Source organism: Lepidochelys kempii, chromosome 10 (genome assembly GCF_965140265.1).
Source record: "Lepidochelys kempii isolate rLepKem1 chromosome 10, rLepKem1.hap2, whole genome shotgun sequence".
NCBI lineage: Eukaryota > Metazoa > Chordata > Testudines > Cheloniidae > Lepidochelys > Lepidochelys kempii.
In genome coordinates this window covers 67,046,423-67,107,370 of record NC_133265.1, presented here as the reverse complement: position 1 = coordinate 67,107,370, position 60,948 = coordinate 67,046,423, and the positions used below count along the sequence as shown (strand labels likewise).

Genomic DNA, 60,948 nt, shown 5'->3' with positions numbered 1-60,948 from the left:
CCCTTTCTTACCATCAGCCTCTCCAACATTAGGAGAGGTGTGTGTCAAATATTTCACTGAATCAAGTTTCTTTCAGCACCTCAGTGCACCGTTTCAGATAGAGAAGGGCAGCCTCATCTGGGCTTTACACTACACTGTGCCTTTCACACACAGCTGTAAAGAGGGAATGCTGACATCGGGGCTTAAATTCTTATAGAGTATTTCCCAGAGCGCCCCCGCCCCCAGCATACTACCAAAAAAACAAACAAACAAACAAAAAAACCCTCCAGGAAGGTTGAAAATATTCCCCAAAGCTCCGCTCGGAACAGCTCTGACTGCATTTAAGCCCTGGCTGGGATGCACCATGCAGTGAGTAACGCAGCCCCTCGGCCACCTGCGCCGTATCCTGGCCACCACTGCCCAGCGCTCACCCCATACACAGTAACTTTTACACACTGTGCCCTTCTCTCTCCTGGGGTCTCTCGCCTCTGCCACCCCCTGGCAGCCCTCTCCCCCTGCTCAACACCCTCCTGCACCCTGTCCCTGACGTGGCCTGTCTGCCCCCTCCTTTCCCTCCAGCCACCTCTATTGCCCCTTCAGCCCCTGCACCCATGCTGCTCCCTCGCAGCTCCCACAGCAGCTCGTGAAGGCCAGGAAGGGCAGCGTCAGGGCAAGGCCTTCAGCCGATCGCACCGGGCACGCGCAGATCGCTGGCGCGGCATGCGCAGTAGCGCCCGCTGCGCGGACGGGAGGCCGTTTGTGACACTGACGAGTGTTGGAGGCCCCGGCGGCGGGGATGTGCGTGCCTCGGGCGGAGTGAGCGGCGCGCGGGGCGGCGGCGGCGATGGCGGCGGCGGCGGGGGGGTCGGGCGGGCCCCCGGAGGCGGCCCCCGCGGCGCTGCAGCGGGAGCCCGTGTATAACTGGCAGGCCACCAAGGGCTCGCTGCAGGAGCGCTTCGCCTTCCTCTTCACCAACGAGCTGCTCAGCGACGTGCGCTTCGTGGTGGGCAAGGGCGGCCCGCGGCAGCCCGGCGGCGGGGGGCCCCCCGGGCCCGGCCAGCAGCGCATCCCCGCCCACCGCTTCTTGCTGGCCGCCGGCAGCGCCGTCTTCGACGCCATGTTCAACGGTGGCATGGCCACCACCTCGGCCGAGATCGAGCTGCCCGACGTAGAGCCCGCCGCCTTCCTGGCGCTGCTCAGGTCAGGCCGGGGCTGGGTGGGGGAGACCCGGCGGCAGGTCAGGGCGCCCCTACTAGCCGGCGGGGGTGGGGCCGGGGGCTGAGGAGAAAGGCGGGGTCCGCCCTAGCGCCGGGTTGGAGGGGGTTATCCGCTGGCGTTGGGCTGCCCTGAGCGCAGACAGCAGCTGGCGGGTTGGTCAGCCTGTGTCCTTGCACTTACCCCCGCCCCTTTCTGATCGCTGTGTGGGGCTGAGGAGTGAGTGTCACTGCTTGTAAACCAGCCGGCTGCAGAAGCCCTAATTATATCCCCTCATGGCTGCTGCTGGTGCCTGGCCCTCTCCATCCTGCACCTATGCCTGCTTGCTTCTGCATTGTCCTCCCCTCCCCGTTCTCTTGTCACTGATTCAGCATGCTTCATGTATTCGTGACCTGTTTGTACCTAGCACAAAACAGATAGAAACCAGGCGCAGCCATCATGTGGTCTGGCAAACAAGGTCAAACTGCCAGTTCCCTGCACAAGAATTCTTGTGATTTTGGACTCTTCTTTAGTTTTGGACCCTCCTTAGGCTTTATTTGGAGTTGCCCGTTGTGCAAATTATTCTTATACCTTCCTGGAGAAGAAAATGCTTACTTTAGGAGAATTAAGTGTCCTTGCAAAGGGATTGCCTTTGAAGCCAGACAGTGGGAGATGTAGTTTAATAATAGATCTCTTCTGTGTGTGTTGCAATTACTTTTTTCCAACTAATGCATAAAGGAAGAATTGGGTCTGCTGTACTGTGTTGTGGTTTTTTGATCTGTTTCATGGATTTTATTATTCTTGGGTCAAGTAAAAAAATGCTCCTTGGTGTCAGATCATCGTTTTTGTTGTTGCTATTCTTGTTTATTAAGTTATTATTGACCCACATGTTGTCTATGCTATCTGGCAATTGCAGAGATTACAGGGTGGGAAGGAATGATCATCTAACCTATTTCAAACCTACACAAAACTAGCCAATTTGAGGCCTAGGTGGCAATTGTCAATGGCAGTTTATATGAGGAAAAAGGTTACATTGTACATCAGGGTTATTACTGAGAATTGGTAATTTGAATAAATTGCAGATAACGCTTAAAATTCTGTTCAAACTCTTCAATTAGGCTAAACTTTTTATAAAATATAAAAACTGATTAAAATCCCGAATTCCATAGAAATGTAGGGCTGGAAGATAATTTCTTGAGGTTCCAAGTCCAGACCCCTACACTGTGGCAGGACCTAGTACAACTAGACCATCTATGACAGGTGTTTGTCCAACCTGTTTTTAAAAAACCTCCAATGATGGGAGTTTCACTCCCTTGGAAGCCTATTCCAGAGTTTAACAATCCTTCATGTTGGAAAGCTTTTTTCCTCTGATCTAACCTAAGTCTCCCTTGCTGCAGATTAATTCCATTACTTCTTGTCCTTCAGCGGATGTGGAGAAATCAATTACTGTTGCTTTGTAACAGCCCTTAAGATATTTGGAGACTGTTTGCAGGTCCTCCCCCAATCTATTTGTAATGGAATACAGTGGAGCTGGTGTAGGTCCTTCTTCATAGTCAAGGTTTTGGAGAGAAAGTTACTGATTTAGGACCCTCCAAAGATTTCTCCAGTGGAGTAGTACAAGACTTCTAGAGTAGAGTGGGGACATCCTGCCTTTTACACTAGGAACCAACAGAGAGAAGCAATGAAGAGTGAAGAGAATGGGGCACCTGCCCATACTCTTAGCCAGGAGCATCCTTTTGCCAGATGTGGACTTTTAAAAGCCCCATCTCCTGGGAGGAAAAGCAGAGTGGAACAACAGCTGACCTTTGCTCTCCTCATTGGCTTGAGGATATTAGTAGAACATCCCCTTCCTGCTCCACAAGTGACCTGGACTTACAGCTCCAAAGTTCAGTCATGAGTAAGGCTACGATTTTATCATGGAGGTTGCAGAAGTCACGGAATCTGTGACTTCCAAAGACTGCCATGACTTCAGCCTGAAGGCGGCGAGGAGCTGCAGGATACCACTGCCACCCAAGGTAGCAGGGCCCCTGAGCTCAAAGGTGACGGGAGTACCCGCTAGCTCCTGGCACTGCGGGCAGCAGGACTGGCTCCTGCAGCTCCTGGGCTCTGGGGGACTCTTAAGTGGCCGTGGGGGGACCCTGAAGCTCCTGGCTGGGCCCCCAGCCTCTGGCGGCAGAGGACCCCACAGCTCAGGGCTGCGGGGTAGGGGGACCATGGAGCTCTGAGCCCCAGTTTGTGGTTGGGGCCCCTGGAGCTCCCAGCCAGGCCCTGCAGCCTAGTGGTTCCCCATTTTGTGATGGATATTTTTAGTAAAAGTCAGGGACAGGTCATGGGTTTCTGTGAAGTTTCCTTTTTTGCCCGTGACTTGTCTGTGACTTTTACTAAAAATATCTGACAAGATCTTAGCCTTAGTCATGAGGGAATGGCAAAACTGGGTAGGCACTGGTGTACAGGGAATAGGTAAAGGTGTATGTTGCAGATAAAATGTTATTTCTCATGTTAAGAATGAAAAACGATGTATATGCAAGGTTTTTTTTAAAAGAGCAACAGCCATAGTTAGAGGTCAAATTTAAGTAGAAAAAGTTTAGGATTAAAGACTTAAGTTTCAATTCTTAAGTATATTTCTTAACTTTAAAAATTTGAGAATGTGTTAAAGAGGCTACAGTTTGAACATTATGAAAATGGATGAAGAATAGGGGCCTTAGAATGCGACAGGAGCCACCGTGTATTTGTAGAGCTACTAGCACAGTGGGCTGATTGGGGTCCTGCAGTACTATAGTAAGAAAAACTATATAATGATCCAAGGCCTTATTATATTCAGCTCTCTCTCTCTCTATTTTTATAAGCACTGGCAGACTAAGGGGTTGGTGATATTTTAAAGGTTACCATATCTTGGAAGCCATTTGGTCTGGAAATATACACTTACGCCATTAGAATGTGTCTGAATTCTAGATATGCCAACATAAGCACAAAATAAAAATTCAGTATGTTTTTAAAAAAAAAAACACCGTCCACTGAAAACTTTAATACAAACAAATGCTTGACATTTCTTTCTTCCTACTGTACGCTTTTTGAAAATTGACTTCAGTATTATAACTGAGAATACAAAAGTTAAAATGAGCCCATTTCCTAATGCATACTGGAAGAGAATGCAAGGATTATATGTAATTACTAAAATTAGTGTTCTTTTACAAGCCTGTATTGTAATAAATATCCAAGAGGACAAAAATGAGGCTGGAGTGGCAGGGGATGATGCAGGTAGTGATCTCCTGCCTATGTAAAGCAAATGAGTTGCCAGGTGAAGAAGAGGTTGTTGTTGAGTCCCTAAGTGAGAATTTCCTAGCTATTTGATGTTGGGCACCTACCTACACTTCTGTGTCTCGGAAAGTCTCCCTGGTAAGCTATGCCAGTAGAGCTATACTGGAAAACCTTAATGTAGATGCAGTTATACCAGCAAAAAAGGCCTTTTGCTGGAACAGTTTATACCAGATCCCCAAGTGAAATAAGCTATTACCAGCAAAAGGATTTTTTTTGATGGTATAACTGCATCTGCATTGAAGTTTTGCTACCATAGCTATGTTGACCAAAAAAACCCCCCCCAACCAACCAAACCATCTCTAACTGACATACGCTATGCCAGCAAAATTTTCCAAGTATATACCAAACCTTTAGAAAATTCTCACGTCAAGTCCCCAAATCAATCTGAACTCTGCTTCTTCCCCCTACCACTGTAAGGTTAAAGTTAGTTAGTTTTTTGTTGGGGAAATGTACAGGACTTAAATTACAAGTAATATTTCAAACAAAGAACTTGGAAATTAATTCCCTCTTATCTACCTACAGAGACAGGAGTTTGTCTGTGTTTTGTAAGGCACTCTTCTTTACTGCTTTAGTTTGTGAAGGCTATCAATTTCTGCAGAAGTACAGATTACTGAACTCTGAAATCAGATTAAAAACAAGAAGTCAGTTCTCCCTTTTCCTAAAATGCTATTTGTTGTAGGTCTACATGTGCAACTGGAATCTACATCAGAATTTAAGAAAGTCTGCCTCTATCTTCTCTGCTTGCTTTTAATACGGGGGAGGGGGGAAGGGAGTTATTAAAATACAAAACTTAAACATATTTGCATATAACAAATTTAAGCAGAGGAAATAATAAGCATGAAGTTTAGTCCATTCCATTTGAAACAGTCTATTTTTAGCTCTGTTTTCTGGGGAAAGTGTAGAGATTACTAAGAACAATGCCCATCAGTAAGGCTAAAATTTTGTCATGGATATTTTTAGTTAGTCACGGCCAGGTCACGGCTTCTGTGACTTTTTCTTTTTTGCCTGTGAGCTGTCCGTGACTTTTACTAAAAATATTCCTGACAAAATGGGGATCTGTGGGTCCCCACACCACCTGAAGTGGGGCAGCAGAACAGGGGCTAGGAGCTGCCTGCAGCAGCGGGGGGCTGCAGCGTGTGGGCTGGGAGCTGCGGGGTACCCTCGCAGCTCCGCGGGGCCTGCAGCCACCCAGAGCTTGGGGGTTCTCCCACCACTGCCCATGGCCGCTGGGAGCTCCAGGGGTTCCCTCGCTGCTGGGAGCTCTGGGACCCCCACCTCCCCATGGTGGCCGGGAACTCGCAGTTTGAAGTTGTGGGGTACCCCACTGCCTGCGGTGGCTTGGAGCTCAGGAGGCTGCCAGAGGCGGCAGAGGTACCCTGCAGCTCCCCGCCCCTGCAGGCAGCCAGGGACCCTGTCGCTCCCGACCACAGCAGGCTGAAGTCACTGAGGTTGCTGGAAGTCATGGATTCCGTGACTTCCACGACCTCTGTGACTAAATCGTAGCCTTACCCATAAGTAATCGAACAGCATAAACAATTGCTCATTAGTTCTTTTATGCAGTAATTAAGTATTTTTTCTGTGCCTTTGTGAACATTTATTTTTGGCTAAAGGAAAACTGCTTATTTTGGTTATTAGAGTTGTCGGTCTCTGATAGATGGTTCAAAAAGCCAAACCCTAAAAGTATTAAGGTATTTAGAAAATGACTTAGAGATGTTGGAAGGAGGGTATTGACATTCAAGCTTAAATTTAAAGTATTTATATAATTTAAAGTAATAGAATTATTCCTTCAGTAATAACTTTTTTTAAAATATGATTTTATTGTGGGTTTACTTTTTGCAATCAAGATTATAACTAAACAGATAAAGGAGGAGACTGAGGACTTATCTCTGGGGAAAAACCATTCTGGAAAAAAACGAACCTATTATTGGTTGAGGTCAAAGGTTTAAGAAATAAAAAGACTGTGTTTTTGGGCTGGCCTACACTACTGCTTAAGTCAGTGTAAGTTACATCGCTCAGGGGTGTGAAAAAGTTACAGCAACCTGAGCACTGTCCACACCAATGCTGTGTCGGCTGGAGATGCTCTCCTGCCAACATAGCTTCCACCTCTCGCAGAGGTGGAGTACTTATGCCGAAGGGGAGAGCGACGGTGCAGCTGCGCCAATGTAGCACTGTAGTGTAGACTTGCCCTTTGTTTGTTGACTTACCATCCAATATTCCTCTTGCCTGTAGGGTTTTTTAAACAAAGGCCAAAAGAGTTCTGGCAAAGCAACTGCAGTGGTTGTGGGACCATTGGGATGATTTTGTGTGCATCCTGGTGAGTTTAGGTAGGGTTCTCTGCTTTTTTTTCTTGTGTTCTAAGAAGATAAAATTCACCAGTGTCCACAGAACTGATTGCTGGGGGCCTAATAAACATCCTTGAAAAATTTTCTGGGGGAGGTTCTCCTTAAGGAAGTGGTCTGGTCTGGTATGGGGGACTTAGTGAACTTAATTGCTTCTTTTATAAAAGAATTGCCTCTGAACATTTTCTCACATTCTTACCGATACACTGAGGGAGAGAAAATTGATACTGAAGCCTTACAGGAAGAGACAATGAGGTATAAACCTGGAAAGAGGGAATATGAGAATGCAGGACCTGGGGAAGAGAGGGAGAATGGGGAGAGAACTTTGCAAGAGAGAGGCTGAAAATTGGAGGCAGAGAAAAGTAGAGGTGTTGAGGAAATATAATTTTCTCTGAAAATTTTGTGTACTTAGAAAATGGATAGAAAAAGAAAGATTGTGTAGACAGGTGAGATGCAGAAAAGGATATGCAGAGGGCAAGTTCAGACCTGTAACAAACAGAAGGCTGCAACACACAAAGTTTCAGAACTACTGACTCTCTCTCACACTCACTCTCTTCAGAAGCAAGCCACTCAGACAGAGTTCCCCATTCTGGAAAAGGAGGGGTACTGTGGAAATGCTCCAGGATCATTGACCCAGATCTTCAAGTCAGATGTTGACCATCCCCTAGCAGTTTGGAGAACACTCATTGTTTTGCAATTTTTTAATAGTTCTTGTGCCTGTCTCTCTATTTTCTAACTCAGCATTTTTAAACATAAAGCATTTTGAATAAATTCTTAATTGCTTGTCTCAGGAAAATCCCACAAAAGGCATTGTGATGGAAAAAAGAGACTGTCTTGGTATAAAGGACTATGTGCACACTAGAAACATTCAGATAAGAAATTATGCACCCAACTTTTCCTAATATAGACGAGACAAAGAAGCATAAATCATATATTGGTATGTTGACATTTCTGTCCTAGTGTGGATTAAATTTCCTCACTCTAAAAGTATTTGGTTATATCGGATGCTTCATTGCTACAAGTTGCTGCATTCTTTTTTGGCCTCTGGTGGCTGATTCTTAGGAGTATATTCTCAGAGCATCCCAAGCCTACCAAGCTGATATGCAACTCTCACTCTTTTTTTAAAAAAAAGAAAAGGAGTACTTGTGGCACCTTAGAAACTAACCAATTTATTTGAGCATAAGCTTTCGTGAGCTACAGCTCACTTCATCGGATGAAGTGAGCTGTAGCTCACGAAAGCTTATGATCAAATAAATTGGTTAGTCTCTAAGGTGCCACAAGTACTCCTTTTCTTTTTGCGAATACAGACTAACACAGCTGTTACTCTGAACTCTTTTTTTAAAAAAAACAAAAACAAATGAATACTTGTGGCACCTTAGAGACTAACAAATTTATTTGGGCATAAGCTTTCATGAGCTAAAACCCACTTTATCGGATGCATGCAGTGGAAAATACAGTTGGAAGATATATATAGACAGAAAACATGAAAAAATGGGTGTTGCCATACCAACTGTTGTGGATAAAGCTCTAAGCAATAAAGTTAAAAAAATATACCCAAGCCAGCCATGACTTAATGAATGTGCTTATAGAAGCTGTACTAAATGAGTGAACCAAAATGTTTTTTCTGTTACAGTAATGCTCACTAACGCCACTATATTTAAATCTGCTAAAGTTTAAAAACTCTTTTGTAAGCTTGATATTCCAGTCATTTAAAAAAATCCACACCCTATGAGAGAGAGTTTTCAAAATGAGCTATTTTATTTTTAAATTGAAAAATCAGCTGCTTAATTTGTAGTTTAAAATACTCTATCACTTTCCATTGTCTGCTGTTTCAATCCAGACAGTTCCTGCTCCAGCCTGTTACTTGTTACTCTCTTGCTCACTGTCACACCCCAGCGTCTGCAGTGCCACTATCTGAGCACAGAGGGTGTCTGACTCAGCCTTCAGGCTGGATGTCTTTGTTTTTCTCAGTTTTATCTTTCTTTAACTCCTCTATTTCTGCCTTTTAACTGATCTTTCTCGTTATCTACCATCTCCTTACAAAGCTGCAGGAATGCTCCAGGACCAGTAAAGCTCTCAGGCTTCCAGAGACCATTATCATGCTCCTGTACAAAATCAAACTGTTTCCCAAAATCATTTTCAACTGTTCTTTGTTTCCAACTATTTCCCTTTCCTTCTGACATAAGCCCTCAACAAGGGTACCAGCCGAGGGCCCTGAGTCACAGTAACAAAATATATCCATGACACGGGGAAATTCCAGGTTTCTACCTTGCCCCTGCTGTCTTCCCCTTTTGCACAGCAAACCATTTGTTCTAATCGTCCCCTTCCTCTCCACCATTCCTGACAACTAGCTCGCTAAATCTTTATCATATATACAAAAGTATCTATCTACAGTGCTTGTGAAATAACTCCGAAGTTTTATTACACAGCCTATGTTACAGACTAATTCAAATCATGCTTTTGTTAGTACCTATTAAAAGCATATAAGCTGACATGAAAGGACCAGCTGTGATGCGTGCTGTCCATTTTTTCATTAACTCTGTGGCTATAATATGGGACCATCAATTCTGCAGTCTTTTTTTAAGTTTATTAGTCAAATGATATTACTAGATAGCTGCCTACTGTTGGAGAGTCTGGATTTTTGAGCAGTTGTTACATGTTGACCTAAAACCAATAGGAAATGAGGTAACCTGTTGATCCCTTTAACACCTTTTACTCATGAAGAAATTATCAGATTGCAGATCTAGAGCATAGTAGCAGCTATGTTAGTTTCTTGAGTGCCAACAGTTCTCAGCTACTTTTTCATAAGCCCTATAGACTTTCAGGTTTGTATACACAATATAGCAGGGGTAGGCAAACTTTTTTTTTGGCCCAAGGCCACATCAGGGTATGAAACTGTATGGAGGGCCAGGTAGGGAAGGCTGTGCCCCCCAAACAGCCTGGCTCCTGCCCCCATCCGTCCCTATCCACTCCCTGACTGCCCCCCTCAGAACTCCCGACCCATCCAACCCCCCTGCTCCCTGTCCCCTGACTGGCCCCTATCTACCACCCCACCCCCTGACAGGCCCCCTGGGACTCCCATCCACCCCGCCCTGTTCCCCATCCCCAACCGCCTCAGAACCTCTGCCCCATCCAACCGCTCCCTGTCCCCTGACTGCCCCGCGGAGCCCCCTACCCAACGCCCCCCGCCGCCACGCGTGCGCGCCACCACCGCCCCCTTACCATGCTGCTCAGAGTGGCAGGAGCTCGCAGACCTGCTGCCCGCGCGGTGGCGTGGCTGCAGGGGAGGGGCCACTGCAGGGGAGGGGCCACTGCAGGGGAGGGGCCACTGCAGGGGAGGGGCCAGGGGCTAGCCTCCCCGGCCAGGAGCTCAAGGGCTGGGCAAAATGGTCCCACGGGCCAGATGTGGCCCACCTCTGCAATATAGGAACTTATCCGCTTCTTTCTCACACTTTTTATATTAAAGTAAGCACCAGAAAAGCATTGTATATTTTTAAGTACATTGAAGAATATGTTGAGGGACAAAATGTTGGTTTTTAAGCAAGGAGATTAGATTGTTATGGTTGTGACAAAGCCTGGGGATTGTTACCTGCTTACGTTCCAGGTTTAGCACCTTGTTGTGCCTCGTTGCAGGAGTCTCAGAATAGTGCCTGAGGTAAAATAATGGATATTTAATGAAACCAAAGTAACAAGAGGGAGAAAGGAGGCTTAGGGCTTGTCTACACTAAAGGTTATGTCGGTATGATTTATGTTGCCCAAGGGTGTGAATAAGACAATCCCATGAGTGATGTAAATTACACCAACCTAAGTGCTGGTGTGGACAGCGCTATGTTGGTGGGAGACATTACTACTGCCTCTCAGGGAGGTGGTTTTATTATCCTGATGATGCTCTCTCCTGTTGGCATAGATCATCTTCACCAGACGCACTACAGTGGCATGGCTGCGTCGGTGCAGCTGTGCTGCTGTAGCACTTCTAGTGTACACGAGCCTTTAGTCTTGACTTAGGAATTCCTGCCTCTGTTAGTATGCACTTATTTATTATGTTTAAACCAATATTGGTGGATTTTTAATAACTTGTAATAGCCAAATCTTTTTTGTGTATTTCTGTAACCAACAGAGCATTTTTGATTAACTTTCCTGGAAATTAGAGATGCTGTAGTGAAAGACTTGGAAATACTTTCTTCAGGTCAAGAACAGATTTTAAAAAACAAACAGTTCCCACCCCGAGTGATTGGTATCTTAGAATCAATACTCCTGTCTGATCTCAACAACTAAGAGCTTTCAGGAAAGTTGGTTTTGCTGCCTTTGGTGCATACCTTTTGTCTCTTGATTCACTGTTACTATTAAAACTCCAACCTATCCTGCATTCTCAAAAACAATGGAGGCAGGTCAGAGTTTCAGCTTGTGGCAGTCTCTGTCGGAAAAACAGAGACTCAAGGTCATTATCTGAAATATTAGTTTCCTGCAGAGGGAAAATGCTGACTTGGAATTAAGATGTTATCACAGTGGAAGTCCTTGATTTGTGTCCCCTCATGGCTGGATGGATAGTGTGCAATTTCTTTGAATTGAGAACAGTGGTATAGGACAAGAGCAGGGGTCAGCAGCCTTTCAGAAGTCTTCATTTATTCACTCTAATTTTAAGGTTTTGCATGCATATTAACATTAATACATTTTAACGTTTTTAGAAGGTCTCTTTCTATAAGTCTATAGTATATAACTAAACTATTATTGTTGTATGTAAAGTAAATAAGGTTTTTAAAATCTTTAAGAAGCTTCATTTAAAATTAAATTTAAAATGCAGAGCCCCCCAGACTGGTGGCCAGGACCTGGGCAGTGTGAGTGCCACTGAAAATCAGCTCGCGTGCTGCCTTGGCACGCATGCCATAGGTTGCCTACCCGTGAACTAGAGGCATTGATACTCAAATTGAAGATGTTCTTGATATTGAACCAGATCGATTTAATGAACTAAAAGTAATTCTGCCAGCTCAGCTGCTCTTCACAGGTTGTACATATCTAATAAACCAGTACAGAAAGATTAGTTTTTAGGGAGTGTTACACTTCTTATGCAGCTCTAATGGCATAAGCTTTTCATAAGCTAACATGCTGCCACATCTTAACTAGTACCAAACTTTTTTAGTGCACTTCTTTAATTTGTTTTGTCAACACGAAGAGGCTGTTAATCATGTTCTTAAATTTAGTTGGTATGTTCAGCTCTCCCTCAGTTATATCCCTTTTATCCTTCTGTATTTGTGAATTATTTCCAGGTTTCTTTATTCAGATGAAGTTCAGATTGGTCCTGAAACAGTTATGACTACTCTCTACACTGCCAAGAAGTATGCAGTCCCAGCCCTGGAAGCACATTGTGTGGAATTTCTCACTAAACATCTTAGAGCAGATAATGCCTTTATGCTTCTTACCCAGGTAACCTGAATAAAATGTTGGTTTATGAAAATATTGCTTAATAAATCACCCCCCAAAGCTAATAATTTACACAATGTTAGATATCTAGGTAGTTTAGTCTGTGGTAGAACTATCTGTGCGGCATATCAGTCTTTTTGCGAGCATCTTATTGCAGCTTTGTCACTCAGCTTCTTGAGTATGAAATAATATAAAGGAAAATGGCCTTGTAAATAAATGTATTTTTATATAGTTATTGGAACATCATAAACATGAGGTCTGTTCTCTCTTCAGTGCTATTAATATTAATATTCTAATGAGTTAATCTGAGGCTCTTTGAGAACATTGTCTATTTTGATCCAATATTGTAGTTTTGACTTGCAATTTCAAATATAGAGATTTATCTTTGGCAGTGTAATAATAATATTCAGGAAGGAGAATTGGAGAAATCTGATACAAAAACTCTTAATGAAGTACATCATTCAAGGGCTGTTTGACACAAACTCAAGGAATACTTGAAAGGTAAATTGGGGCTGTCTGAATAGAATGTATCCATTATTCTGGAGTAAAAACTTGTTTGTTTGGGTTACTTCATAAATCTGTTGGTTGCAACACCAGACTCATACCATTTGTCTGTAAACAATATATTATCTCCATAGGCTCGATTATTTGATGAACCTCAGCTTGCTAGTCTTTGTCTTGACACTATAGACAAAAGTACAATGGATGCAATAAGTGCAGAAGGTTTTACTGATATTGACATAGGTAAGTTGCCTTCTATTACCAGAATATGAATTTAAACTTTGTAAAAGAACTGTATTGATTTGCATTGTTAAATGGTGTACCTTTTGGTCAAAGCTTGCCCTGAAACATGTACAATATATAGGCTCTAAAAGATTCCCATATATAAAAACCATCACTCTGCTAAAAGGCTTAGCCATTTAAACAAATAAATTAGTCCTGACTGACTTGTTTAACTTGACCCTTTTAATAACTGACCCTCTTGTAACATAGTGGTTTACAGGTATCACATAATGTTGAAACTGATGTTTTAACTTGACAGGTTTACGATCAGATTTTTGGTTTAAAAATCTATGCTCACATTGATTAGAATTAGTTAGAACTTTATTAAAAGTACAAGGATTTTACCTCAATACCATTTTGAAAGACGAAGCAAACATTTTTATATGCTAGTCTACATTGTCTAATTAGTGTAGGAATTTTAGTGGTTCAGTATTATTTTGGCCACAGTAGTGCACTCATTTTTCTATCACTGCAGAAGAAACATTGACTAACATAAGTTTGAATACAAGAGCAAAATGCATAAAAAATAAGTTTTATCTTATTGTGAATGTTACTACTTTTGCATCTTCATGTATCTTTGAAGAATTTTTCTGAATTTTGACTATACATTTCTGTTACAGTAATACTTTGTGTGTGATGTCTGATTAAATCTGTGGGAAAATACTAAAAAAGCTTGAGTGTCTGACTTGAAAACAGTCCAGATTTTTATCTGGTTTGGTCCTGTTTTAACTATATATGACATATTTATAGTGCTGCCTCTAATTTTGCTTTAGGTTACTACTGCCTATCATTGGATTTACCAAAAAATTGCTGCCAATATGGCAAAAAAAGAGAAATTGGTTTTCTAAATACCTTTGCTGCATGTTCAGTTTTAGTTGAAGCATTATGGTTAAATTAGTCTTCTTCGAGTGTCCATTTGCCAATCCCGCTCAACTACTGGGCTGGTCCTGCCTACTTTCAGCTAGGAAAGCAGCATATGTATATTCTTCTTGACTAAACTTAGTACTGTAAATAGCCCAGACTGACATCAGCTTCCAGCCTATGAGTGGGCTTGAGCCTAGACTCCCAGGAGGGAACAGACTATTGGCAGGAGAAGCACTACATTACCTGACCCCATTGACTTCATCACAACCAACCTCAGCAAAGTGTTAAGAAGAGTGTCTGTGTCGAGGCAAGGGAGAGGAAATAACCATGGTGTATTTTAGTCCCAAGAAAAAGATGGGACTAAAGCTTATTTTGCTTGAGGCCCGGGAAGGAAGAAACAAATGGGACTCTATACTAAGGTTAACTCATGTATTTTTCTTGGGGTGGGAGAATAGATGATGAGGAATTCAGAAAAGGATTAAACAGTGAGTAAATGAGGTTCAAGTTGATTCAGGATACACTTGTTTATAATTTATCCCTTAGTTTTATATGCAAGAAAATAAGTGCTAAGAATGTAACACTCTTGTTTGTATCTTTTTATCCTGCTGTCTGTAGTTTATATGTTGTCTGTTTAGTATGCAGACTCTCTGGGACAGGAACCTTTCCTCTTTTCTGTCTGTAAAGCACACAGCATGCCTTTGAGTGCTGTATAAATACAATCCTGCCTTTGCAGCTAGTGCAGCTGCATGCTTTCTCAGACTTTGACTTACTACTGCTGAAAATTTGCTAACTTTCAACTACTGGGTTTCCTCTCTTTTTAGGCCTCTTTCTCTGCCCTACATTTTAAATACATCTAATTGCAATATAAGCTCATGGTTCAAACTCAGGCTGAAACATAACATCCATCCATCTACATGCAAATTGCCCTAATTGAGGGCTCTTACTGAGGGTCCTGCACCCCATGGGGTAGAGCGTTAGAGCCTAAATCAAGCTGGGACCCCGGGTTCAAGCCTTATTGCGTTGCAGTGTAGACGCAGCCCCTCTGGACTAGTGCTCTGAGAGTCTGCCAAAAGTATTCCACAATCCCAAACACTGACTTTGTTCCCTGGACAGTGGATTGGTGGTGTAAGGTTCCTTGGATCTCTTCCAGGGCACCCCCTTTGGCAGTGGGGAATTGGTGTTCATACTTAAGTGGGGCAACCAGTCATCCTGGTTTGCAGCTGAGCCCCTAGGCAGGTGGTAGCTCCAGTCTCTGCGATGGGGGCTGGGCCAGTAAGAAGTCTGTGGCTTGGGGCTCCTACTTGAGGGCTAAACTATTAAATAAACAAGGACTCAGGCCTTCGGGGCATAGGCTAAGCAAACAAGCAGGCAACGGCTCAGGCCTCTCGAGGGAGGGCTGAGAAACAAACAGGCAGTGGCTCAGGCCCCTTGGCCTAGGGGTTAGTGCTTGCCCAGCCCTGAGTGCAGGGCCAGGGGTAGGGAGATCTGGGCCCACCCTGCTCCACCGGGTCCCAGCCCAGGACCCTTGGAGCAACTGGTGATCATATCGTAAGGTCAGCAGGGAAACATGAGGTCACTGCCTCGTCTCCTGGCAACACAACAGACCCAAAGTCTCATTTTCCTTGGCTGCTTCCTACTGGCTTCTGGTTGATTTGTTCTCTGCAGTGACTGGGGCCTGGTTCCCGGTTCCCCTTCTCTGTGCCAAGCGGCTCACTCTATGCTTCCTCTCCTGGTTCCTCCATCTCCTGGGACCATAGCTTGCCTTTTTTCCAGGCTGGCTTAGAAGTGTCGTCATCATCTGCTGCAGCTAACGATGGGCTCCACGGGTAGTTCAGCTCCCTGGAAAGGACATCTGGCTCCTTTCCTGGTCTGAACCCAACTGAGCTGCAGGGCCTGGCCCTTCTACTTCCTGCCCTGCTAGGAAGTCTGGGATATGGCTGGCTGGACTCAAACCCACATAATACAGCGTAGATGCTGGAGCCCCAGTTTGGACCCAGGGTTCAACAATTCTTAACCTGGGGTTACAAATGAGTCTGTAGATGCTCAAGGCCTAGGTTAACAAAGCCAGAGTCTACTGACTCGAGTTCTGCTGAGCCAGGGCATAGATTGTGGTTTAGGCATACCCTTTGTGGCCTACAGTCTCCCATGTGCAGGCATGATCTGGCCAGAGATGAGTTATATTCACTCAGAATCCAGATGCTTTGTCAATCCAGTTTGAGATCCAGTCATGATGGAACTTATGTCCAAGACTTGTTTCAAAATCAGCTAGAATGCAAAGAAGAAAGTTCAGATTGAGGATGGATAATCTGGCCTTATTTTAAAAAACGAAAATTGCACCACCCTCTCCTTAAACTGCTTGTGTTTGGATTTGTGCAACTGCTTGCTTGTGCTCATTCCAACTTTTCACAAGTTTCTTTGATTCTACCCAATCCTTTCCATTTGGCACCTACAATGTTTTCTCCGTACTCAGGGTATTGTAGTAACAGCCCTTAAGGAGGAAGGTAATCTGATTTTCCGCTATCTGAATACGTTTCTTCAAGTCCAAACAATTAGAAACAGCTCCAATAAATCTTGTTCAAAACATCGGTTCTACATACTTTGTGTGTCTTTTTTGATAAATGGGGAGGAGAGCTGGGTACATTTTCAAACTGTTTATTAGAAAAAATTCACAGGTCCTATTCATAAAATGCAAAGCTGGGTAAACAATGAAGAAAATTTTTTTAACTTCTTTAAAAAAATCGTAAAATTCATTGCCTAACTTACTTTAGGAAAAAAAAATCCCTTGTTTTACCGCAGAGCTTTCTCACCCAGGAGTTGGTTTTCATATCATTATCTTTCTCATCCTCTTCTCTAGACAGAGCTGTTTGAATCATTCTAGTTTGTTTGGGAACTCCTACATAGTATATACATAACTGTCAGGGCCTTCAACTATTCAGTCTTATGTTCTCTGGTGTAGACACTTGTCTACTTATCTGTTCTGCACCCTCCTCAAGCCTTTGTGGGCTCAGCTGTGAACGCTAGGAGTCCCTCTCCAGGTAATCCTTCCTGATTGGATCGTGAAATCCTTACATTGGGTGACTAATAGACGAGACTAGAAGAATCTCAGTTGGGAACATCTCTAGTCATCTTTAGGTTCCGGAATCTCAACTACTGCTGCTATTCTTAGTGGGGCTAGGTTCATGTAAACCTTTAAATCATACCAAGACTACAGGAAAATGTTTCTTGAAATTCTCTACGGAACTGTTCTGTGTTTGTACAGCGCCTAGCACAATGGGGGCCTGGCCCATTACAAGTTGCCACTGCGGTATAAATAACATGCCTTTCCACCTAAATCAGGACATCTTCCAGTCTAAGTAGATGCAACTACATTCTCTGGATGTCAGAAGTGACACGGGAACAGTTTTCTGTTTTCCTTTTTCTTTTTCCTTTTCCACACGAACAGTTTTCTTTAGGAAATTGGATGTGGTCTCATTTACAGAGGTTTCCAAAAAAAGGACAAGTTATCTATGGTCACATGTTAGATGGCAATCAGAGAAGCTTTTTCTAGTATTAGCAAGATTCCTGACATAGATTTCTGCCTATTTTAATAGGTCCTGTATGAAGAACAACAGACTTTCATGTGGAGAGGTCTGCAAAGCCATGAGTTAAATGTCCCACTGATCTTCGGTAAAATCTGAGATGTGTATATAAAAAGAATTGGAACACTTAGTACTGCTTTTTTTGGATCCATATGTTTATCTGTTTAAAAGGTCACTTTTTTCTTTTTGTGCATTCTGCTGGTTGTTGCATTTCAATAATTGATCCAGATTGGCAGATGGACACTCAAATGAGGACAACTTTATATTATGAGTAATTTGGCTTTCCCGTAGTTGTACATTCACCAATCTGCTTGATCACTTCCTTTCTTGATCTTGCTCTAGCTTTGGAAATACTCTTTGGGACATGAGAGCAGCAGTTTGGCACTACCTATCTATATCTATATCTATAGTCCTAGTCTTAGGAATCAAGAAGAAAGTTCATATGCTGTTTTATAGAAGGAGGCGGGCAGGACAAAACCTGTTGGATTGGATGCTGTACACTGTTCCAGAAGACTGATTTACACGTAAGACAGAACTGTCTTATCTGTGGTGGGTTTTTTGCAATAAATGTATTTAGTCCTTAAACAGATCTCTTTCATGTATAGTCAATCAGTTTTCTATTATATTAAAGTAGTTTGGGCTTTTAATCAAATACTTTATTCTTAACTAAAGTTGTATAATTTAAAAACTACTTTAAGATGACTTAACATATGTAAAGACAGAAATTGCTATGAAAGGAGAAAACTGACCTAAATTTATGAGTAACTTTTTTTTTTTAAAGACACACTGTGTGCAGTATTAGAAAGAGACACACTTAGTATTCGAGAAAGTAGACTCTTTGGAGCTGTTGTTCGCTGGGCAGAAGCAGAGTGTCAAAGACAGCAACTGCCTGTGACATCAGGAAACAAACAGAAAGTGCTTGGAAAAGCTCTATCTCTAATCCGTTTTCCACTAATGACTATTGAAGAGTTTGCAGCAGGTAATGTGGGTTACTTTATCTTACTAATATGTTAATGTAAAGAGAAACACACTGTACTAATAAGGGACTAACTTTACAAACCTTCACAACTACCCTGTTAGTAACAAATGCATTTCACTCCTTCCTATCAAAACAGTCCATCTTGCAAAAGTTGTTCTGGTCTGAGACAAATCATGGTGGACTTTGCACTGTTTATTTAAATACAACAATTCAGAATTAAAATTTTAAAGCATATCATATTCTCAGAAACATGCTTCTTCTATTCGTAGGTCCTGCTCAGTCTGGAATTTTGTCAGATCGGGAAGTGGTAAATCTCTTCTTGCATTTTACGGTCAATCCTAAACCTAGAGTTGATTATATTGACCGACCAAGATGCTGCCTCAGAGGAAAAGAATGCAGCATAAACAGGTTCCAGCAAGTGGAGAGCCGTTGGGGGTACAGCGGAACAAGTGACCGAATCAGGTATTGGTCATGAGTTGTCCAAGGAGAAGAAGACATGTGACTCAAATGCTGCTTTGTAGTATTAAAAGCAGTAACCTACTGCTTCAGCATGGATATAACATTTGCACTGTCTATTTTAAAAAGTAGACTGTGCGCACACGCATAGATAAAAGCATTTAAAAGAGAATAAAGGGAAATTCTTGAAAAATCGTTTAGGCGGATTCTAGAGTATAACTTATTAATAACATGTATTGCTACATTTAAAATCGGAACCGCTAAAATGTTTCCTTTCAGAGCTGGTCAAAATAGAGGTATTTTTGTTATTTAGTATACGAGTCCTTCAGAATGATCCTTGTGGAATATTGGGGCCTTTAGTTGTAAAATTGAGGTCTTAGGATGCCATCTCTTTAATAAAACTTCATTTTACAATAAGCCTGGTTTGCTTTATTAAATAATGTTTATAGTACTATATCCTGAGCTTGATCCAGCACCATTTAAATCAATGGGAGTCTTTCCACTGACTTGAGTGGAAGCAAGGTCAGGCCCCTGTGACTATTGTTGAAATGTGATATTTATAACTTACCTTTCTCCTGTGTCAGGTTCACAGTTAATAGAAGAATTTCCATAGTGGGATTTGGATTGTATGGATCTATTCATGGACCCACAGATTATCAAGTCAATATACAGGTATAGTATATTTTTAACTAAACCGCTTAGTAGAAACAAGGCTTACTGTGAATTTGATTTAGGATGGAGCAATTACTCAGTCCAGATAGATCATGACAAATTTACATACAAAAATGTGAACTGACTTCAACAATATGATTCTATTGTTTGTCCCTTGGGTGTGACTGAGATAGAAAGTTAAACTTCTAAGTCCTGCTTTCCTATTTTTAGCAAGCTATTCCTATTCTCCCCTTAAAATTAACACAGGAACTGGGAGATTAATAGAATCTCTAGTCAGAGTATAATCTCTAAAATGAACACAAAACAAACAGAATTTTGTAGTCGTAAAGTACTATAGAGGTGTTGCTACATTCTTGGAAGAAAGCAGTGTTTTGTAGATCTTTTTGTGAGCCCCTGTTTGTTCATGAAGTTATTTATTCTTTAAAGGTGTCTTGGACAGCAGTATAGGTTTACTTAAATCTTAGTATTTCTCCTGGAGGTATTTTTTTGTAATAGATCAACATTCCTGGTTCTTGCTCCCAGCGCATGACAGGGTGAATTCCCATTCACTAAAATTCCGGGTGTTAATTCTGTCACTAGTAAATGGTACACGCCTTCCCCTACTGAGGATGTACTACGCTTTGTGAAATTGGATGGAACAGGGAACTGTTATCTGTAATGCTTATTCTAATGTAAGTAGTCCTATTGTGACTGAAAGCACTCTTTGTAATCACACCTGACACACCATTGTAATAATCTTTGTACAAAATGTGCTTTGTGAGGTACCATGGGAAAACGAATAACTCGCTGGTCAATAATACCATGGTGAAATGTATATAGTTAACAGTATATGTAAAGTTATGAATTCCCCCTGTATGATTGTTAGCACATGTTCAAAACCAGACAGCCTTGCCTAGGCCAAAGTTGTTAAATAGGCCTATCGTAAACGAAGGAATGTGTGTTTACATACAAGTAGCAAACAGGGTCCTTGACAGCAGGGGGAAGAGGTGGCAGGAAACAGAAAAATTTGCATTTCAGCCAAAAAAAAAAAAATGGAGCCTCCTTCACCATCGAACTCCATGTCGCCTTCCTTCCTGCTTGGATAAACTTTACTCTGAATGATAACCTTCAGAAGAATCTACTTCCAACGTTCACTGGACTATAAAAGAAAGGGGCAGAAAACCCAAAGTTCTCTTTCACCTAAGAAGACAAAGGTATCAGCACCTGTAGGCCACTAGGAAAGAACATGACCGAGGAAAGGGTCAGTTACCATCATGCTGCAAACTAGTGAGTGAGAAAAAGGCCATCTTGAACAAAAGCCTTGAACCAAACTTGCTAGATTAAGTTTTAGGCCTTTAGACACGTTTTCATTTTTATTTGCTTATAACCATTTCTAACTTTATCACTTACACTTGAATTCACTTAAAATCCTATCTTGTTTTTCGTTTTATTCCAAGGCTGTGTTTAAACTGAACTGTTTGATAACTCCAGTTAAAGTAACAAAACTGTTGAATATTAACTCCTTACAGGAGCAACAAACCTTAATATCTGAATTGTCCAGGAAAGGGCTGGACATTACAGAATGCACATTTTGAGGAAAATCTGAGACTTGGGAGTTTGTTGGGGTCATCCTACTGGTAGTAACCCAGGCTGGTGGAAGCCAGTGTATGACTGGCGTTTTGCTGGCAAGCTGCTGGGGGTCAGAGCTGCTGGATCAGGGCTGCAGCTATACACAGACACTGAGGGTGTGACCTGCATGCTGGTAGGCTGATTGTGAGCAGCCCAGGTGGGGAACTACAGCAGCAAAGCATTTGTGAGGTACCCGGGTTACAGGCAGCGACAAAACCCTTCACTGATCCGAATTGTACCCCAGAATGTAACACTTACGTATGTTGATGCTTGGTTGGATTTTTTGTGACTAGCATTTTCTTCAAAATTGTAAACTAATTAACGGGTAAAAAAACACTTCTATATGTATAATTTTTTTTTATATGCAGATAATTGAATATGAAAAAAATCAGACGCTGGGACAAAATGATACTGGATTTAGTTGTGATGGAACTGCTAATACATTCAGAGTTATGTTCAAAGAACCTATAGAAATTTTGCCAACAATCTCCTACACAGCTTGTGCAACGCTCAAAGTAAGCATGCTTAAGAGTAAGAGTGTAGAAATGAACATAGTGGAAAGTTGTTTGGAACCAGTATTTTACCCAACTTTTAAACTGTTACCTGGTAGGGAAACATCCTCTAAGTCTCTCACTCTCTCTCTTTTTCTTAAGCACTTCAAAAGCAAAACTAGACTATAGTTTTTGAGTTGGCTTTCAAGGGGGTGGTGGAGCTGACGTGGCTTTATGCCTTCCCAATGCTTAGCTGATCCAGGAACCAGAGCAGATCCCAATGTAACTATCACCTACTACCTTTGGGCAGCTGCACTACCTACATTCTCAGCATTGCAGCTCCTCCCTCTCTCTCTCTCCTGCTCCCAGCCCATCTGTGGCATGCCCCCTACATCATGGTTTGCAAGAGAGCTCTTGGAAGACAGCCTGTGTCTGTCTTCCTCAGTGCCTACAATGGGGAATTTCTCCCCTAAGCCAGACCTGGGATTTCTACACAACTCTGTACTTGGCATACTGGGGCTGGAATAAAGGTGGGAATCCCCTACGGGGTGCTTTTTTTTTAATCTTGGTTGGTAGGTTTGTGACTTATTGTTTAAAAATGTTACTTCCGGATGCAATTTTGAAGCTATTGGTTTACTTGCAGAGGTGGAAATGTGCATTTGTAATAGATATTAGTGGAAATTTGCATCAAAACTCGACTCTATCCTTTGTGTTAACTGTATTCTTTCTTGCTAATCAATGATATACTTCAAAAAATGTTTTACATTTTCTTAAGCTTAGGTTTAACTGTTATGCATATTATCTCTTCTAATAGTCCTCCATTAAACATAATAGGCTGCTTTGTCCATTACTAAGAGTTCGTGTTTTGGGGGAGCTAATCTAATTCTCTATCCAAAAATCAAATATGAAATTTCGCAAATCTGTATACCAGAAGTTTCAGACACTTTAAAGATTAGTACAGGCTTACCCAGTAAATACACACAGTAAAAACATTCTGGCATATTAGTTGCCAGATGAAGAGCAGACAAGCTGGTGTCTGAATTCTCCTTTCAAAGGTTATAACAAGATCCAGCATTCCTTTACTCTGTGGTGCTTCTGGAGAACCGTGAATTGTATTAGTCTAGCATGTAATTCTATCTAGGTAATAGCTTTATATAAATTAAATCTCTAAATAACTGAATTGGAGAAAATGTAGCCAACTTCTTTTGTTGTTTATATTAGGGTCCCGATTCCCATTATGGTACAAAAGGATTGAAGAAAGTAATCCATGAATCTCCTACTGCTAGCAAAACCTGCTTTTCCTTCTCTAGTTCACCCGGTAACAACAATGGTACATCGATAGAAGATGGACAAATACCAGAAATAATATTTTATACATAATTACATAGGATAGTTCATCTCAGATAATACAAGTAGCAATGTATAGACTGACAATGGCATAAAGTACTTGCTATTGGTGGCAATTTTTAAATTCTATGAAATTACATAAATATATAATCTCCATGTGTAATATGAAACTAGAATATTTCTTATAGGAGGTATCAGAAAAATCTATTTTTCTCTCCATGATTATTGGCAGGACATCAGTAAGTTAACAGATGTAGTTCTTTTTTTCTTCACAAAACCTTGAAAGTAAGAAGTACTCTATATTTTAAACATTATCTTGTGTTTTGTTGGTTTATTTACTTCCTGACTCCTTACATTGTCTTCAAAGGTGAAATTCTCCTTTGATCTCCTTGTTTATTATGGAATTTTGGTATATTATTTTTCTTTGTCCCAAACTTGCATTTCCCTCTAAAATACCCTTGCAATGACCATTATGGACTCAAATGACAACTTTTTTTTTAATTGCAGCAACAAAACTGGATTTATATATTTTTTTTTTATTATTATTATTATTATTATTTTATTTTAAATGAGCCATGAAGAAATACCTGGGTTAACACTGTAAACAGTATCTGAAATTGTATTAAAGAAATATAGCACATACTTAGCTGAGATCTGCAATGTACAATACTTCAATGGTCTTGGTTTCATTCAGAAATGTGTATTTTATAGTAATGTACTGGAGCGTGTAAGTTGGTATGGTGATGACTATTGTGTATAAATATGCCTGCAAAAATGTATAATGTGAAGATATGAGAATACAAGACTTCTATTAATAGTATTCTAAGACCTGGATGCTCAAGCATTAACCAACACTAAAATCTTGATCTGATTTAACTTCATCTGTTTGTGCATTTAGTTCCAGAGAATATTTACAAGTAGTATGACGCAGTGCAGCCAATTGAAAGGTGCAATGAATGTACATAGATGGTCAGCATACTCTGCAGCATTCTCTGCAGTTGTTTAAACAGCAGAAGTGTGAAAATTCCCATTCACACCACAGGATCCTGTACACTCTTACAAACCATACCACAAGAAATTAGTGTGTAGTTGAAAGCAATGAATGTTTCCCTAATGTTCTACATTACTAGCATAGGTATGGTACAGTGTGTACACTTACTTTTGACTTTATTTATAGTGTCACTAATGTTATCTTAACAGATAAGGAGTAATTAGATCATATAGTATGTTTATTTTAAAGTAAGCTTAAAATGAGTGAAATCCCATACCATTTTTTGCTTGCACATAAGTCTTGTAATTTTTTTTAAAATACAGTAACCACTGAGGTAGAATTAGAGCAGCTTTAAAGTTAAAATGGCATTAATAGCAATGTAAGAGGACTTCAATTAAACTATGTAGTAAAAAAAAAGTTCTTCAAAAAAACATCTGCAATTCTTTAGTTTAAATAAGCTTTTTTGTGATTAAGTGAAATGCATGTCAGTTGAACTTAAAAGAAAAACTTCCTTTAGATTGCTGTTCCTAGTGCCATATGTCTAGATATAGATATTGGAAGTCACTGAAGTCCTGTGACATACAGTATAGTAATAAACCAGTTATTGCTGCCTTAGCCAATATATATTAGATGAAAAGAGAAATGCAACAGTAACTGTGTAAACCATGATGACTTCTGTTACCTTTTGTGCACTTGAATTCTCTTTTTTTGGTCTAACCTGTATTTACAGGCCTGACAGCTAGAGCTGGGGAGAGCATTCTACAGTTGCTTTCAAACTATACTGTCTTTTTAAAAAATAATTGGTGTACTGATATACACCTGAGCTGAGACTTACTATATTCAGTCGTTGATCATTACTACAAAGCTCTGCTGAGCCAAGGAGCTGGTATTGGCCTGGTAGTTCTTTAGTTTGGTGGTGAGTAATAAGAATGGATCACATCAATTTTCTTTCAGCCTTCCTATGTTGGGGTATGGAAAACTGTTTGTGTCCAGTAGATCTCCTTTTAATTGTCCTTTAAATCTTAATATTTTTAGCAGTAGTGAATATAATTGGTAATGTACAAGCAGCCAGCCTGCTACCTAGAGGCAGGGACATTTAACAAAAGTGGGGTTTCCTTCTCCAGCTGCTGAATGGAAAAATGTTAGGCTGGTATAGAAGAACTCACAGAAGCCTAATTATCAGGTTGGAAATTCCCCTTCCTCCTTAGTGTTACTCTTACCCACTCTTATTACTTACAAAGATAAGTCATTAATATGTACACTTCAGGACTGGAGAAAATGCATCTGGAGTAGAATCATAGGATAATGTTGAATATTCAGCATTAGCCTACCTTGAAATGTAATAAGCTACTGCAAGATGAATCACTGAGAAGTGCTAAGAAATCTCCTCTAGTTCTGTCATGCTGACAGTAACCACTTAAAAATGTATTTTCTTCAATACCTATTTCTCTGATAGAAATAGTTCAGCTAATAGATTATTTTCCTGTCTGGTAATGATGAATTACTTAGGTACATTATTTGGCACTGAAATTTAAATATAAGAGCTAATGTGTCATTTCTCATATGAAAGTCACTAGTTAGCTTAAAAAACCTGACCAAAACATCTTGTAAAGCGGGTTACTAAAGTTTTCAGTATTCTTTGTTCTATTGCCCTAACTCTTAAGTGTATGTATCTTCTTGTGGTTCCTAACTGAAGATAGCAAAAACAAAGAAAATAAACCCTTAAAAGTTAATGCAAAATAGAGGGTTAACTGTTGAATTAAAAATAAATCAATGTATGCCAGTCACAAGCACTGTTTCTCATACCTTTATTCTAATCCTTGTCATGGTCTACTACTGCAATAGTAAATACCTCTTAGTTATCCCACCTGAGTATGTTTGTGCCAACTTTGACAAATCCACTTGCATCTATTTTGTGAGTTAAATGACCATGCATGTGGAATGTAATAGCAAAGTTGTGCTTATGTATTCTAGAGGAAGGCTTTGGTGTTGAGGGAGTCAGCTTTCGTTTTATTCTTTCCAAATCCTCAAGGCTTAGCTGGTGAGTAGGATAAAAACTGTTGCTAGTGATCTGCTGGATGATTTGTTGAGGGTTTTTAGTAAGTTTTTTTTGCAGTGGTTCTTCTGTGACTAATATAAGTTAATACCTGCATCATATAGGCATTACAGCAGAAAATTAAAACACATTTAAGCCTATGATTACTGCTACCTGGTAATTAAAATCTGTTTTCCACCTTTGCTCATTTGGTATGAGGTAGTTTTTGGGGTGGGCACCAGACTTTGGTGCACTTCCAAAGTGTCTTTCATCTGATAAAGTGCTTTAGAAATGTTAATTCAGCCTCCATTCTGCCTTTGTGTCAGATGCTATATACCAGTTTTACAAATGGGTAAACTGGTGCACAGCCACTTCGGCAGTATTAAGTATAGCAAACTCCTGCCAGCCAAAGAACTTTGTATGTATTATGTTGCACACCCTGGCTTATCTCATGTCTTCACTTCTGTAGCCACCTCTTCCTTTCTATCCTTGATACTGTAATCTTGCCGCCTCCCCCCCCCCCCCCCAGGTCTATTCAGAATGTTTCTGCTGCCTTTCTGGTTGTTACTCTGTCACCTTCCCCCTGTTACTCTGTCTTCTTTTGTCTAACAGCTTGTCTACATTTGAGTTCCTTCATGAGTTGGCTGTGCTCCACCTCCTTCCTCTGTTAACTTATTGTGACTGCTACCTGTGCACAACTGTCATTCCTAATATCTTACCACCTAACAATCAGCTTCTCTGAAAAATGTTTACACTTTTTCCCTTGGCAGTCTTTTTCAGTTGCACCCTTTAGTGATAAGTTTCACTCCCTTCCCCTTGTCCCTGATTTAGTCACTCATAGTCTATAACTCAGGGAGTCCAGTCTATCTTCCAACAGTGATAATTTGACAGGCCTGACTGTATTTAGCACCTACAGGAAACTTCCCTCTGTGACCAGTGGCTGAGTAAAGTGACTCAAAACCAATTAGTTTCTTCAAATGCATTGTTTATTCAGCCAAAGGTACACAGCAAGCAGAAAAGGATTAAGTCTAAAATCCATCTGATTTTAAGTAAACATAATTTTTGTTCAAGTTTTAGTAAATTCTATTAAGCTGGTTCTTTATATGTCCTTTTTAACTATATAAAGTCCTTTTCTTCTCTTGGCTCTGGAACCTGGCTGTTGCCTTTTCATAGCTGATAAGGTAACTGAGATGAGTATTTGTTTTGCTGTTCCTTTTTCTAGGTTATGGGTTTGCCTTCACATTAAACTGCACCAATACATTAACACAGTCCAATAGCTATATGAAGTTTATGTATTAACTATCTTAATAGCTTGGTCATATAGTCATGAACATTATCACAGACCACCAGTGCATTCTGCACACCTTTTCCTACTACTTCATCCTTTTTCAGATTATTTAGGTTTCAAAGTGTGACTTTTGTTTTCTGTGCAAAATTTGAATGTGTTCTTGCTGCCTCATAGCAATTTATGAAGGAGAACTTTTTGCAATAGGGACTGTCTTTTTACTTCATGTCTTTATTGTCTGTTGCGGAATGGGGCCCTGATCCTTCAGTGGGGACTCTAGGTAAGACTGTAATAAGGAGCAGGCCACTCCACTAGCTACCAGGCTTGCAAGGACATAAAGAACACTGGACTAGAGAATCTCAGGGCTATAGTAAACATATTTTTTTAAAAAGGATAAAGCATTGTTGCAGCAACAGCTGCCCCAGGGTATTTTACTTACAGTTTGCAAGTGCCCCTGGATACTGGCTACTTCATGTAATTATTTCTAAATTATGCTGATACAATAACATAGGGGCTACCCCTCTAATTATTTTTAACTTTCAGTAAGGGGGCTTAAGAGGGAAAATTCTGTGTAAAGAGTGGTTACAAGCAGGTAACCAGTGCTGGTTAAAGGGGTAGTATAAGGCTAAGGGATTGTTTTTTCTAGCCAGGATCCACCAGAGCATTCTGAATTGGAGATTCTGAATGCAGGGGCCAGGCCTTGGCTCTAAATTACAGGTGTACGCAGTCAGTTGTACTGTGATATTGAAAAGAAGCACAGACCGATCCCCAGGTTTGGGGCAGAAACCTAGGGATCTCCCGCCCGAGCTACCTGCTTGCTTGTTTGTTCCTAGTGCTGGTCAGGGTAACAGGCCTCTGTGTACGTTTTTTAGAACAGTTCAAGAGCACAGATCAACGTTGACTCCCTCTCACCAATTCTGGGCCAGGGCAGCATATTTCCCCTTTCTATCCAGTCCAAAAAAAGGCCACACATTTTATTCCTACTTCAAAGTGCATAAACCCCGCACGAGGCAGGTGCATCGGCCCTTCAGAGGCGGCGTGCTGTGCAGGGGGGTGAGACGGTGGGAGCCGGGCCCTGCTCGGGACAGCACAGGCTGGGCTGTACAGCGGATCCTGGCCCTGGCACCCTGCCGTGCGCGGCGCTGGCCCCCTCGCTGCAGGACAAGCCAGTGGCTGGCGGGTGCCGGACCCGGGATGGGGCTGAGCGCACACGTGACTGCGGGGGGCGGGGTTTGCAGCCTACAGCTGAGGTCCAGGCCAGCCCAAGCACCAGGACGCCTGGCTGGCGGCTCTGCCCCGCGCGCGTCGGACCAGCCACGCAGCTTCCCTGCTCGCTGCCTGGATTCGGACGGAATCCTAGCGCCTGTTCAGTCGGCGCGTGCGCAGCACTCTGCCGGCCCCGGACCTGGGAAGCCGAACGGGGTTTCCCTGCAGGCCCCGCGGGGAGGGGTGTACCGGTGTTGCCGGAAGTGCGGGTCGGAGCCGCCCACGGGTCGGTCTGTGTGATGCTGCTGGCCCTGGCCGGCTTCCGTCGGCGCGGCGGCTGGGGGGGGCAGGGTCCCGTCAGTGCCAGCGTGCGGAGCTGGAGCGGGGCCATGCCACGCAGGGTCAGTCACTTGGGCCAGGGCCGCTCGCTCTGGGGGGCAGGTGGGGGGAGGGGAGAGAGCTCCTTGCCTGAGCCGGGCCGCCCTGCGGGGCGCTGGGGTGAAGCCCATGTAAGCCGGGCGGTAGCTCTGGGTCCCTCCAGGCTCGTACCGGCCGTTGCTGGCTCAGCGGGCCCTGGCCTGGCGCCGCTAAGCCACCGCAGCGCTCTGGGTTCCTGCGCCGCCGAGGGGCGCGAGCGAAACGGCCTTTCCTGTCCGCGCCCCCGGCTACTCCGGGCCTTTGGCGGGCGGCTTCGCGTGCCTGGGCCGCCGCCGTGCGGAGCTGGGCCCCCCGACCGTTGGGTCGGTCACACAGCATCAGGGGGGGGGAACCGTGATTCTAAAACCACTGTCATCGCTGGGGAGCGGAGGGGAGACTGGGAAGCAGGAGGAGTGGCTGGGACTAGTTATAATCTCTGCCTGGGTTGGCTAGATTTCAAGTTTGCAGTGTCACTTTAACAGCTGCTGGGTTTTTGTTTTTGTTTTTTGTTCAGGGAAAAGAAAAGTGTAAAGACTCAGTAAAACCTCCTGTTCCTTCAGGTCCAGTTGTAACTGACAAAAATGGTTCTGTCACTATTGCTGTTCATGCCAAACCTGGATCCAAACAAAATGCTATAACAGGTATATGCTAATGAAAAGTGTAATTATGAGGGAAATAGCTTTGCTTAATTAAATGAACTATTTGGGAAGGCAGTTTTTTCCCTTCTCTCCCTGCACCCATTTCTTTGCACAAGTTTATGGTCCTGCAGAGGTCCAGGTGATAGTGTAATGTGGGTTCACAACTTTCATTATATCAAAATGACCCGATGTTCCTTGTGCTCTGTTTGACTAGGTGTAGTTGATTGTACTGGCAAAACTGGAAAGATGTGTTAGAGTAAATCCATCTTTTTACAAGCACAGGGAGTAATTCCTGGTAATCACCTGATTTTAGTTATATTCCAGTATAACTGCTTACATAAAAGACTGCAGCCTGGGAGTATATCTTCAGGTGAGTGCAAAGCAAAAGACTTGTTATCGTGGACAGGATCCAGTGTTGTTGTTGTTGTTTTAAAGCTGATCTATGTAGCAAGTATGTTGATAGATTATTTCTCACAATTCAGTTTTACAATCTGTATATATAATTTGTTCCATCCTCTTATGAACACTACAGGCATATACATAAACACAAACGAAAATTTCTCTTGTTCTTTTTCTCTTCTGTTCAGCAGGGGGAGCCTAGTTACCATTTATGATGAAAAGCTCAGTCAAATCTGATCTCTTTATAGCACGGGTTTCAAACTCAGTTTACCTTAGGGCCAGTGCCAGTCCTCAAATCCTCTTAGTGGGCCAATAATGTCACTGAAGATGGTGGTCAGTCAGAAAAGAAAATGTTTATATTGTATTTTTTTATTTCAAATTTCTTAGAAATAATAAAACTGTCGTACAACTTTATACAGTTCTTCGCCTGCCAGAGAGTTTTTAGTGTTTGCCAGACACCTGGCAATGCTTCAGTTCTGCCAGTTTGTTGATGTTTGGCCTCAGTGACTAAGCAGTTGAAACCTTCAGGATTGCAGCAAGGTGTGCATCAGATAGTTGTGTTCAATATTTTGACTTGTTTATATTCATTGTGGAAGAAAGTGATGCTGCCTCGATGACTGAATCTGCCCAGCAACTAATGATGCTGCCTCTGCCTGGTGACTAGAGATGGTATCTCTGTCCCTCTCCCCCAGCCAGTGGGATCTGTGGGGTGTGGTGCCTGCAGCAGACATTGCTGGCAGCGTGTCTGCAAGCGTCTCTCCTCCACGGGCCGCAGTGGGGAGGTTCTCGGGCCGCAGATGGTCCACGGGCTGGGGCTTTGAGACCCCTGCTTTATGGTGAACCATCCTTTGTTACAAAACTACAAGCTTTGTGATCCTTGTTATGATTGGTATACACACCCATTCTCTTTCCCTCCTTTCCATTGTAGATACGGGAAGAATCAAATATAAATAAAGTACTAAAACTCAGCGTGACAGACTTGTGATAATCTGAATTCAAAGGTCCCCCAAGGTAGTCAAAACTTGAACTTCTATAGTGAAACAAGCAGAGAATTTAAAAAAAAAAAATCCTTCAAGCTTTCTTTAAAATAAACAAAACAAGACAAACTCTTTTCCTTTGCAGATCACCTTTGATGCCTTGTTTGTGCTTAGTTGTTATGGTGATAAACACAATTTAAATGCTCATTGACAGTATGTTTTTAAAATCTTCAAATGCTTTAAACCAAGGAGCAACTAATAAAAGTCTGGATAGTGCCATCATCTTCATGCTTACATGCAAACAAGAAGTATTCATTATGTAGGTATGCACACTACACTAATTAGATGGGTCTGTTACCTGTAGGATAATTCAGCATATATTTCATCTTAGAGGGACATTAGTAGGTATTGTGACAAAAGAGATGATAATCAAAACTGCAATCATAAAAACTACTGAGACATTAACCACCATTTCAAAATCAAATTGTAGATTGACCTCATGTCTGGAAGCAGGGACGGTAGTAAAGTGGTAGTGAAGGGCCCAGTATCTGACCTTCACACTTGGGGAAAAAATTATGCAGAGTCTGCAGCCTGGCAAAGCGTCACTGTATCCAGCAAAATCATGGAACAGGATCCAGATAACTACAGAATGAAACTTGTTAATTCTTAAAAGTATCACATCCTAGAATCTCAGGCCCACTCTTCCCTATTTATAAGGACTGTCTATTAATACATGCATCTGAGGAATTGACTAGCCTTGCTGATAAAGGGGAAAAAATAGTAGAATTAAGTGCATGTTCTTGATACAGTAAAAGTCATAAGATCTATCATCAGGTGGACTGTTTCAGGAGTTGTCTACTTGGTTTCAAATCTTTCTTTAAATATATGAAAGTAAAAAACTAGGCATCATTAATGCTTTGAAAATAAAAATCCTAAAATATTTGTTATAGATGTGACAACTGAGGCAGTAGGTGTAGCTATTGCTGCACCTCCATCAGAAGGGGAGGCAAATGCAGAGCTGTGTCGTTACCTTTCTAAGGTTCTAGAAGTGAAGAAGAGCGAAGTTGTTTTAGATAAGGTACAATACTTTTTTCTTTTCTGCTCTGCTACAGTTAGATTTCTGAAACTTGTAATAGAGACCACTTTCCACATACAGCAGACCAAGTTTCTAGCTTTCAAAATACTAGTATGGAGATATATTAAGGTGTGTAACTCAATTATGGAAGAAGAACCTATTTTAGTCTTTGAATTACTAACTCAAAATAATCTGTTTCTCAGTGGCCTAAATCAAGCATGCTGCTACTTTTTCTTGGCATTTTCTATGTCAGTATGTGGTTCATGTGCTCTGTGACCTTTAAAGTATTCTTCATACTGAGTCTAACTTCTTAGAAAATGAGACTGTCTTGCACAAAACACCTTTGCAAGTTACTTTGTTCTCCTTATTTTAGAAATGTTTATATTTGAGTAAAGGATCTCTGCTGGGTCACTTGATTTCACAGTGATGAGCATATCAATTCCGAGAGAGCTTTGCTTCTGTTGTGAAAACAGTAGTAACATCAGATCTCCTACACTGACTACTCTGCATGATTAAACAGGTGGAAAATGCATTAATTTCTTCTGCTGTCGCTTTTGTTTAAAGTCAGTTTTCTCCAATATCTCTCTTTTAGAATTAAGATCAGATTCGGACAATGACAACTTCTGTGAATTACATGTTTATGTAGGTTTCAGAGTAGCAGCCCTGTTAGTCTGTATCCGCAAAAAGAAAAGGAGTACTTGTGGTACCTTAGAGACTAACATTTATTTGAGCATAAGCTTTTGTGAGCTACAGCTCACTTCATCAGATGCATGCAGTGGAAAATACAGTAGGGGGATTTTATATACACAGAGAACATGAAACAATGGGTGTTACCATACACACTGTAACAAAAGTGATCAGGAAAGGTGAGCTATTATGAGCAGAAGAGGGAAAAAACCTTTTGTAGTAATAATCAAGGTGGGCCATTTCCAGCAGTTGACAAGAACGTGTTTCAACAGGAACAGTGGGGTGAGGAAAGGGGCGGGGGGGGAATAAACATGGGGAAATAGTTTTACTTTGTGTAATGACACATCCACTCCGTCTTTTTTCAAGCCTAATTTAATTTCATGTTCTCTGTGTATATAAAATCCCCTTACTGTATTTTCCACTGCATGCATCCGATGAAGTGAGCTGTAGGTCACGAAAGCTTATGTTCAAATAAATGTGTTAGTCTCTAAGGTGCTACAAGTACTCCCTTTTTTTATTTTTAAGTAGATGTTTGTGATTGAAAAGATTAAATTCATTATCCTTTTAAAAAAACAAGTATTAAATCTTAACTGATTGTAATAGAGAACTTCAGTATACAAACAAATTAAGAAAATAGCAAATAACCCCACTTCTACTAACTTCTGTCATAGTCATACTGAGAAGTCAAGAGTTCTACTACCCAACAGTGAACTGTTCATTTAGGGTGGCAGCAACAGCAGAAGGGACATTGAGAGGAAATAGAACACTCTGTGTCCTGTTTTGGGAAGACTACCAGTTAGTCTTTGGCTTATGTTACTCTCATGTTTGTGTGACATATATGAAAAGTGGATGAAGTCTGAGCCATCTATTAAATGTATTCGTTTATAGGGCCAGGAAGATAAGAAGAGTGTGTGGATGGATGCTTTTTTATGTTGTACATAAATCTAAATGCATACATTTTTAAAAATAGCTGTTAGAGGCTACATTGTCTAATGGACTGAGCACTACTTGGCTGGTAGACAGGAACTCAAAGATTTTATATCTTGGCTTTGCTGCAGACTGGACAAGGTACTTAACCTTTATTTTGGTTTATCCCACCTATAAAACGAGGGTAACACTTGCTTACCTACCTCACAGCCATGTTGAGGATTAATTAGATTGCACTTGAAAAGCACTATATAATTGCTAAGCAGCATCAGGCATAATGAGGAGCAGCACTGTTCAACCTTTTCTAGTCAGCTCTGGTAATTCTAGTCTGACCTACAGCATCCAGACTATTTTATATTAGGACTTGTCAACCATAGACCTTCAGTCATTCTGAACTGTGCCTAAATTGTGAAGTGGGTCTGTCTTGTGACTCCAGCCAGATTTTCAACCTAGGTGTACAAGGCTAATACCATATGGTAACTGTTACCTAGCATCATTCTCCCTTGCCTCCCAGCTGCTATATAATCAATCCTCAGCTGGAAAAGGAGATCCAAGCTAAAACTGAAAATGCAGAACTTCATTTGTTGGTCTTATTTATCTTGCCTTACAGAATTTTAATCCTGTAATACAGTGCAATGTGACTATGCCACAACTTGAGAAACTGAAAGTTTCTTAACAGTGATTATCTTCAAATAAAGGTGGAGAAATTGTACTCAATAGATTATGGGATACTGTGGGGCAGTCTCTTAAGATGGAAAGCTGCTAATTTGTGCTTTCAGGGGAACTTTTATATATGTACTGTAAATGTAATTCTAGATTTGGGATCTTAATTCAATCTAGAAATGTGGCTACTGGATTCTTACATGAGAGAGGAAGCATTTTGTTAGCTCATCCTTATAAAAAGTAAACACCAGTTGGCCAGACTATTGTTTAAAGATTGCCTTGATTTTCCTTTTCTGAGTAAGTCAAACGCAAATGGACATGCACCTTAGAAATGTAAAATAAACTTTTATACTAAAGATGACATAGGAATGTTTTCTTTTTGCATGGTTGCTTTTTTTTAGTTGTATACAAGATAATGGAAAGAAATGGCTCAGTGTGTACACCTGCAATAGGTTTTCACTTGGCATGAGCTACTCAGTGCTTCTGTATAGACAGGATGTGAATAATGCATACAGTTTAACTGCTCTGACTTAAGACAGCAGTTATATGCAGACATCCCAGCTTGTTTCTGCATTTCATACAATGCAGTTCCATTTTCCTCTTTCTTGATAATGCTCAAAATGAGAATTTGGCTGAAAAGCAACAACGGGCATATTTGAAGTGCATCCTCAAGGTGAAAATACACTGAAGTATGTCAAAGTATAAACATCTGTAGGTGGCATCTGCATGGTCCCACTTGCAGGATACATTGCTGAGCTTGGAGAGCATCCTGCTGTTCACTCCCCATCCCAGCTCATGGAAAGAGCAGCAGCTCAGGGCATGCTCTAAAACCTGCCTGCCTACTTTGAAATATGTAGCAGATCCAGTGACTCTGCTCCCTCCCACCCCAGGAATAACTAGTGATGATATTGGGTCCCTGGCCCTACGCAGCCCATTTATCCAGGGAGAGATTATTTTCTTCCTGGGTAAGCACATGAGTGGGTAAGTGGGTTTTTAAGGCCTGTCTTAAGGCTCACTCTGCTATGGCCAAGCTGGCATCCATGGCCTGCTTCAGGAACGTTAGAGAAAGCTTACACTTTGCAGGGTTGCTACCTGCAGCTCATTCACACATTTACTCAGAGTCCTCGACTCATCTAGATTCAGTGTTTGTTTTAGAAGAGTAGTTCTGCAATTCTTGCCTAATTGCACACCCCAGTCTGCCTTCTCAGGAGCTCTATCTCTTGTTAGACTTGCACAAGTCAGACAGCGGCATCTTGAAGAAGAAAAATGTTACTTAGCAGTAAATATCTAGTACTTTGAGAATGGTGTCTGTGTTTTTATACTAGCTACCCATCATCCTCTGGTATGGTGGAAGGAATTGTGGCTGCTGCACTTCCATGGCCCTCTTATAACCTCAACTTAGAATGCCACAAGAAGGTGCTCACAGAATCCCTATGCACACCATTTTCCATAAGGTCCCTGAAGCACCCTGGCACTAGAGGATGTGTCTCACAAATGTGACTAGGCAGAGGAAATAACTCTGATTAGAATTACTGGTGAATAACCTTTTTTCGCTACAGTTGGTTGTGTGTAATCTTAATACTATATTGGCACTATGATTAGTTTTTAAAATGTGTACTTAGAAGTAAAGAAATAATTCTCTGAATTCATTTTTGTGTTGAAACAGGGTGGTAAATCTCGTGAAAAAGTCGTGAAGATTTTGGTGTCGATGACTCCGGATGAGGTTTTAGAGAAACTGAAAAAAGAAGTTACCAGTTGAGACAAAACAAAAGCAGGAAATGGAACAGTGTGTCTTGAAAATCTTTCATTGAATGTAAAGAGGAGGAGGGACATTCTTCAATGAGAGCACACAAATGCAGGCTATGGGTCACTTACCAGATTCTTTTGTGTAAATGTGTAGATAAATTTAAGTACACTGTAAATTACAAATCTCTTCCCTATTCTTCCATACTCTAAACTTTGGTTTAAATAATCCCACAAAACTAAGGCCCAAGCTAGAAGTGGAAACAGGATTTATCGTTAGGTAGGAAAGCCATCTTAACCCTGAAATTTAGCTGAATCTACATCACGAATTCAGCGTGACTGGGCTCCTTTTCTATAGTTATCTTCAAAATAGCCTCCTAAGCGTAAACCCAGTCCTGATGAGTATTTGGGCAATGTTTTTGAATGCAGGCATAATTATTTTTGGTTCACAAAGTAAAAAGCTTGGAGTGACAGGCTTATGATAAAGCACTGGAACGATGTCAAGAAAAATATGGTGCAGAAGAAAAAATCAATTTAGAAGTGAGAGCCTAAAAGAGCAATCAGTGTAATATATAGTGGCATGCGTAGGGTCCAATTCTACTCTTGTCTACACCACTGTAAATCCAGAGTAATGCCTTTGAAGCCAGAGGCATTGCCCTGGATTTATATAGGAGCAGAACTTTTCCCTTAAGCAGTCAGAAGAATTGAGTCTGCAATATGAGAAATTGATACAGTACTTAAGCAGCAAGTACACAAAAGCTTGCTTTGATTCACTAGGAAGCCTATAATCAGAGTTGCCTAATAAAGATAGAGTTTCTAATAGAGTGGTCAGAAATGGTATCTTCACCTTATGTGCCAAATGTAGCAATTTGTTTTGTATAATAAAAACACAGCACTAAGTTTCATCAACAGTTCTTGTATTTTCAACGAGAACAGATTTTTTCTAGCTGTGACTTGACTAATAAAACAAAATTAGTTTGTTTTTAGACTGTCTTACCAAGAACAAACAAAATTGCTGCTGACCTTCTCTTGATCTAAATAAATGAGTTGTGTTCAAGAATCAGTTTCCAGCTCATAGAAAACTGAGCAAAGTGAAGAAATACATGGAGTGGTGTTAAAGAGTGCAAAGATTATACATGGGATGAAGTGGGAGAAGTAGATGTAATTAATCGCTCTTGACAAAGTACTGGAATGCAAGCTTGTGTTCCCCACTAATAAATGTGATGTCACTATATTTGGCTGCTTCAGCTATCCTCTTAGGTTGCAGCTGTTACGGGTTAGATTGTGTTACTTTCTACATTGTTTCTATCTAACAGCTGTAATGTGTAAATGTGATATTATAAGTTTAATGCCTAAAAGTCAATAAACCGGTCTAAAAGCCCACTAAGCTTCTGCATCTTCCACTGGGAAAAATCCATATATTAAAATAAGTAGTAGAACTGTATCAAAAAAGGCTTTCACCAGCTGTGCATAATGCAACAAGCTGCATATCTCAAGTTTCAGTTTTCCATGATCAAAAACTGCTTTTCACCTTAAGTCTCTCCCATCCCTTCCATTTTCAGCAATGCAAAAATGTTGCTAATGGTTCTATCAGGATGTGTCTCTCTACTACCTATGTGCTGATAAGGTTAATTGCTAGAGGAATAAAGGAATAAATATATGCAGCTTAGGTCATGTTTTGCTTCCTCAGGCTGATGGCCATACATTGCTTTACAGTCCTGACCCACTGACATTTTGGCTATCACTTGCTTTTCTTCTAATCCAGTTGGCATTCTACTCCTTAGCTTTATGTTGATGCTTCTCACTGCTCCAACTGGTTTGCTCAGCAGAGGGCTTCACTCTCTTGATCAAGGGGAAACTGAAAACAGATGCAGGTTTGCTTTCATTTGTAATCCTCAGTGCTACATACTCATGTTCTGGGTGGAGTGGAAATGCCCTAGCCAGAAAGAAATTAGGGGGTTCCCTCTGTATAACTCTCAACTACTTATCTTGCTAAATATATGATGTCTGAATTTCCAACAAGGGAAAGAAACACAAGGAACACTGCAGTAGTGACTTACAGCTTGAATATATGAATTTCTCCAGTATGGGCACCTACACATACTGTTTTATAAAGACAGGTTTCAGAGTAGCAGCTGTGTTAGTCGGTATTCGCAAAAAGAAAAGGAGTACTTGTGGCACCTTAGAGTCTAACCAATTTATTTGAGCATAAGCTTTTGTGAGCTACAGCTCACTTCATTGGCTAAAGAGTGACTAAAATATCCCAGGCAGCAGCTATACACCATTATATCAAACTCCACATTTAACATGTTAAATTTTTCCACCACTTTGACCCCAAAGCTGTGTCTAGTCTTGGAAGGAGACCAAATCAATTAATGTATAATGAAATCAATCTTTTAACAGTTCTCCACTGCAGTATTAATCAACACGACCTCCACCCCTCTTTTTTTCTGAAAGTGATATATTCTGTCCAAGAGCTTCAGCAGCTTCTGCTGAGGAGAATTAACGTTTCCTAAACTCAAGCTGGCATTCTGGATTCCTTCTTTCCAATCAGTCAGGCTCTGTCTTTTGTGACTTGAATACAGCAAAGGTGCCTTAGGTACCACACGCTACAGTTTATGTAACGTGGGCCTGACATATACTGTCATGTTGATCACTGATGTCAGTCAGACTTGCACTATCCAGCAGGGAAGATTATTAGTTCTTGGGAAATGAGCATTTTCCCCTTTCCTTATGCATCTCCTTGTTCTCACCTACCAAGTTTTCAGTCCCTGACACTGTCCCTTTTCAGGCGGTGGTAGCACTCCTGGTGAGGACATGCACCACTGCAGTGATTGTAAGTTGACCTAACATATGTCGACTAATGTTCGTAGTGTAGACATGCCTGGTGTGACATACTGTTTGTTCTCCTCTGTATGATAATAGTAACAGGATTTCCTAAACCATTTTTTCAAAAGCTCTAGTTTGTGTGTATTTGTACCACACTGTATGAGAATCAGTTTAGTTCAGTCAGGTCACTATGATACCTATATCGACACAGCAGCAGAGACAAGGTTTCATCCCACAATTCACACCACACTTACCAGGAAGAAAAGATCGGGCTGTATGTTAGGCCCAACCTCCTACTGCTCAACTCCAGGCTTTTTGATGGCCTCAGGGCAGGTCCTGGTGTCTCAGAGCCATGACAAATGGCACCGTCTCAGCAGAGGCATGAAACTAAATTCTCTTCTTGTCCTTAACACTGCTTTCTCCTGCCCAAGATTGAGAAGCCCATGAGGAGAGTGTGGAAGAGCTTGCAATGTGGCTACTTACCCTGTACTTGTTCTGTGAATAGAAGATTTATTTGGCACCAGTAAATGAAATTACATGTTTTTAGAAATCAATAGGATACATAACACTGACATCCGATGAAGTGAGCTGTAGCTCATGAAAGCTTATGCTCTAATAGATTTGTTGGTGCCACAAGTACTCCTTATAACACTTTCCAGAGTAACAGCCATGTTAGTCTGTATTCACAAAAAGAAAAGGAGGACTTGTGGCACCTTAGCGACGAACCAATTTATTTGAGCATAAGCTTTCGTGAGCTACAGCTCACTTCCTCAGATGCATACTGTGGAAAATACAGACGATGTTTTATATACACAAACCATGAAAAAATGGGTGATTATCACTACAAAAGGTTTTCTCTCCCCCCACCCCACTCTCCTGCTGGTAATAGCTTATCTGAAGCAATCACTCTCCTTACAATGTGTATGATAATCAAGGTGGGCCATTTCCAGTACAAATCCAGGGTTTAACAAGAACGTCGGGCAGGGGGAGGGGTAGGAAAAAACAAGAGGAAGTAGGTTACCTTGCATAATGACTTAGCCACTCCCAGTCTCTATTCAAGCCTAAGTTAATTGTATCCAATTTGCAAATGAATTCCAATTCAGCAGTCTTTCACTGGAGTCTGGATTTGAAGTTTTTTTGTTGTAATATTGCAACATTCATGTCTGTAATCGCGTGACCAGAGAGATTGAAGTGTTCTCCGACTGGTTTATGAATGTTATTCTTGACATCTGATTTGTGTCCATTTATTCTTTTACGTAGAGACTGTCCAGTTTGACCAATGTACATGGCAGAGGGGCATTGCTGGCACATATCACATTGGTGGATGTGCAGGTGAACACTTACAATACTGAGTGTGTGGCATCTTGTCTAATACAGGAAAGCCTCTTGCAGTATCAGACTTTTTGCATGAAATAGAAGAACATGCTCACTTTCCCAAAATTAAACATCTTCCATCATACTGGGGAAAAAAAACCAGAAGCAAACATTCCCTGAGCTTCCATATTCTTCAGTAGGGTAACACTTGACATTTCTGTAAAATTATTCATCCAAGGACTTCAAATATTGTGTCTCAACATGTCTTTAAAGCAGCTTGTAAAATTTGCACAGCAGCTACTATTCAGGGTTAACAATCCGTGGATGCCATTCAGCTGAGGGTGTAAGCAGTACGACTGAATATATACCTGCTTAAAGTTAGGCATGCACTTAAGTAAATAGTCATTTTTCCCCCCTAACATTGTTTGACAAATATCTGATATTTGTCACACAATCATGAGCCAAATAGTATTTTAGCAGTTATAGAGCTGACCAGCTACTGCAGAACTGTATTTTCAAAGAAGTTATTTAAACATGGATGTAATGTAAGGACTGTATTCCCTGAGTGAGTACCATGCTAGTAGCCCTACTACATACAGCGGTCTTGCTTTTTCTAGGACTCTGTCTTCCATGCCATATGCTCTCAGTTTTCTGATTCTATAAGATTTACTTTCTGGAATCTGACTTTGAAGGGGTGTGTTTGGTTATATTATCCTGCTCTAACCTGCTAATTAAGGATATTTAATTATATATTCCCTAGCTGGCTTGTTTGCTCTTTTCCTTTCAAGTCCAGTCCATTTATCATCTGCAACTCATTTCTACCCTTCCCATAGTCCCATGTGTCTCTAAATCCACATTGCCTCCACCTTCATCAATCTAAATAGTCTTGTATAATTGACAGCTTTGTCAATAACTGGCAGTAGCAATTTACCAGAAAGTGCAGTTTAATATCTTCTTTCTTCTAGCCTCCAGGAAGATAGATACACCTGATCTTTCTCCTCATTATTTCGGACTCCTCTTGCCCTCATTATTTCCCCTCTCATGCTGCTTTGATGTGTATGTAAAACCTGAACCAGCTGAGACCCAATTGTTTATCCCTACCTACTGTATTTCCCTTTTTAATGTTTTTAACCTTTCTCTCAGTAGGATGATCCATTGCCATATTAGCCAGTATGGAAATGCACCACTCAGTCTCCCTCTGGGAACATAGCACCTTACTTGCTTGTAAAGCATATGCTGCTCATTACTCTCTGCTACAAAGTGCAGCAAATTGCTGCTAATATCAGAGTCCTTCACCCTGGCATTGTAAGCACTCCCAGCAACATTTAAGAAATGAAACACTTGCTGTACGTGGGAGTCTGATACTGCTGTTGTGAAGTCCTTTCCTCTCCCTCCTTTGGTTTTCAGTTGTTCAGGGAGTCTTTAAAAAGCCACAGCGAGGTTTCCCTTTAATCTGTATGTCGGCGTAAAAGCTGGGCGAGCTTGAGTGAAGTGGTTTGAGAGGGAGATTCTTAAAGGAGACCAATATGGGCTACTTCTAAAAATGCCAGGCAGCTGTAATTTGGGGCTTGCTTTTTGGAACATTGTTTAAATGATAAATTGGCTTTTCACTGCTATCCTAGACCCAAATAAAACAGCCATAAAGTGTAATGCAAATGTGTTGGTTTTCCTCTCAGCATTCAGTCTCTATAGATGCACTTGTGGCACCTTAGAGACTAACCAATTTATTTGAGCATGAGCTTTCGTGAGCTACAGCTCACTTCATCGGATGCATGCCGTGGAAACTGCAGCAGACTTTATATATACACAGAGAATATGAAAAAATACCTCCTCCCACCCCACTGTCCAGCTGGTAATAGCTTATCTAAAGTGATCAGCAGGTGGGCCATTTCCAGCACAAATCCAGGTTCTCTCACATCCCCCCCACCCCCATACACACACAAACTCACTCTCCTGCTGGTAATAGCTCATCCAAACTGACCACTCTCCAAGTTTAAATCCAAGTTAAACCAGAACATCTGGGGGGGGGGGGTAGGAAAAAACAAGAGGAAATAGGCTACCTTGCATAATGACTTAGCCACTCCCAGTCTCTATTTAAGCCTAAATTAATAGTATCCAATTTGCAAATGGATTCCAATTCAGCAGTTTCTCACTGGAGTCTGGATTTGAAGTTTTTTTGTTTTAAGATAGCAACCTTCATGTCTGTGATTGCGTGACCAGAGAGATTGAAGTGTTCTCCGACTGGTTTATGAATGTTATAATTCTTGACATCTGATTTGTGTCCATTTATTCTTTTACGTAGAGACTGTCCAGTTTGACCAATGTACATGGCAGAGGGGCATTGCTGGCACATGATGGCATATATCACATTGGTGGATGTGCAGGTATACGAGCCTCTGATAGTGTGGCTGATGTTATTAGGCCCTGTGATGGTGTCCCCTGAATAGATATGTGGGCACAATTGGCAACGGGCTTTGTTGCAAGGATAAGTTCCTGGGTTAGTGGTTCTGGAGACAGGCCAGTCCTTGCCTACATACAGCCCCGCAACCTGAAGCAAATACTCACCAACAACCACATACCACACAACAGAACCACTAACCCAGGAACTTATCCTTGCAACAAAGCCCGTTGCCAATTGTGCCCACATATCTATTCAGGGGACACCATCACAGGGCCTAATAACATCAGCCACACTATCAGAGGCTCGTATACCTGCACATCCACCAATGTGATATATGCCATCATGTGCCAGCAATGCCCCTCTGCCATGTACATTGGTCAAACTGGACAGTCTCTACGTAAAAGAATAAATGGACACAAATCAGATGTCAAGAATTATAACATTCATAAACCAGTCGGAGAACACTTCAATCTCTCTGGTCACGCAATCACAGACATGAAGGTCGCTATCTTAAAACAAAAAAACTTCAAATCCAGACTCCAGCGAGAAACTGCTGAATTGGAATTCATTTGCAAATTGGATACTATTAATTTAGGCTTAAATAGAGACTGGGAGTGGCTAAGTCATTATGCAAGGTAGCCTATTTCCTCTTGTTTTTTCCTACCCCCCCAGATGTTCTGGTTTAACTTGGATTTAAACTTGGAGAGTGGTCAGTTTGGATGAGCTATTACCAGCAGGAGAGTGAGTTTGTGTGTGTATGGGGGTGGGGGTGGGGGTGGGGGGGATGTGAGAAAACCTGGATTTGTGCTGGAAATGGCCCACCTTAATTATGCACATTGTAGGGAGAATGGTCACTTTGGATGAGCTATTACCAGCAGGATAGTGAGTTTGTGTGTGTGGTTTTTGGGAGGGGGGTGAGGGGGTGAGAGAACCTGGATTTGTGCAGGAAATGGCCCAACTTTATTATCATGCACATTGTGTAAAGAGTTGTCACTTTGGATGGGCTATCACCAGCAGGAGAGTGCATTTGTGTGGGGGGGTGGAGGGTGAGAAAACCTGGATTTGTGCTGGAAATGGCCCACCTGATGATCACTTTAGATAAGCTATTACCAGCTGGACAGTGGGGTGGGAGGAGGTATTTTTTCATATTCTCTGTGTATATATAAAGTCTGCTGCAGTTTCCACGGCATGCATCCGATGAAGTGAGCTGTAGCTCACGAAAGCTCATGCTCAAATAAATTGGTTAGTCTCTAAGGTGCCACAAGTCCTCCTTTTCTTTTTGCGAATACAGACTAACACGGCTGTTACTCTGAAACCTATAGATGCACTGTGACAATTGATAGAGCTTTGTGGGGTGAGAGGGAGGTTAAAAAGAAAGGGCAAGACCCTTGTTTTGTGCTGCTCAGGTAAGACAGCTGGAAAGTTACCCAAAAGGAACAGCAAGAGTCTCCTGGTATAAATCTGGTACAGTTGTTTCTACTCCCCATTACTTACCATAGAGGAGGGAGAGGCAAGGCAGCAGGAGTCAGGGCACCAGAAGAGGGACTTAATTCACTGACACTGTTCACTTCCTAGAGGAACAGTGTCAGTGAATTAGGTCCCAAATGTGGCCTACTTTAAAGAAACACTATCAGCCTGAATTTTTAAAAAGTAATAAATTCTAAAAAGCTCAATTTCTAATTGGGCCCCCTTATGAATGGCAGGACTTAAAATCGCTGAGGGTTGGGGGGTCAGCTGCTGCTCTCAGAAGTATAAACGTGATAGCAACAACGCCGGACATGCCCAGGTCACCCTCCCTCTTCCTGCCATCTCCACTTCCTCTGTGGACATACCTGTCTGCTGCCTTTCAGATTCAGTGTTGTTCCTGTTCCTACAGGTAAAAACACCCTCTGGCAGGGCCTGCCTTCTTATTGCATTGTAAGTTGCTGTAGCCCTTCCCATCCTTTGCTATCTTTTCAGTTACAGGTGGTGCTCATGCCCTCTAGATGTTTACATATCTGTAAAGCCTATTTTTGCTCTCCAGTTCTCTAGGCCCAACAGCATTTTGAAATGCTTTGTCTAGGGAAGGAAGATGTCTCCATGCAAACACAGAGCAGCCTCATTCCTTCTGGGAGGGTCTCATATAGAGGATCTTCAGCCCCTTAGCATTTGCCTTTTTAATAAAATGCCTCCTTCAGCAATTCTCACAGCCATAATCCTGAGCCTGTGTGAGGTCAGTTTCCTGCTGTGAGAAAAATTGCTATTAGCTACTATGATTCACTTACTTCTTAGCAGAGAATTTTCTTCAGTATCTTAGCTGGTTCTTGGCAGCCTTTTTACAGTGAAAATGCAAGTCTGTTGTTAATAAATTTGATGGATTTTCACTTATCTTGAAGACCATAAGTGAGCCCATCACTGATTGAAAAAGCATCAGCACTAATGTTCATATGGGACCAGTTAGCCAAATTTTACTTAGGTAATTTCTGTGTAATAAGGATGTCTCATTCTGCTCAGTCCCCTCATCACTAGGTTCAGGTTAAGCTACTGAAGCTAAAGCAGACCCAAGGAACCCAGGAGTTTTGAGTAGAACATTTAAAAAAGATAATGAGCAAATTATAATGATGTCTTCAGCCTGCCTGATTCTGTAATGACTCTGTGATTGTTACTCCTATATCAGTTCAAATCAGAGTTACTTTCCATGCATGGTGATGCCATGCAACATTACTGACAACCAGAGCTAACGGTTTCAGAGTAACAGCCGTGTTAGTCTGTATTTGCAAAAAGAAAAGGAGTACTTGTGGCACCTTAGAGACTAACCAATTTATTTGAGCATAAGCTTTCGTGAGCTACATCCGATGAAGCGAGCTGTAGCTCAGGAAAGCTTATGCTCAAATAAATTGGTTAGTCTCTAAGGTGCCACAAGTACTCCTTTTCTTTTTCCAGAGCTAAAGGGTCTCCAGTGTGAAATTAGAGCATTTGAAAACACTAATTTGATTACAGCAGTCAATTTAATAAGCTGTGTACAGTTAAGGCCAGTCACTCAGTATCCAAATCTGTGGCTGCAATAAGCAGGAAAGGGCTCTAATATCTAATTTACATGTAGCTCAGTAGTGGTTTTACTATATTTCTAAGATCTCTGTGAAAGCACTTGCTCGGTGTGTGGGGGTGTATGCTACTAAAGAGACATGGAACCTTTTTTAAACTGTTTATTTTATTGTATTGTCCAAGTACCAGACCTCCCTGCAAGCCTTTCAGCCAGTTCTTGTGGATTTGCTACCACATTTTCTTTTTTTTTTTAAATTGGTTTTTCTCCCCGTTACTGTCAGAGAGATGCACTCAGACAACAGGGGACACTGACTAACTCACCGGCTTTACAGCCGGACTGGCTGAAATATCGCCATTGAAACCATTTTGGATGGAAAATTGTGTTTTTCCTACACAACAATTTTTCCCCCCGTAAGTATCTCCTGTCCATGGAAAAATTTGCCTTTTAGTCAAAAGGCTGAACAACTGAAAACAGAAACATTTTTTGTTCTTCAGTGTAAAGCAGAAATTTTCTGCACAGAGAAACAATCTTCTGACCATCTCTATTATACATCAAGAAGAGTGAAACAGCCTACAAGGTGTCAGCAAAGGAACAAAGTGAAAGAAAGACATCTTTTTTTCTACTGTCTTTCACTTGTAGTTCCTTTAAACATTATGTGTAACAATAGCAGGTAAAAAAGCCTTCAGGCCAATGTGGTTTTGAGGTTGGAAGGTGTCCTTTGAATTAGTTAAAATAAAAGCCAGGAAGCTTGGTTTTCAAGCAGATGTTCATTAGGTGGTGCTATGCTGAGATGTCATCAGACCATAACATTATATTCCTCTGGGAGTTTTAATCTTATGTTTATTACAGCCTTTTTAAAGCAGTTAGTGCAAAGGGAGGAAACTTGTGAAATGAACTAGTCATTAATAGTTACCTTTACTGCTGTGAAACTACTCCCTTTGTGTCTGGGAGATCCTTGTTTCTGTCTATAGCTTTCAACTAAGCGATGTTGTTATATATTTTCTTTAGGAAACCAAACTGGGACTGGGAAAAATACCATAAACTATCTTTACTTTAAAGAGCAAATGTGAGTTAGCAAAAAGTTACACTTGTGATAAAGACAATCTATGTGAATGCTACTATGGTTGGGCAAAAAATTCCTGCAAAAGATAAGGCCCCTTTTTAAATTGGCCTGTTCTCAAATCTTCCTGGAAATTGGAGCAAATTTTTTTAAAAGGGTGATTAAATTTCATGTGAAATATTTTCTGCTTGCTTGCCAGAAGAACTGAAAGGCCACGGTTGCTAAGAAATCACACCCTTGTGGCTTGAGAAGGTGGTAGGAGCTCCCTAGCACCCATGTGGTCTAGCAGAAAAGCATCGGGCTGGGAGTTCTTCTCTGCCATTCATTGGCCTTTGGAGTGATTTACACCTAGATAGCCTCTACAAATGTTAGGTTTCGTGACACCCATGTAAGGTAGATAAATATCACTATCCCCATTTTAAAGATAGGGAAACAAGGTCAGAGCCTTTGTGTGTGTCCATGGTTCTTGTCAGAACAAGGGTTAATTCTGGCCTCCATCCCTATGTATAATCCATTAGTGCTCCCTAGCCAAGGCAATTAACCTCCCTGAGCCACTGTCTTTCTATCTGGAAAACGGGGATGATGAGATTTACCAGAAGTGAAATCTGAAAAAAAAAACAAAAAAACCCAACCCCACTGGATTTTAGATGTTAGCAGCCTCAGATAGGAGGTAACTATTATCCCCATTTTACAGCTCCAGGCTGACAAATCCCTTTCACTGTCAAATCCACTTTAAAACAATCAAGTATAATCAAAACCCTATACAGCCTTGAAAGGTGGTTTTTGGAAACACTGTTCTGGAGAATTTCCAGATTTCAGGCCAAGAATCTTTGCTCCAGTCTAAAAGTTCTCAGGTGGTTTGATTTGCTATTATAGTTAGTGTTTAACTAACTTCTCACAAACTAGCAGCCTAAAGATTTTAAAAGTAAATGATTCAAATTATATCTTACCAAAGCCATCTAAGAAGTGCTTATATATACAATCACAATTTTTCCATATTAAGTTGGATGTTCCACTTTATCAGTAACTAATACAGTAGAATATTCATCTGAACATGGAGACATTTGCTCTGTCCATTGCATATGTTCATGTTGCTAACACTGATAATTTGGGTCGAGAGCTGCAAACCCTTACTCACTGACTCATTTAAGTAGTCCCCAGGCATTAAGCAGGTCAACTGATGTCACCTTTTTTGAGTAATAACTGCTCACAGGGAGAAGAACTTGCAGATCCAAGCTAAATTAAAGATGCTCATGTTTCTTCATTCTTTAGATGCAATCTTTGTGATTTCCAGGCTCCTGTTGCAATACATTGTACCCAGCAAGGGTTAACTTCATTAGGCTTTATAGCAAGCCAGGAGAATCTGATTTTGGATATCTACTTGTGCTAGCCTCGTGTAGAAGTGTGTGGTTTAAACTTAAAGAAATGTAACACCTTACTAGGGTGGCTAGAATTCTTCCTAGCTCCCAGTTGATTGAGCTACTAGCCATTTTGCTTGGCTTGTTGGAGGTCATTTTACTGCATTGGCTGCATGTTGCTCTGTCTGTGCTGTGCCAGAGGGAAATCTGCCAAGTACAGGTGACATGATAGAATGTAAATGTTTTACAGCAGTGGTTCCCAAACTTGTTCCGCCGCTTGTGCAGGGAAAGCCCCTGGAGGGCCGGGCCAGTTTGTTTACCTGCCTCATCCACAGGTTCGGCCGATTTGCCGCTCCCAGTGGCCGCGGTTCGCTGCTCCAGGCCAATGGGAGCTGCTGGAAGCGGCGGCCAGGCCCGACCCACCAGGGGCTTTCCCTGCACAAGTGGCAGAACAAGTTTGGGAACCACTAGTCTATAGCATCTGGGTTTCTGTTTGACAGTAAAGTCAAGAGTGGGAGAAAGAGAATATGTCACAGGAATTACATGTTTCTAGTCATGTTTTCAGTGGCCTTGTAAATCTAATAACTCACTTCAGCATCAAGTAGGTTGCTTTTATACATATTCTCTATTTAAAAAGGATAATGACCATTTGTGTCAGTCAACTCTGTGCTGATTATAGCGCTTGATCAACTGGCTTTATGGATATGTGATTAGAATGCTAATATCCCATGTATATAATCAAATGGGCAGAATAATCTGCTCACACAATGTCATATCTAAATGCCTTTGACTTTCAAACGGTTGGTTGATATTGACACTGAACTTATAAATATGGAAAAACACTAGATTAACTTTTTGATTGGCAGATATATGGGCAGGCATGTTCTGGGGTATAAGACCTTATTAGGAAATATTTTCTGTCAGACTTACTGTGTATATGTTTAGTGCATACACAAAAGAACATTATTAGGGTTGCAAAGTCAAACCCTCAGGAAATGCCAGAATTAAGGTTGCCACTGCAACCTTAATTTGGCCCCCTTTAGGCAACATAGGCATTCTGATACAGTCTTTTTTTTTCATGAGCAAGACAGACAGGCTCCGTCCTCTCAGTTTTGTTGTGTGGCCTGCAGCAGCCAAGACCTGCAGTTGCAGAGAAAATCCTGCTCAGCCCCTGGCTGGAGCATCCCCAGTGTGGACATACATTTTGGAGAATTTTGCTGTGAAGTTCTAACAGGTCTCTATTGAGTATGTGGAGACTCTGATTTTTTTCAAAGGCTGATAAATTTGCTGGATTTGGGTGGATTTTCACAGGGACAGCAAAAGGCACATCCCTGAAACAAAGGCCATGTTCTGCCAAATCTCAAGTCCCTGCTCCAGTTCTGCAGAAAAGGACCTAGGGGTTACAGTGGACGAGAAGCTGGATATGAGTCAACAGTGTGCCCTTGTTGCCAAGAAGGCTAACAGCATTTTGGGCTGTATAAGTAGGGGCATTGCCAGCAGAGGGCAACAAAAATGATTAGGGGGCTGGAGCACATGATTTATGAAGAGAGGCTGAGGCAACTGGGATTATTTAGTCTGCAGAAGAGAAGAGTGAGGGGGGATTTGATAGCTGCTTTCAACTACCTGAAGAGGGTTCCAAAGAGGATGGATCTAGACTGTTCTCAGTGGTACCAGATGACAGAACAAGGAGTAATGGTCTCAAGTTGCAGTGGGGGAGGTTTAGGTTGGATGTTAGGAAAAACTTTTTCTCTAGGAGGGTGGTGAAGCACTGGAATGGGTTACCTAGGGAGGTGGTGGAATCTCCTTCCTTAGAGGTTTTCAAGGTCAGGCTTGACAAAGCCCTGACTGGGATGATTTAGTTGGGAATTGGTCCTGCTTTGAGCAGGGGTTGGACTAGATGACCTTCTGAGGTCCCTTCCAACCCTGATATTCTGTGATTCTATGATTCTAGAGCTTTGCAGAAAAGATCTCCATAATTGTTTAACCTGGACAAAACAATGTATTTTAGCCTAGCCTTGTTCTCAGAAATGGTTTAACCATTTGGGCCGAAATTTTCCAAAAGAATTCAGCCTGAGGCAGACACCTGGCTTGGGAAATTTCAATGCAAACATTTAAAATTTGGCCAAGTTATAAGCAACTGAAAACAGGGTATTATAATGGGAAGTATTGGGCCACCTTAATAAGAGACAGCGCTACCAGCCTTGCCCATAGAATAGGCATATATGGAAAGACAGTGAGAGAACCATACAAGCGCAATTTGAAAAAAAACCTTTCCAATTTGAACAGCTGTTGTTAATGTCAGGTCTAAGGGCCAAATTATCTGCAGGAGTAAGTGGGCACAATGCAGGGACACCAATGGAGGTGTTTTGTATGAAGTTTTATGTTCTGTTTCCATGTGGCCTATTATAGCACCTGTGATCCCCCAGAAACCTAAGCTGTGTCTTTGCAGACCCAGTAGCTCCCCAAGGCTGTTGGCACTGGCTCCATGCCCCTGCACTCTCCCTGGCAGTGGAGTTCCATTAGAACTGCACTGTCGGGGTCCCCTTAGCTGTGGCTGCCCTTGAGACCTGGTAAGGGGTGTTCTGTGAAAAACATAATATAGCCCAAGGGTGTGTTGCTTCTTTTCTGTCAACAGGGTAGGAGGGGAGAAGGGTGAGAGTCCCCTCTGGCCATTCCACTGCCTATGGCCCACCCTTTTGCAGGGGGAAATCTGGGTGCAGCTCCTGGGCAGGGGGAGGAGGAAAATCTGGGGCAATGTACATATAGCAATGAAAGGCCATCTCCTTGGGCTGGCCTAGTATAGGAGTATGTGGGTTAAACTAGAAGGGTGGGGGAGAAACATTTGTGAACCCCTCAGGTATAGTTCCCCCCCACCTCCAATCTAAATCGCTTGATTCGTGCAAGGTGGCTGCTGTTTGCTATGGCCTAATGTTTTTCCCTTTTCACCCTCCCCCCCCCACCCCGGCTGAATTATTATCTTGCACAGCAAGGCAAGTGTAACACCCTGTAATTGCTGTGAGAGGCTGGCGCATCCCACTGCTGCACAAGCCAGCCCACTGCATCTCTAGGGTCTCGTCTCGTCAGCAGGGCTGCCTGCAAAGTGTTGCAAAAGCTTCTGCAGATTCCCGTTGTGCTAAATTGGCAGCTCTGGCAGAAGTGCCTCCAGCCATTGGAAGAGGGAAGAGCTGCCTCCTGAAGTGCTGATTCAGTTCAGTGGACGCAGTGAGAGCCCTTTCGGCAGGGGGCATGTAGCCTTGGACTACGGTCCAAAAAAATTGCTATAGAACAGGAGCATCCCTCAGTTCAGAGTCTGCATCAGAAAAGGCAGCATCACAGTTCTCATCATAAAGCAGAGCACTGGGACTCTTACTACGAATCTGCCTTCTTCGAGCAATCAGTTTTGGACCCACCCTTCTACTATATCAATTCCTTCCCCCGCCCCCCTTACCACACGAGTAAATAGCAAAAGGTGGCTACACTCCACAGTTAAGGTGAAGTCCCTGAGGAATGGTAACCTCCGGTCTTGGGATGAATTTGCCTCCTGAAATAATCCCAGTTGCCCTAGAGTAGATCAGAGACCAGTTTTCTTTCACTCTGTTTTCCACCTGGACAGTATTAAGCAGAACCGACATTGGTTTAGTGCTTCATCCAAAATGCTGCTCATCCCCTAGTGCAGGCCCTGTCCTCATTCTATGATTCAGTGTCAGCTCTCAGTAGGGGTCCACATCTCTGTATGGGAAATTAAGCCGTGACTTTTTGGCTACAAGAAAAGGGTCTGACCAGCTGAGCTACAATGACGATAGCGGGCAGAACAGGCAGCAGATAGTGAGCGACGAGTCTACTATAAACTGTTGAATTGGCAGCAGGGGCGATTACTTTTTGTTTATGCACCTTGAAAGAGAGCTTGTTTGAAACCATACATTCCGAGCAGGTTTCAGAGACTGGTCAGCTTTGTCCCCAACCTCATGAAGGATGGAATTGTTCCCACAGCAGGATTTAAAAAGTCAGCAGTGAGAGGATCAGAGCATATAAAATGGATGGCAACTCACTGCCCACTTTGATCTCCCACCCTTGTTCCTCTCTACAGTTTTATACCCCGTATAGTGTCTCGTCCTAAATTAGATTGTAATCATTTTGAGACACATACTCTTATTCTTTTTGTGTACAGCATGGCCTTGAAGTCTCTAAGTACAACTGTAATACGAATAATTATTAATAATAGGACTGTAATCAAGGCTGAATTAGTTTTGTGTTGATGCTGAACAGTAGAGACTTACAGTAATTATAATGTCATTAAGTCATTTGAAAATAAGTAAATGCAAATCATAGGACGCTAAGAAGCTGAAATTCCTACTCGGCATTCTTCTATTACACAAACATTGGATGCATGGCATGGAAAACAACCTTGAATCATTTTCAAAAGGTTGGGGCCCAGATCAGTTGTTCTGGGCCAAGGGGACCACACATAACATAGTTGGTTATTCACTTGGGAGATACTAAGCTGTTCTAACAAGGAAGAATTACAGAAGACTCAAAAATATCTTCCCAGTTCTCAGCATTTTTGGAAGCTGTTGTCTCTGCATTAGGAAGTGCCCAGGTAAAAATCATTTTGAAAATGGAAAGACTTCTGAATAACCATTGACATTACACAGCTAGGGCCATGTCTTCATTACAAAATTTGACTGACTTGGGTGATTTGATGCTGAAGACCATTGGCCCACCTCTGGGCCATGTGTAAGCCAGCCCAAAGCCATGACACATTGTGGTTCCTTTTCTCCCTACCCGTGAACAAGGTTTTTAAAATGTGCTGACTTGTGCAAAAGCTATGTTGTGAATTAGAGACTCATTGCATGTGTTGAGAGTAAGGAAGGTAAATACCTAGAAGTCAGGTCTCTAAGAGACTGTGATCCTGCTAAGTTCTAGTCTAAGCAGGCTTGTGTATAGTTTAATTCTATGCGGATTCTGTTGTGTTCATCTGACCTTGTCTTATGTGCTTATACCAAGTTACCCCATGGAATTTGTGGACCCTGTGTTGTAGCCTTTCACACCATTCAGTTTTCATTGGAGGGCTTGGTGGCCCCAACAAGCTGGTATTTATACTATAGAACTAGCAGGGAAAGGAAGTGTATATTACAGAAAAATAAGCCAATTGTCATTCAAATTGTTTGTGTGTAGTAAAGCATCAGATAGAACAAAATGTTCCTGCAGTTTATAACATCCTTCCTGATGTTCATCTTAATTCCTTTGGCAATTCAATGTCTCCTTTGATTTAGAGTTAATAAAACCATTCACGAGATTAGACTTTGGTGCGGAAAAAACAAGAGTAACTGTTTAATTGTAGGCTAAAAGTTAAATGGAGGCTGGCTTTTTTCAGTTGTATGTTGACAGTCAGTGTCCTGTCACTGTCTAAGCTAAAGCTGTGTCAAACACAGCCAGAACAAGATCATGGAGCAGCTGAGTTAAAAAAGAACCACAGATGTGAAACTGCTCCTTATTTCAAGGTGTATGTAGCTGCTGTAGAACAGTATATTAAATAGCATCCTTTTAATTGTCCCCTTTTAAGTGGTGGACTCTCCCTCCATCTAGCCTGAGAGCCAAATATGGTTATTTGAAATGTCAAAGGGACCCTCCCACTCCCTCTGTGCCCTCATTAGAGGGTAGTTTTTTATTAGCTCCCTAAACAACTGTAAGTCAGAGAAACTCAGGCTTACCCTGGCTGGAACATCTGTGCCTCCCAACCAGGGACGGGATGGAAGCAGCCTGTCAGGCTGAGTGCCAGCCTGTTCCCTCCACCACGTGAAACAGCAAAGTTGGGAAGTGGTTCCTTCTGGACTCCTGTTGATAGACATGATTGGTGACCTTTCCTTTCCACAGTACAACAGCAGCTTCACCCAATCCCCCAGTACACACAGGCTGATGTTCCTGGATGAGAGAAGCCAGATATTAAAGTGGATGGTTTCTAACCTGGGGGACTGGCCAGTTCAAGTGGTTGGTGATAGGATATAAAGCCTTTTACCTCGAGGCTCCGGTTCAAATACATCCCGAGCTGGTAATGACCAAAAATAATTTTTCTTGGTAGCTGTCCATATGGCCACTGCAATGGTTTTTTGGTCTCAATCCAGTTCTCTGTGTCTACCTTACAAAACCTGCTGCTCCAGAAAAGATGAATTAATTGGCACCCTTGTTTGCAATTGCACAAGAGGAGCCAAGGAATGGTTGTGGTATGAAGTCACTGAGCTGCTTTTAGTACCAGGGATGTTCCTTCCATGGCAGCAGTTCAGTCTGGTAAGTCTGTTGTGAGTTCTAAATTCACATGCACACCCAGAAAGGGGATTTTCCCCCTCTTTAAAATGAAAGAAACTACTGGCTCCAAGGCTCTCCAGGAACTCCCCAGCATGCCACTCAGGCCTGTTGTGGGGTGCTAGAAGCAATGCAATTCCTGCAGGACATGCACTCCCAGATTTGGTGCCAGGAGGCAGATGTCTGAAAATCAGCAGAAGCTGCTGTATCCTTTCCCTCTGCACCTCTTCTGTGGAAGTGGTGGGTTTCTATAGGCGGTATCCTCTCTAAGGATGAGATTTTCCTTGGACAGTTCAGCCTATTTCAAAGCTAGCATCATCCTATGGGGCCTATCTTGAGTGGACCACAGGCCATCCGTATTGTATAGCCTAGATCAGGCCCTTGTTCTACAGAACGTGTAGTGAAATGCTTCCCGCCTCCATCCATGAGCAAGACTTCTTATAAGAACGAAAATATGGATACCTGATCCTGTAATGCTCAACTGAAACGGTCTCCATAGGACAGCAGCATGTTATAAATGTTGCACATGTCTTGCACTGCACAGTTAAAGTGCAGCCTCATGGCCAACATGAAAAATGCTATTTTAGTTTCCTTCCATTTTTTTCGTTGCCCATTAATACACTTCCTAAGGAGAAAAGACTGTTGATCAAAACAAATATTATTTAAAGCCCAAATATTTTTTAAAGCCCATGCTTCAGGGTTCCCTGGAGGTTACCTCTATTCATTAAAAATGCCCATTATAATGGCTCCTCCAAACATGTGGTGTAGAGGTTTGGTTTTCTAAATATTGCTGGGTTTTAGTTCCCCTCCTCTTCAATTTTTGACAGTTGAGTTTCATGGCAGTGGACCAATGGAGAGGAATTTAAAAGTAATTTATTCATTTAACCCCATTCTAGCACTTACCAGTGTTCAGGCTGTAATACAGGTGATGTAATACCCAGTTTCAGCTTCCTAGTGTTGTAAGTCAAGGACAGAAAATGAAGTATAATTTCTTTCATTAAAATCATAAAAATAAACAGCATTCTATTAAAATGTTTTTCTAGACCATAAACTTAAAATCTAAGGAGTTGCCCGTATTGCATTGGAATTCTGCATTTAGCTTCATCTCGCAGATAATTGGCCCCATTACATAATTCTTCAGTCAACAGGGCTGCCTCCCAGCCATCAGCATCAGACAGGTGAGCAACGCCATCACTGGTCTGAGTAAGAGGGCAGTGCCCGCATGGCACTCCCCAACTCTGTGATGCAGCTATTCTATGAAATACACACAAGATTCCATATGGATGGAGTGGAAATTGTTTTGCCTGGACCCAAGACTGATAAACTATGTGAAAGCCTTGAACATATGTTTTGCAAGATGCTGCTATTACTTGTAGCCTTGCGCAATGAGCCAGGCCATTTTCCCTTCAATAACGCTCTTAAGCTTACATTCCAAGCTGCCCAGAGTGAATGGCGGGACAAGGTAGCCTGACAGTGTGATAAAGTGGTTTGCTGAAGGGCTGACAATATTGGGAGATGGTCGAACAACGCAGGCAGGCAGCCAGCCTGGTTGTATGTAGTCCTACAGCTTCATGATGAAGTTGGGGGTGGGACAATCTCAGCGGAGCCTGGAAGCCAGGCAAGGGTGATGGATCTAGAGCAGTGGTTCCCAAACTTGTTCCACCGCTGGTGGGCTGGGCTGGTTTGTTTACCTGCCATGTCTGCAGGTTTGGCTGATTGTGGCTCCCAGTGGCTGCGGTTCACCGAGGGACGTACTGGCCGCCGCTTCCAGCAGCTGCCATTGGCCTGGAGCAGCGAACCATGGCCACTGGGAGCCGAGATAAGCTGAACCTGGGGACACGGCAGATAAACAAACCGGCCCGGCTCACCAGGGGCTTTCCCTGCACAAATGGTGGAACAAGTTTGGGAACCACTGCTCGAGAGCCTGTTGTAATCTTGTGCATTGTAATGTTCATTTAGAAACTACTGGCCGCATTGGACTGATTGGCTTCAGTAGTATATATTTAAGTTCTAGCCTTCCTGAAAAATGTCATGTAGCAATTTAACCCATCATCAGAATTAAAATAATAAAATTCTGCACTTTGGACTCTTTCTAATTCTATGTTGCTGACACTGGCAACAAAAATAAGAGGCATGAAGAGCCTTCCCTCTGAGGAAAGACTGAAGAAACCGAGACTGTGTAGTGAGGAAACAAATAGTTGAGAACATGAGCACAATGTTCCTGCAGTAATGGAGAGCATAGTGAAGGTAAATTGGCCACTTCTGGGTTACTTAGACCACTCTGGGTTTTCTTAACACACAGACACCATTGTGATGGGAACATTAGAAACAGATGGCTTCTCAGCTGCCACCAATGTGAATTCAGACAAATCTCATTGATATAGTAGTGGTATTTTCTTCAGCCATTTTCGTTTGACTTTAAACAAACACCTTTAGGCTCATAAAACTAAGGTGCTTAAGAACATTAAAAAGACAGAGGAAAATTTTAGGCAGAATTTTTTTTCTTTAGGCTTCAGTAGCTTCAAGCTTCTGTCGCTTCAATTTTTTTATTTTCTTTTTAGTGCTGTGTCCAGCAACTTTAGATTTAGTGCTATACAACTGCAAGAACCTATGAACACCTCCTTCTTCCCTGTCTGAGGAGATCTGCAATAGAGCCAACGTGAGATGCAAGCAGTACTTTACTTCAGAGATTTATTTTATTGCAGAGAATGCAAAGGGGAAGACTGGACCCAGCTGCAGCAAATAAAAACTATTCTGTATTTATAAAGCAGTGAATATGATGTGTTAAGGAGGCAGCCTTCCTACTTTCCTCTGGGAGGAGCAGTCAGACAGAAGACAACTAACACAGCTGCTACTCTGAAAGAAGACAATTCTGTGTCATATTGTGGCCCCTGTACACTGGGAGAAAAAAACCCAGAACTACGAAAATGCCTTTTCACTCCAAATCAGTCTGCTGCAGGGGTTAGAACACCAGTAATTTTTAACTGCAAGGAAGTAAACCTAATTTTTAAAAAAGTGAAATCCACTGGAGGACATGAGAAATTTGGTTTAAACCAAAATAATAGCCTACACTCAGCCTTTTGCAGGTTGAACTAAATTGTTTTAAAGTCACATCTTTAAACTGACTTAAATTTTCTGTTAGTGAGTGAGCCAATTAGCCCAGTCCATCACTGACTAGAAGTTACTCTCTGTGTGTAGTCTCTCTCTGTGTGTCCGGCAAGCTTTCGAATATAAGCTTTTTTTAAATGGAAAAAAAAATTCCTGCACTACCTTTGCCAAACTAAATGAAGGCACCTGAAAGTTACAGGCTGGATTTTACTCCAGATTAGAAATGTTCTGGAGACCTTGAGACATAATTTGGGACACATGAATACAAAATATCAGCTTGTTTGAAGTTTCCTTTTTTGTGAACTTTTTCTAGTTATTAACTGCAGTGTTTATACAAACACTAGGAGCCCTGCTTGGTCTCCAGCAGACTCCCTGGGGCATGTACTGGGAGATTCACATAGCTATGAAGCCCCAGGAATATTCACAGGCTACTGCCTTTGAAAATGTGTAGGGTCTGCAAATATGGAAATGGGCATTTAAGGTCATTTGAACAACCTTAGCTTTATCCTGTGTCACTGACATATGCTGTGTATGTGTGTGTGTATGAGGTGAGAGAGAGATGAAGGTGGAGATGTGCCAAAGAGCAGCTGAATTTGTGGATGGTTTTGAATCCCAAGTCACAGTGGGAACAGGTGAGAAGTCTAGGAATCTCCCCCAGAGCATTCATGAAAAATAGATGCAATCTGGAAGGGTTTTCATGCCAAGGCACTATGATGCCATCCCTCTCTCTTCCAATTCTCATATCTGGCTTTTAAACAAATTTGTATTTTACATTCAGTCAGATGATTCCACGGTCCCCACTGCTCCTGACACATCTTTGACCTTGCAATAGACTCTCCCAGAGGCAGGGCTTTTTCTCTTTCTGGCAAGAGGCAGTTTTTCTGCTGCGCTGGATCTCCATCACCCTACTCTCTCCCCTTCTCGTCTCCTGTTTTTCATTTCCCTCCCCTCTTCTCTAAACAATTCTTCCCTCACCCACCAGATTAACTCTTCCCTCTACTTGCCAAGGGTCAGTCTTAATTTTCACACTGCGACACCTGAGTGCTTAACTGTGCAAACTTAACATGTTGCGTTAGCATGCTTTTTTGCATCTAATTACCTAAAATTGTCATAATAATGCAATACAGGCAGGAAGTTATATATATTATAGTCAAGGCCTCGTGAACTCTGCAACAAGTTGGAGCTAAACTCAGTGGCAAGGACTGTAGAGTTTGCAGCAGCATCATATAAATTTTAAATGAATAGTAGCATCGATTCAATAAGCTTTGTTATTTCCATTGCTATTAATGTCAGTTTGTTTATGCCAGTCACATTTTCAGTCTGTATTATGCCACACTTGTTTGTATTGACAATGCTGAATTGAATCCGAGTAGCCACTATGCCTTCGCCTCTTCATTGGAGGGAATGAAGAGGAGAAGCTAAGGCAGAGGTTTGGCAGTTCAGGACTTCTGGCACCTGGGGAGACAATTTCAGTTTCTGGGATATTCACACTACTACGATGTTTCTGCTAAAATGACCAGCAGTGAAATATAGTCAATGTTGACACAAACCCCTAGCTTTAGTTTTCAGTTAACCACCAGTGTGTCCATTCCAGCCTCTCAGCTACTGTTTAAGCTGTCTGCAGATGCCTGAAGACAGCCCTGCACTGATTTACTCTCTGGATTTTTAAGTTATTTGCACAGTTATTTTTTAATGAAAGCCTAGTTCAGTGGCACAGTTCTGCAGGAAGTGGTGCATTCGGCAATAAATTCACTGGCTACAGAATCATAGAGGCACAAGCCCTTATCTGCCATGCACATGCTGTAAGTTACATGCTGTACTATTGTGTAAGACAGACTGCATTTAGATCAAATCATTGTTTTGCATTCAGGTAGGAGATAAGAAATATAGAGTAGCAATTTTCCCCCCAAAATTTTCCTCCTGGTATTATGGTGGAGCCTAAAGGCCCTAATTAGTATTTGAGACCAATTGTAGTAGGCTCTGTACATGTACCTTTGACAGTCGCTGTCCCAAAGAACTGACAGTCCAACTAGAGAAGACAGACAAAGGGTGGGAAAAAAGAAGGATTATTAACATTTTACTTACGGGAAGCTGAGACAAAAAGGCATTACGTGACCTGACCAAGGTCATACAGAAACTCTGTGGCTGAACTGGGAATAAACCTAGATTCCCCAGTCCAGTGCTTTTACCACATTATCATTCTTTCTGTCTGAGCCTTTTATACAATAGGGATAACTTGTAGTGTTATGAAGTCTTCTTTTTAGAGTTTTAAATTAGCCCGATATATTTTAAAGCATGTACAAAAGGGAGGCAGGGTTAAGCTAAGCATTCGTTACATCATTAGTGGCCTCCCTCATTCCCAGCAATAATGTTGCACTGACAAGTTTGGTGCATTAATTCCCCTATTTTTTTAAAGGGGTAAATAGGTCACATTCTAATTATTTTGCTTGCAGAGCTCTCAAGCTCTGCTAGTGAAATTTATGGAGAGTCTTTCAATTGAACCTATTCAGACTGGAGAGCTTTTAAATTCTGTCATCTGTAGCTATTTGTCTATCCATCCCCTGTGCCCATCCACCCTTATGTAAGGCCTTGTTAACTCTGCAAGTCAAACAAAAAGCTCCCTGCTTAACTGCTCCAAAGTCTTTAGGCCCAAATCCTGCCCTCAGTGCAGAGATGGGCTGCAGGTTAGGGATTTCCTTGGAGTCAGTGAAGCGGAAAGTAATCTCTCCTTCCTCCCACAGGCTGTGGCGTGGCAGTAAAGTCACTTGATGGACACTAACCCAGTTTCCGACACTGCACTCTCTTGAAGGGCTCAGGGTGCCAGAAGAAATGGCCACGGGACTTTTTCCTGTCCTTCCGCCCCCAAAATTCTCACTTAGCTGGGCTGCATATCATGCAGGAAGAACAAAGCACTTGCATGAACTTTAAAATGCCTGTTTATCTCCACAGTACTGAAACTTTGGCTGGATGTCTCTCAGGTCCAGGATATGGATGACAGAGCAAATGCATCTCTGTCCAGAATAGCCAATAGCTCAGTGACTAGGGCACTCCCCTGAGCTGGGAAACACTCAAGCTCTAGGCCATGCTCTACCTGATTTGGAACAGGGGCTTGAACCTGAGTCTTCCTCATGGTAGGCTAGTGCCCTAACTGCTGGCCTATAGAGTCAGTCTCTCTTTTTCTCTCTGGCCCAATGACTTTTTATAAAAAGTGGAACAGCTCCACTGTTTCTATAGCCCAGTGGGATGTAGGTGAGCCAGGTTCAAATCCCTACTCCAAACTGGTCAGAGCAAGGACTAGACCCTGGGTCTCCCAAACCCAGTTGAGTGCCATGACCCCTAAACAAAACTACCATAATTCCATTGCAGGGAGTACCCTCTGCAACCACAAGGTGGGAGAAATATGATTTGCCCTTGATAGCAGTTCAAGGTTAAGCCTCTTAGAGCAGTTTAGCTGCAGCCCCCAGTGCAGATTTAAACACCCAAA

At 41.9% G+C, this 60,948-nt stretch overlaps 2 protein-coding genes across 2 annotated transcripts; both read left to right on the top strand.

Moving 5' to 3' along the window:
* Window positions 1–702: 702 nt before the first annotated feature.
* Window positions 703–25,807, top strand: BTBD1 (BTB domain containing 1). Its single transcript, XM_073304051.1, has 8 exons — window positions 703–1,179; window positions 12,095–12,251; window positions 12,887–12,992; window positions 18,255–18,452; window positions 18,722–18,914; window positions 19,493–19,580; window positions 21,557–21,703; window positions 22,901–25,807. Exons 1-8 carry the CDS (start codon window positions 824–826, stop codon window positions 23,057–23,059), a joined length of 1,404 nt encoding a protein of 467 aa, XP_073160152.1. The 5' UTR covers window positions 703–823; the 3' UTR covers window positions 23,060–25,807.
* A 3,028-nt stretch (window positions 25,808–28,835) lies between these two features.
* Window positions 28,836–37,452, top strand: C10H15orf40 (chromosome 10 C15orf40 homolog). Its single transcript, XM_073304052.1, has 4 exons — window positions 28,836–28,944; window positions 29,475–29,601; window positions 31,925–32,052; window positions 35,993–37,452. The coding sequence occupies exons 1-4, from the start codon at window positions 28,843–28,845 to the stop codon at window positions 36,083–36,085; spliced, it is 450 nt and encodes a 149-aa protein (XP_073160153.1). The 5' UTR covers window positions 28,836–28,842; the 3' UTR covers window positions 36,086–37,452.
* Window positions 37,453–60,948: the final 23,496 nt, after the last annotated feature.

What these genes read in the sequence shown, in the direction of transcription:
- BTBD1 (XM_073304051.1), top strand. Translation starts at nt 824, where the DNA reads ATGGCGGCGGCGGCGGGGGGGTCGGGCGGGCCCCCGGAGGCGGCCCCC. An exon ending in CCTTTATGCTTCTTACCCAG is followed by an intron (nt 12,252 to 12,886) that starts GTAACCTGAATA and finishes TTATCTCCATAG; the next exon opens with GCTCGATTATTTGATGAACC. An exon ending in GGAACAAGTGACCGAATCAG is followed by an intron (nt 18,915 to 19,492) that starts GTATTGGTCATG and finishes CTCCTGTGTCAG; the next exon opens with GTTCACAGTTAATAGAAGAA.
- C10H15orf40 (XM_073304052.1), top strand. Translation starts at nt 28,843, where the DNA reads ATGCTGCTGGCCCTGGCCGGCTTCCGTCGGCGCGGCGGCTGGGGGGGG. An exon ending in GCGGGGCCATGCCACGCAGG is followed by an intron (nt 28,945 to 29,474) that starts GTCAGTCACTTG and finishes TTTTTTGTTCAG; the next exon opens with GGAAAAGAAAAGTGTAAAGA. An exon ending in CAAACAAAATGCTATAACAG is followed by an intron (nt 29,602 to 31,924) that starts GTATATGCTAAT and finishes TATTTGTTATAG; the next exon opens with ATGTGACAACTGAGGCAGTA.